The following is a 72,089-nucleotide window of genomic DNA, read 5'->3' on the forward strand; positions in this document are numbered from 1 at the left end:
CGTTAAGAGACACCCACAACTTAATTCCTTTAAATAGTTGCTTTAGTCGGATGTGTTATTTTCTCAATTTTTACAGTAAACTTGAGGTAAATATAATTTAACTGGATGCTAAATGGACACAAATTTGCCAAGTGCTTCAAAATTATAGGGTATCCCACGTGGATCTTTGGGAGGTAAGGACACATATGTTGAGAAGATTTAGTTTATGTATTGGAGCCTAGAAATCCAACACGAACATAGGCGACTTGACCTAAGTAAGTACTGTTGGAGACACCCTGTGCAACTGTACATGAATGGATCAGGAAGGGGGAATGGATAGAAACAGGAGAAGGGCAGAATTTAAGGTGGGGGGCATATTTGAATCTTGTAGATTATTTTAAAAAGCTTTCTTTTTTTTTCAAAGGAAAATGAAAGCCTTTTAAAATATGCTTTTTATACATAAACCTTATAAATAACAGCAATAGAAGAGGCTAGTTATTCTGCAGTGATTGTCTACTGTCTTTAGTCTGAAAGTGGCTGGATTTTTGTTCTCTGTGTTTTATAAAGTACTTTGAGATGAATATTTCCCTAAAATCAGAAAAAAAGAGGCAGGACTATATATTGAATTCCCACATCTTTCTCTCTACTATATTTATCAGAGATCATTTTAATAAAAAGGTTTTTGTGATTATATGCATTTAAAAGAAGTTCAGTCTTTTTTTGGAGGAAAGTTTCACATAAGCAAAGCAGTCTTTAAAAAGTTCCAGCAAACTGAATTTAATTTAGGCTTTTAATTTAGGCCTCCTATAATGTAGACAACAAGTGCTGTGGAGGTGGGGGTGGGGAAGGGTGTCTTCAGACCCCACCTCGAGATCTTTCCATCAGAAGTGTATGCTTCTCAGAGACACTCTCTGGTGCCCTTTTTATTGGGACATTGGTTTCTGAAGTGCTTTTCAGAAAATGAAACTACCTCACCCCGTGTTTTAACTAATTCACAGATGTTGCAAGCACCTGCAGAATGTCGGAGTTAGCCCTGGGCAGGGGAGACCCTACCTAAACTTGCTGAGACTGGCCGAAGGACAGAGCTGGATCAGAAAGCACAGTTCATGGCCTTAACATAGGAGAAGGGTCTGTCTATGACAGTTGAGAGACGTATTTTTAAAAGGAATCATTTGGGAAGACTTGCCTGGCCATTAATCAAGGAAAGCAAGTTCTACCTGATGAGGGCTTCCAGTCTTCTCTGTTTTAAAATTATTCATGCTGGTAAGACTGGCCATTTCCCAAGAGGGAAGAAATGCTGCTTTTTCTGATAGGCAGAAACCTCTCTGATATGCACTATCCATCTGGAAGGAGCAGTTTAAGCAAGCATATGCCTGATGTTGCTTTCTTGCCAAAACCTGCAGTGCTCAAACGAGTATCCCCTTACCATTTCATAACATTATGAATACCCCCTTTCAAAGTAAGCTAACATTGATTGTGACCCTTCCATATGCAAAATATTGCATGCTGTAGACTCAGTGGAAAGATCCAGGAAAAGGAGCTCTCGTTCCATCCCTAGGGAACCTCCGATTTAAAGGAGGAGGACGAGTAAGTGTGTAAATAATTCTAATACAAAGAAGTTTTTCACAGGTGCTATAATAGAGGTGAAGAAACAAGACCTCACACATAAATAAATACACACATGAAGTATGCACACACTCACAAACACATACACTAAGTGGGTTGTACATTTCTAAAGCAAGTCCTATTAATTCACATTATATATCTCCAGTACTTTCATTACAATTTAACTGAAGAAGAGTATGACATATTCTTATAATGAAAACCTGCTTTATTTGGAGCATATTCAGGAGATTTATTTATTATTCAAGGACACCAGAGAAGTGCCATTTAAAACTCTAGAAAATTATTATGTTCTGCAAACTGAGATCCCAAACAGTCTTTGTCAACACAGATGCAGAATGAATGTAAGTGGGGTTAATGAATGTGAAACGTTCAATGAGACATGAGTGAACATGAAGTGGAACCTAATGAGGTCAGCTTGGTGGGAAGAAGGTGAATGGGGAGATATTTGGGGTTGTTTTTCAGATCCCTTGGAGTGTTCCAGGAGAGATTCTCTAAGACTGAGACGTTCTCAAGAGCCACAGCCTCACTAAGTACTCACTAAAGGCTTCTCAGTATCTCATATAGTGTATTATGTAGTGTATGTAGGGCACACCAGTTTTACTTCCCCTCAAGAGCCTCCTAGTATACTGGGGAAATGGACCAAAATGTACCAAAGGACAGACAAATAATGTAGGTGACAAAATCCCCAGGAGGCTAAAGGTAGGAGAGTTTTCCAAGAACAAGGAGGAGTTGGGGAGAGCAGCAACTGGGAGCAGGTTTCTAGAAGGAGGTGGGATTTGAGTTGGGCCTTCACAACCAAGTAGGAATGAGACAGGCAGAGAGGAGGTGGCCAGCATTCCAAGCAGAGCAATGCTCAGGTATTTTTCTCAAGACACCCACAACCACACCAAATTTTGCATATAATTTCAGGGGATATTATCAACCCCTTCTAACCACAGACCAAGGTTAGGACGCCCTGCTCTAGCACTTATGAAACTGCAATAGAGCATGCTTTTTGAGCAAAATAGAGCAAAATAGGATTCCTTTTTTGCAAATAGAGTAAGAAGTAACACCCAAAACCGAGTAGTCAAAAGAAAAACCCTCCTGCCACCTAAATTACAAAATTATAAAAACTAATTACTCAAACATAAAAACACCTCTGTGGCTGTGCCCCATTTTCTTTTCTTTCTTTATTTTATTTTTTTTGAGATAGGGTCTTGTTCTGTCACCTGGCTTGGAGTGCAGTGGCCTGATCATGGCTCACTGCCGCCTCAACCTCCTGGGCCTCAGGAATTCTCCTGCCTCAGCCTCCCAAGTAGCTGGAATTACAGGTGTGTGCCACTACACCAGGCTAACTATTTTTTTTTTTAGAGACGGAGTGTCTCTCTGTCGCCCAGGCTGGAGTGCAGTGGTGCAGTCTCAGCTCACTGCAAGCTCCGCCTCCTGGGTCACACCATTCTCCTGCCTCAGCCTCCCGAGTAGCTGGGATTACAGGCGCCCACCACCATGCCTGGCTAATTTTTGTATTTTTAGTAGAGATGGGGTTTCACTGTGTTAGCCGGGATGGTCTCCATCTCCTGACCTTGTGATCCACCTGCCTTGGCCTCCCAAAGTGCTGGGATTACAGGCATGAGCCACCGCTCCCGGCTGCCAGGGTAATTTTTAAATTTTTTTGTAGAGATGGAGTCTTGCTGTTACCCAGCTGGTCTTGATCTCCTGGGCTCAAGTGATTCTTCTGCTTCAGCTACATATCAGTCTCAAGAAACTAGTGTGACATGAGTTCATTTAGGACCATACTGTCTCACACATCCATGTGAAGAGACCACCAAACAGGCTTTGTGTGAGCAACAAGGCTGTTTATTTCACCTGGGTACAGGCAGGCTGAGTCCGAAAAGAGAGTCAGCAAGGGTGGTGGGATTATTAGTTCTTATAGGTTTTGGGATAGGCAGTGGAGTTAGGAGCAATGTTTTGTGGGCAGGGGGTGGATCTCACAAAGTACATTTTCAAGAGTGGGGAGAATTACAAAGAACCTTCTTAAGGGTGGGGGAGATTACAAAGTACATTGATCAGTTAGAGTGGGGCAGAGACAAATCACAATAGTGGAATGTCATCAGTTAAGGCTATTTTCACTTCTTTTGTGGATCTTCAGTTGCTTCAGGCCATCTGGATGTAAATGTGCAGGTCACAGGGGATATGATGGCTTAGCTTGAGCTCAGAGGCCTGACACATGCCACATAATATTCTGGAATATTACAGTTAGCAGATTCAGTGTTCATGTGGCAGCATATCCACAATAGGACAGGCTCCGTTTCCTTGCAACAGAACTCACTTTTGAGAATTCAGTATGTCACTTATAAGCACCTTGAAGATCTGGGTCTCGGACCAATTGCATCATGATGATCCATCACGTAGAAAATTACTACTAATAGGAAGACACTCAGTGTCGTGACAAGCAATGCAATGTGGTAAGAACAAAACCATTCTCCTCCCTCACCCCTCGCCAATCTTAGGATTCTATTAATATGAGGAACAGATAATCTCACACTCATCACGTAAGTCAGAATCAACATGGAAAGGCTGGAGTGTGTACAAGACTAGCTACTTAATTTGTGGGTACAGTGAAGACTAAAAATACAGAGACTCTTGTTCAAAAATTATTAATAATTTCAAGAGAGCAAGAGCAGAGCATTAAACCAAGCACAGGGCCCTTCTAAATGCAGGGTCATATGTGATTGCCTTGGTTTTCTCTGTAAAATCAGATAGTGGAAATGGCTAATCTCTAAGAAATCTAATTTCAATAGTCTGCCATTGTCACTATAGCTTATTTTACAGTGTAGTTCTCTACAGTCACTATTTTGAAAGATACTTTTTTCCTAAAGCCATTTTTCCTACCCACTGTCTACCGATATTTCTATCATGGCCACCACCATTCTTATACTTTCTTAGAGCCATCTTGGTTTATTTCTTTACCTCAACTTCTTTGTTCAACAAGCCACTAAGTTTTACTCCATATAATATTTTATGTTTATTTATTCCTTGCCATTCTCATAGCCAAGTCCATATGTCAGGTCTTAGGTTGTTACAACCACTATTTAGCTAACCTTACCGTCTACACCATCTACATTAGTTTATCTGATGCTGTGTAACAAATCATTCCAAAATTTATTATTCTTGCAGTTTCTGTGTGTCAGAAATTTGGGAATCGGTTAACTGAGGAGTTCTGGCTCAGAATCTCTCTCATAATGTCGAGTCATGATATCTCCAGTGATGCAGTCATCTGAAGGCTCACCAGACCAGAGGATGTGCTTCCAAGGTGGCTCGTTCACATGAGCTGGTCAGTTGTGACTGGTTGTTGGTGAGATGTCTCATTTTACTTTCTACATAGGCCTGTCCACTGGGCAGCTTGTGTGTCCACCCAATGTAAGGTCTGGCCCTCCCCAAAGTGAGAGATCCAAGAGAAACAGCAGACAGAAGCCACTCTTTGACAGCCTAGCCTCAGAAGGCACAGGTCATCTCTTCTGCCATATCTTATTTGTTAGAAGTGAGTCACTTAATTAGGCTGCACGTTCAAGGGTGGAAAATTAGACTCCACCTTTTGAAGCTTCCTTCCAAAATATTTAAAAATATTTTTTGACATATTTAAAAATCATTACACCATCTTATATGTTCCTTCCAAATTCAGCTTCCTAAACAAGGCTTAAGTTGATTCAGTTTCCTGATCAGAACATGTAAGTGAATTTAAGTGGAAAAAAAACAAGTAGAAACAACTCTTCTTGTTCTAGCGAACACATCTGCCATGCACGCTGCTTCAGCCAGGTCTGTCCACTCACCAACACAAAACACACCTGGATCTTTCTCAGGTTTGGACATCACCTGTCTCAGGTGTGGTCAAGGACCTGATGTCCACAGGTCCTTGTCCTCACTGTTTCTCCCAAATCGAATGCTCTCTCCCTCATCATCTTCTAGTTTCAAAACAAAACCCGTTCAGTCATCCTTCTAAGTTTTCTGTAAGTCTTCTGCAATACAGTAACACACAGTATTTCTCTCTTTACTTTCACTTTTTAGCCATTAGGTGGTCCTCCACCTGCCAGCACCCAGGGAATATGCTGAGGGGTGGGGATATAAAGGCAACTTGTTTTAAAGTTTGCATGTTCCTATATAATGTTCACAGGGTCTCCTTTGAACTTTCTTTTTGGAAGTTTCTTGAGGGGTCTTCTTCATTGTGCATAGCTCAGGGCCAGGCAAATGCTGGGTATTTGATAAACATTCCGTGAATAAATTAGCAAATGAAGACACAGTAATCAATAGGTAAGGCTAATTTTCTCTACCGAGAAGTGGCCATTTTGCTCTTTTTCTCCTGAAAAATGCTAACTATTTTGAAGCATTTGAGAAAATTAAAACTATTTTTTCTTAGGCTGGGGTTATAATATTTGAACACTCATCTGATTACACTAGCAACAAAGGTAATAGCTTCAAATTGATTCTGTTACCTCCTTCAGCTCAATCTCTAATCTGGTTATCACATTGTCATCCTAACTTACCTATTTTTGATATTTAAATTATGTCTTTATGAATTCTGAATTGTCATACAATGTAGCCAATATTATAAGGAAAAGTCCCCTCTCTGAAAGCTTTATGGATCCCTCGCTAACACCTTAACGGAACAGTCCTGTGATTGGCTGCAAAGTGCTTCTTAGTTTGATTTTCTATAGATACGTAATGAGACTAAGGAGCAAATCTTTGTAGTAAAACATTCCAAATGGCCCAGCTCTGCCTCCATAAATGTGCACCAAAACCTTAGAAATCCGTCATGAGTCTGACTCCAGGAAAACTTTTGGTGACAGGCGTGTAAATCACTCCTTCTAAGAGAAAGAATAGGGGGTTGAACAGTAACTGCCTGATTCAGAACTTATGAAATCCAAGGGATTTTCTGTTGGGGAGGCTTGAATTTTGTTTTGTTTTTTAAAATCTATACCTGAGATGAGCATCAATAAAAAGGGGAAGGGGACATTATTTGATAAAGGAAAAAAAAAAAATAAAGTGAGAATCAGATCTGGATCCTCCAGTCTACTGCATGGGGAATCTTGTTTGACATTAGAACATCAGGCTGGGTTGACTTCCCATGCCTCTTTATTGCTGGAGGAGAGAAATTGAGAATCGAGAGATCAGAATCATCAATATTTCTGAAATTAAGGCTTCTTCACCAGAGCCAGAACAACAACTGTGTCTTCTGATTCCCTCACTGGGAGTGTTACATGGCGATCTTGTCCACACTCACCTTCATCTTGTTAAAAAAATAAATTATTCAAAAAAATAAAAATAAAATAAATAAATTATTCAACTAAGAAATGACTTGATACTCTTTTAATGCTCTGCCTCTACAAAAGCCTGTGGAGTTGAGTTGTTTGGTTTTCAAATGCATCCTTTCAAGTTCCAGTGGGGTATGGGATAAGCTTCTTGATTCTTAGTGAGCAAAACACTGGAAAATTTATAAAGTTGGGTTTTATGCATCTTTTAAAAATTCCAGGATAAATTCTTATTAAATGGAGCAGGTTACAATATGGTCTTTTTTGCAGGCAAAAGGAAGCACTAGAAACTTCTTTCAGAATGTAGCTTAATCACTCAATATACTCAGGTAACAATTCAGGCACATGTACACCCTGAATCTAAAATAAAAGTTGAAAAACAAAAGAAAAGCTCAAGTGCTATGTAAACACTTTAAACACTATGTGTATGTGTGTGTATATATATATATGTGTGTGTGTGTATATATATATATCTGTTTATATATATATACATTTTACAAAGAAAATGTCAAAAATTGCAATGATATGTATAGAAGACGAGAAAGATTATATTTTAGAGGATGAAGTGAGAAAAATGTGAGATCTTCTATGAGAAAGGATATGAGAAAAGAGCTAAATTTTGATAAATAATTGAAAAAAGAAAATGTTGAAAACTACAATAACATGTATAAAAGAAAAGAAAGATTTTTTTTGAGGTTGAAGTGGGAAAAAATGTGAGGTCTTCTATGAGAAAGGATATGAGAGAAGAGCAAGAATTTTCATAAACAGCTGAAAAATATCTAACAACATTACATGGTGCAGTAAACTGCTAATGCAGTTCTTTAGATATATACAAAAGAAATAAGCACAACTCCTGCCCTCAACAGGTTTCATGCTACTTAGGGACACTAAACAAAAACAGGTTCAAAAATACATGAGGATGTTTCTGGAACAATATAGGATCAATAGCAAATTCACATTACAAATATAAACAAGCATGGAGAACATGTAGCAAAAGGTAGAGAAACAGTTCTGCAATTCACCTCCTGCAAATCAAGTACTTAGAGTAGAAGGAGATCCTGGAGCAAAGGCATAAAGGCCTTTCAGGACCCAGAAGTATATTTTATTCTTCTCTGAAAATGGTCTTAACAGACCCAGCTGCCCTCATTCATTGGTTCCCCTGTTAGAAGCGTTCTTAAATACCCCTCCCTACCCAGTTACCTCTGCTTCCATTTCCCTACTTGCCATTACTTGGTTTTGACTCCAGTTTTACTTCTTTGTAGAATCTCAGTTTGGTAAATGTTGTGGACTAAATGTTACGTCCCCCAAAATTTATATTTGAAGCCCTAATCCCTGGTGTGATGATCTTTGGATATGGAGCTTCGGTGGAAGTACTTAAGAGTTAGATGAGGTCATGAAAATGTTGCTCTCAAGATGGGATTAGTGCCTTTATAAGAAAAGACACCAGAGAGCTCCCTGCTCCCCACCCCTGTGTCATGTAAGGCCCAGTGGGAAGGTGGTCATCTGCAGGCCTAGGAGAAGACCCTCATCAGAAATCAATCTTGTTGGACCTTGATCTCAGACTTTCAGCTTCCTAAACTGTGGAAAATAAATTTCTGTTGTTTAAACCAAAAAAAGAAAAAAAATGTGGCTTGATGAAGACCTCATAAAAAGTAAACAGTTTTACTGCATTTATAAGAATATGTCATAATTCTTATAGGTTTTCTTTTTTTCCAAAAACAGACTGCCAACCTCCAGTTGTGACCTATCTGTGTTATCTAAAGAAAGGTTTCTATGACTAGATACCTAAGCTTTGGTAATATGATGAGCACACTTGCAGGTGTTATAACAAATCCTATAGCCTTGGGCATCAGGTGATCCTGGGCCACTCCTCTATCCACAGTTGGAGAAACAGGAGCTGAGCCTCTTGCTACCTCTGCAGGGCTAGGCAGCTTTGACTTCTGACCTCAGGCTCCCACCATGGCTTCCACCTCCTTGCAGAGATACTTGACCAGAGAGGCAATACTCCCTGAGGACACAAAACAAAAGTTCTCAAACCTTTTCTGGGGGAGACCCACCTGATGGATGAGAGGAAAGTTACCTGCAGGTTAACCTCTCATGGGATTTGTGTGTGTGTGTGTGTGTGTTTTTTTTTATAAAGGTTTTAATTGGCAGTAGAACAGATAAAAGCTTGTAGAAAATTTGAGGTATAGTGTTGCTATTACTTCACTCTGACCCTCCCACTGATCCGGGTCACAGTCACCTTCTTGAGAATCCTCACTAAGCAATACCTCATTATTTATGACAGGCATTACATTTGCCCCAGAGACATAGGGTGATGAACTGCGCTAGGCTTCTGTGAATTCTCTAGCTCTAAAAATTATTAGATAATTATTACTCTAATAATCTTGAGGGGAATAGTAAGAAAATATTACAACATAGGCCTACTGGGACCAATGCATCTTGGGGGATCTACTCCCGTCTCTGTCACTGGTTAATGGTGTGACATTGAGTTTAAATCAATCAATTTCTTATTTTTCTCATTTGTAAAACTGAGAAATTGGACAAGATGATCTTAAAAATTCCTTCCCTACAATCTTTTGAATTTATACATTTGCACAAAGATTTTTTTTTTAAAAAAACTTTTATAGCTTTTGGTTTTCATGATTATGACAAATTTTTCAATGAAGAAAATTTCCAATATCAAATTTTAATTTACTTAACTTTACCATAAATCATCCTATTACTTTTTAGAAAGGCTATGATGAAAATAAAATGAACCTCAAGAGATTCATTTTCACTTCAGAATGTTCAGTGATTAATTAAGAGAATATACAAAAAGTGCTTAGTGCAGTCTCATGCACTTGGTAAGTTCTCAATAAGTGGAAACAATTCTTACTGTTGGTATCATGATCATTTCTTCATTCAGTAAATGTTAGTGCATATATCAGCTAACTGGGATAGAGAAAATGTTGAACAAGACAGGCAAGTTTATTATCTTCACAAGTATTATTTACTGAGCCATGGGGATTCCCCAAGCTGACCCAGGCAGTTTGAAAACCTGATGAGCAAATATTTGTTGAAGCCAAATAAAATAAAGAGACAAATCCCTAACTTTAAAACATTTTATTTGGGAACAAAGAATTGCAACTTGGGGCACACACATAGACTGGATGGCCTTCAGTATGTCTGAAGAACAAAGAGAAGGTTGGAGGCTTTAAAAAAAAAGAGAAATGTTACACATTGTTTTGAAAAACAGTTCATTGGCACTAGTAAGGATTTGGGGAGCTGCCAACCTCTGATTGGTGGATGACACAGTGGGTAAAGCTAGTCTTAGAGTTGCAGCAGGTTAGTTCAGTAGTTACTAGCTGGTTTCATGTTACAGCAGGCAGTTTCAGCAGCTGGGCTTGCATAAAATTTATTTGCAATATTATATGCCCTGAGTGCTTTTCTCCCCATCTTCTAGATTTTTTAAGTTGAATATGACAAGAATGAGTCAATTTGCATGATCAACTTTCACAGGTTCATAACCTGAAGCACCTGCTTCCCTTTGGATGGAGTGGTATGGGATGCTGCATCAAGGGAAAGAACACTCCTTTGCTTTGATTTGCCAAAATGTCACTGGGACAGTTGCCCAGGTTTCTTGCTCGGATCAGTCAACAAAGGGCATCAGAAGCTTAGGTTAATAAGTCTTTAGTCTTCTCCTCTCCCTTTCATAGTACAGTGGCAGTAGACGTGGTTAAGGCTATGTGACTACCCTCCCATCAAATTATTTACTCATGTTTTTTACCCTCATTAAGAGACAAGAAATGATAAAGTGTAAAAAGTACAGGAATCCCCCTTTTACCCAAGGGCAACTATGGTCTGAAAATATTAAATTGAAAATTTTAGAAATAAACAATTTAATTAAATAAGTTATAAATTGCATGTTGCTCTGAATAGTTTGATGAAATCGTGTGCTGTCCCCACTCCATCCCAACTGGGACGTGAATCCTCCCTTTGCCCTGGGGCTTTGCCAAGTAGATGCTATCTGCCTCTTCGTGACTTACTGGTCTGATTGAGAAAACATAGTATACCTGGGGTCAGTATTATCCACGTTTGTGGACATTCACTGGGGAGGGTCTTGGAACATATCCTCCAAGGATATATTGGGAGGTGTGATGAAGAAAAGCCTTGAAGAGATGTAGAGACAAGGTCCTTGAACTTGGGCAAACTTGTTTGCATGCCCACTTTGCTACTCGTTTTGTCATTGATCATTCACTTATGGAACTTATCATTTTCCATAAGCTGTGGTGGACATGAAAATGCATCAAGGACTGTAAAAAAAATGTAACTAATACAATATAATATAATATAATACCTTCTGTCAAACATTTATTTACAAACATTTGTTGAATTCCTACTATAAACCATTTTCTGTGCTAGGTGCTGGCAATACAAAGTTTAAAAACATAGTTCTTACTCTTTATCACAAAAATATTAAAAACAGTAACATTAAGTGCCTTGGAATCTTAGGGAACAAAAAGAGCATAAAGAATCAAGAAGGTTTTATTAATTTTTTTTGAAGCAAACTTCATGCTGATGGCGGAAATAAAATTATAAAGAGGTGAATGCAAAAAGTATGCCCAAGGCCATGGATATTAAAAATAAAAACAAAGGTCATCGTTTTTATAAAAAATAATCTTGGTTATATATGCTTCTCATTAGAAGCCAGAATTATTTTAAAAAATCATTAACTGTAAAGTAGCTATAGGTAATATTTACTGCAAGTGCGCAAAACTAAGTAAACAAAGGTCATAAGTTGACACGAGAAGGCAACATAGGCACTTGTAAATTTTAACAAATCTCTGTGAAATGAGACAAATATTAAAATAAATTTTTATCATGATAACAAACAGGGGCTTAGTGGTGGGAGACATGGGATCATCTACGATGAAGGCAAATACACATCCTTCTCTTTAAACAATTGTTAGCAATTTAACCAATTAAAACTTTTGTAAAGGTCTTGGATATGAAGAAAACTTAGGCAATATCCCCAAGTACTCCTGTAGGTAGAGGTTCTTGAAACCCTTTCCCAAGCTCTTCATCACACTCTGTCCTGCACAGAAGAACCAGTTTCACTGGCTCCTTCCATAAGACCTATTACTAGAACAATAGTCAATTCTCACACTGTATGGAGATGGAAAAAAATCCATTTAGAGAGGATGATTGCTTTGTGGCACAAATCTTGTAGTTTTGTGTTCTATGGTCCAAGGATTGATGACAACAGTTCAATGTGCTTGGTCTTGCCTGGTAGCTGGCATATTATGCTTCTGTAAATCTCTTCGTATCTGAATAGGAACCGTGAAAGATTCAGCAGACCTCATGGTTCTTAGCCTCTTACTTTCCTGACAAGGAATTTGTTGGCATCAGCAATGGGAAATGCTGATTATGTCTTTATCCAATTTTCAAGCCAGAATGAAATCACTATTTTTGGTTACAGCATTATTAAGTACTTTGTTACATCTTTGCACTAGAGAAGTAATACTTAAACTGCTGATTTTGTCCTATATTTACAACCCAAGAATCTCTGCCTTTCACCTTTCTTAAGAATAGGTTACGTGTGTATGTATTTTTGTTTTGTTTTTAGTTGACATCATATTTGTACATATTTATGGGGCATAGTGTGATGTTTTGATACATGTATACATTGTATAAAAATCAAGTAAGTGTATTTAGCATATCTATCACCTCATATATTTATCATTTCTTAGTTAAAGCCCTCTTTTCTAGCTATTTTGAAATATACAATACAATATTGTTAACCATAGTCCCCAGCCTAGTTTGAAACAGAATACAAGAACTTACTCCTCCTATCTCACTGTCACTTTGTACTGGTTGACCAACCTCTCTTTATCCCCATACCCAGCCCTTGTTAACCACTATTCTAATCTCTGCTTCTATGAGATCAACTTCTTCAAATTCCACATGTGAGTGGAATCCTGTGGTATTTGTCTTTCTATGTCTAGCTCGTTTCACCTAATATAATGCCCTCTAGATTCATTCACATTGCCATACATGACAAGATTTTATTCTTTTTTTTATGGTTGAAAAGTATTTCATTGTGTATATCTACCACATTTTCCTTATCCATTCATTCTCTGATAGACACTTAGGTTGCTTTCCTATCTTGGCTATTGTAAATAGCGTTTCAATAAACCTGGGAGTGCAGATATCTCTTCAATATTCTGATGGTATTTTATTTGGATATATACCCAGTAGTGAGATTTAAACTTTTGAGGAACCTCTATACTGTTTTCTTTTCTTCTTCTTCTTCTTTTTTTTTAAACGGACTCTTGCTCTGTCGTCCAGGCTGGAGGGCAGTGGTGCAATCTCGGTTCACTGCAAGCTCCGCCTCCTGGGTTCACGCCGTTCTTCTGCCTCAGCCTCCCGAGTAACTGGGACTACAGGCACCCACCAACACGCCCTGCTAATTTTTTGTATTTTTAATGGAGACAGGGTTTCACCATGTTAACCAAGATGGCCTCAGTCTCCTGATCTTGTGATTTGGGCCATACTGTTTTCTATAATGGTTGTACCAATTTATATTCCCATCAACAGTGTATAAGAGTTCCCCTGTCTTTACATCCATGCCAGCATTTGTTAGTTTTTGTCTTTTTGATAATAGCTATTTTACTTAAGGTAAGATGGTATCTTATTGTAGTTTTAATTTGCCTTTCCCTAATGATTAATGATGTTGAGCATTTTTTCATGTACCTGTTTACCATTTGTAAGTCCTCTTTTGAGAAATGTCTATGCAAGTCTTTTATCTATTTTAAAATCAGATTATTTGATTTTTGCTATTGAGCTGTTTGGGTTTCTTATATAACTTAGATATTAAACCAAGTTAATATTCTGGGTAATTAACCCAAGATACAGATGCATCATTTGCAAATATTTTATCTCGTTCTGTAAGTCTTTCCACTCTGTTGACTGTTTCCTTTGCTGTGCAGAAGATTTTTAGTTGGATGTAATCCCATTTGTCTATTTTTGTTTTTGTTGCCTGTGCTGCAGAGGTCTTATCCAAAACTTCTTCCTCTGATCAATGTTATGAAGCATTTACAATATGTTTTCTTCTAGTAGTTTCATTGTTTTGGGTTTTCCATTTATGTCTTTAATCCATTTTGAGTTGATTTTTTTATACGGTGTGAGATATAGGTCTACTTCATTTTTCTGCATGTGGATATCCAGTTTTCCCAGAACTATTTATTGAAGAGGATGTCCTTTATACATTGTGTATTCTTAGTCAGTTTGTCAAAAATTGGTTGGCTGTAAGTACTGGGATTTATTTCTGTGTTTTGTATTCAGTTACATTGGTCTACGTGTCTAGTTTTATGTCAGTACCATGCTGTGTTGCTTACTGTAGCTTTGCAGTGTATTTTGAAGTCAAGTAGTGTGATACCTTCAGCTTTGTTCTTTTTGTTAAAGATTGCTTTGGTTATTTGGGATCTTTCCTTCACTGCAGAAGTCCACCAAACATTTAAAGAACTAATACCAATTATACTTAAACGATTTCAAAAATTTGAAGAGGAGAGAGTACTTCCAAACTCATTCTACAAGGCCAACACAACCCTGATGTGCAAACCAGACAGAGATAAAATGAAAACAGAAAACTACAAATCAATATCCCTGATAAATATGGATGCAAAAATTCTCAACAAAATAACAGCAAATCACATTCAAGAGAAAATTAAAAAGATCATTCACTATGATCAAGTGGAATTCATCTCAGAGATGCAAAAGTGGTTCAACATATGTAAATCAATAAATGTAATACATCACATTAACAGAATAAAGGACAATAACCATATAAGCATTTCAGTAGAATCAGAAAAAGTATTTGGAAAAATTCAACACCCCTTCCTAATAAAAACTCTCAATAAATTAGATATAGAAGAAATTTACCTCAACACATTGTAGGCCATATATGACAAATTCACAATTAACTTTTCTCTGAGTGGAGAAAAGTTGAAAGCTTTTTCTCTAGGATCTGGAATAATTCAAGGATGCTCACTTTTACCACTTCTATTCAACATAGTACTAGAAGTCCTAGCTACAGAAATTAGTTAAGAGAATGAAATAAGGCATCAGAATTGGAAAGGAAGAAGTTAAATTGCCCCTATTTGCAGATGACTTGATCTTATACATAGAAAACCCTAAACATTTCACTAAAAAACTGTTAGGACTAATAAACAAATTCAAAATGTTACAGAATACAAAATCAGCATAAAAATCAGTGTGATTTCTATACAATTATAATCAATGGACTATTTGAAGTAGAAATTTTTAAAAGTCCCATTTACAATAGCTACAAAAAAACTTAGAAATAAATTTAACCAAAGAGGTGAAAGATGTTTACACTACAAACTATGAAACATCGATAAAAGAAATTGAAGGAGACACAAATAGATAGAAAAATATTGTCTTCATGGATTGGGAGAAGTAATATTGTTAAACTGTCCATACTACCCAAAGCAATCTACAGATTCAATGCAACCCTTATCAAAATGCCAATGACATCCTTTATGGAAATAGAAAAGAATCCTAAAATGTGTGTGTGTGTGTGTGTGTGTGTGTGTGTGTGTGTATACACATATATATGTACATGTGTTATATTTTAGAAACATGTTCGTGAGATTTATTGCTTTTAGTCTCTGTTCTCTCTTTATTTATTTCAATAATAAGTGGTTTATGTAACCAAAGGGATCAGGAATATCCTGGATTGAGGAAAATTCAGTGGGAGAATTGATGTCTATGTCCCTGAAATTGCACATTGACTTTAAAAAATAAATAGAACAATATTTCATCCAAATTGGCTTTGGTCTGCTAAGCTTAATGCAGTTGGAACTTCAAAGCACACAGAAGATAGCAATTCTACCATTTACCTAGGATATTTTGGTCATTAAAGTATCATGGGTTCATATTTGGAAGAATCTTAATCCACCCTGAAAGGCATACTGGCTATGGTCATTGAAATGCATTTAAAATGGAAAGTAAGAAAAATCATACTTTTGTCAAAATCCAATCATTTTTAAAAATCAGGCTTAAATATAGACACCACTCTCTTCTTGATGTGATAATTTTTTTTCTGTTAAGGTGATAGATTTAAGAGTGTTCTAGACAACTCTTAAATGAGCTGACCACTTTAGTAGTTAGATGGTTGTTCTGATATACTTCACCTAAAGCAGATGTTATTTATGAAATTCAGATTTAAAAAATATAGAGAGATTATATACTCTACCAAAAGTTTTACTTTATTATTTTAATAAACATTAATCTCCTCTTATGTGTCAAAAAATATTATTCAGACTTTCAGAATAAATTTAGAGGTTAAAACTTGATTGATCAGAAACCGATGATTAGAACTTTAAACTGTTTATTTTTTCTCTACAGTCTAGTTTTATAACAAAGAGGAAATCACAGGAAAAAAAAACACTGATTTCAGGAATTTACTTATACATTGATTTACATTTACATATTCCATTACATATTTACAAAGCAGATTGGTTTATATCTAATCTTTCTCCTTTCCCTATTCTGCTTCCTCCCTTCCTTGCTTTTTTTCCACGTTAGTCTTCCGAATTCATAAATATTTACTGAATCTCAACTGTGTCCAAAGCTTGTGCTACATATCAGGGATATAGTGGTGAACAAGACAGGCCAAGTTCTAGGCTGGATGGTGGCTGGGGTCTGCAGGGGTATAAACAAGCCATCCGGGAATTCCCTAGTTCTGTCCTTCTGTTCTGCTGCAAGAAAAGTACTGAGTTCTCGGGGACTATAAAGAAGAAAAACCTTACTTAGATTTGGAGGTTAGGTCAGATCAAGCTGAGGTCTGAGTTAGGTCAGGTCAAGCTGAGGTCAGTAGCAGTTGCCTGCCAGGAAGGGCAGAAGGGAGTTGTTAACCAGGAGGGCATGGCAAATATAAAGGCCCACGTTTAAAACAGAGAATACAGCTTTTGAGGAATTGCAAATACTTAGATATGATTGAAAGAAAAGTCTGGAGAGTCAGCAACAGGAGGGTAAGAATGGAGGCCAGGAGATTTATTTATTAGGAGGCTGTTACAGTTATCAGAGCTAGAGATCATATGACTTTGACCTGCTGTAGTGGTAATTGGGATGGAGCCTAGTAGTTGACTTCCAAAGGTAGAATCAATAGCTGTCTTCGAAGAGTGAGTTCATGTGTATGTGTATTTTGGGCCTATGGAAAGAGAGAGGAGAGGGAGGAGTCAAGGATGGCTATAGAATTTCTGGTTTTGGTAACTGTGATGATATCATGAATACCTGAGAAGCAAAACACAGGAGGAGCAGGAAGTGCAGGAGAGATTGTGAATTCAGCTTAGTGAGAAATTTGAGTCAAAATGACTAGGAGAAAGCTATATGATTCTGAAATTAAGAAGAGAAATCATGATTGAAAATCAGAATTGGGGATCATCAGGCTAAAAATGTTTATTAAAGAAATGAGCGTGAGCAAGGCCACTTAGGAAACATGTGAGAGTAAGATGAGGATATAGCTGTGCATTCTGCTCATCAGTGGGCAATAACCATGTATACAAGGAATTGCCAACATTCTTCTTATGGGGCTTCTTCCATATGTAAATCTAAATATGAAGATGTAAATGTAATCTGTAGAGATTTCAGATTATGACTCCCACCACGACTGTCTGTGCCCTAGGACCTTCCACAGTGTTTTGTAGGGAGGGCTACTTTGGAGAACCTTCCAGATGCCTGCCTAGGTGAACACAGGGTCCTGGCCCCTTTAGTGACTAGGCTCAAGCCACACAAAAAGCATGCTGACAGAGTTCTTCACTGAGTTTTTTCCTGACCATCACAGAAGTATGGAGAGTTTTAAAAAGACTCAAACTCTTTGGATGCAAGTTACTTTAAAAACTGCCACTTTCCCTGTGCATGGCAACAGCAGTCACATTCAGTTATCAGGTTTCACCCTGGAAAGAGAAGGTAAGATGATCTCTGCCTCCAAGTTAATGTAGAATTGCCCATTCTTTTTTCTATAGAATTCCTTTCTCATGGTCTGCTAACTTTTAGTGCAAAGTGCCAGACTTTTAATTTTAAAGTCAACATCAATTTGTTCTAGCAAAAAGCTAATGGCACACATGCATGCATAGGACAGCAAGTGTCTGTGTTTAGGAAGATGTGGGAAGGGCACTGCACTTGCTAATTGTAAAACCAACCAAGTTCATAGTAAATGAAATTGCCCGCCTTTATTTCTTGAAAAACTTATATGCTTTTTGAGAACACAAAATTATTGAAAGAAAACAGCTCATTAGCAGCACTGCTAAAAATGTCAACCAGAATAAAAGGCAGCCATCTTTTGTTGTTGCATTCATTCAAGTTTCCAGGCAAATTGCAAAGTATACAGTGATTCCCTTGGGACTTTTGCCTAAACTGGAGTTTGAAAATTCATTTTGGGGAAAATGGCTTTAAAATACTGTGAACACTAAACCAAGACTATATAATCCAGGTTGGTAAAATAAGTATTCAGAAAGATACCTAGTTAAATAAATTCAAAAGGAATAGCTAAAAGCAAAAAGAAATGTAAAAAAAACAGGGGAAAATGGCCAGGCCAGAAAATGGTCAGGAAACTAGGATTTTGCTTCCATGATAGTAAACATTGCCAGTTAAATTACATTGCCTGTTCAATTCCAGTATATGTCAACCTCAATAAAATACTGTGAAGATTAAAATGTGTGTGTTCAAATCCTTGCAAAAAGCCCAGATGAAAGGTACTATATATAAACAAAGCATTTGTATTGTTTAACTATGGCTAAAAGCCCAAGAGTATCACAAAAAAAGCATCTTCCCACAGGAAAGAACTTTAACTTCAAAGAGAGACAAGTACTTAGCATAACTGACACATCCCCAATTTTCCTCTTCCATAGGTTTCCCAATGTTCTTTTAACAACTTCCTGAATTCCTCAACAATTAAATAATATTCTCTACTTTAAAAATGAGTTTGTTTTAAACACACCACTGGATTCAATGTTTTTCTTTTAATTCTCTACAATGCAACAGCACACTCCTTTGGAGTTGTTGGAAGAATTCCCTGTATTGCCTGGACCATTCTCGAGCATATTCAAGACCATTAAAACTTTATGTGGGGATAATAAACAATGAATATAATTCAGAGCTCAGGGCATCTAAGTATAGGCCAAGATTATTAGTGCTATAGGGACCAAAAGTCCCAGTTCCTTAGTTTGTAATTTGGACAATTGTAGGAGTATAACGTGGAATCAAGGATAGAGCTTTGCCACGTGGTACCTGGGCACAAAGTGATTTAATAGTAATAATCTTGACTACTTCTGGGGCCCTGTTAATCCTGGTCCACAAGGGTGGTATTTGTGCTGAGTGATATTCTTTGTTCACTGTCCAACCAGAATGGGGAGATTCTTATAAGAAGAGTTTACACAGGAGGGTGGAGAAACCAAAGAGAGCATGCCACCAACGAGGGCACAGGTAGAAAAACATTTAGGCTAGAGAGCAATAGAGAGCTGCAGTATCACATGAACATGCCCATTAACTAGTAAGTGTAGTGTCCAGCTTTTCCAGAATGGATTAGGGGCAAATAAAATCTTTTGGAGAAATTAGTGATAAGCACTCTGAATGTATGAAGTTGACAAACTGTGGGTGATGTTAAGGTCTCTGAAGGAAGAAGTAAATACCCCTACAAGATGACATGATTACAAGAGGGTTGAGGACAGCCAGGGGACACGCTCTTCTCTAAGACACAGAGGATATGGGGCATTACGAGATATTTAGGGGAAAGAAGAGTAAATTGATACAAAACTCCCTTATATTTTCATGAATTATTGTTTAAAAGTATGGATCTTGATACAGAGTGTTGTTGAGGCATTCTCACAAATCTGTTAAGACCTTATTTAAATACAATGACTGAGTGTTCCCTAAACCATTATTCAAAAGAGATTATGGCCAGTGGGGACAGAACTAGGTAAAAATCACCCTATGAAATTCTGTATTAAGAAGATATGCTTATGAAGGAAAGAATTAGGCATTTCAGTCAAGCCCTTTTCTCTTTTCTCATCTGCAAAATAAATTTGGAAAACAGTACTCACCCTGAATGAATATTGTAAAGATCAACAGAGATAATGCACATAAAGCTTAGCAAAGAGTGAGCATTTAATAAATATTTGTTATGATTACTCACTGTCGCTCTCCCACACATGTTGAGTGCATTCTTAAGCATAGACAAACAAACCATAACCCAGTCTTTTCAGAAAAAAGAGTGCTGGACAAGAAACTATGGATCACATGAAAGCAGTGTATACTTGGTTTTGAAAGAAATAGGGATTATTTTTCTTCTCCTAACATACAACAGATTGAATTACCTTATTTCAACGATACATAAAGACAATAAACTGCCTGTGGTATTTTCCATTTTGAGGAGCAAGTTCCACCTTTGAATAGTATCTGATTAATTTATGGAAAAAGTGTTTGTATTCCCTTCATATGTATTTTTTATTTACAGTGATTCTATCTCATGCCAAACTAAAAAACATTAAATAGTCAACATTCCTGTCAGATAAGAGAATTCAATTGTAAGATTCATATCCTGGTTATGTTAGCAGTAATAAAACATTTTTCAGAGCCTGTTACTCGTATTACACATAACCTTTTAAAGGCTATGCCCATTTTGTAGCAAGAAAAATTGGTAGCCATTTGTGCTGTAATAATTGAGAAGGAAATTATTACAGCGCAATTGAGTCTTCCTTACTCAGTTTTCACCGAGACATAGCTATAGTTTCATCTTCTTCTCTGACTCTCTGCCAATTATAAAGTCAGTTTACATGAGAGATTTAGAAACAATTACAATCCATATGCTTTTCACTACAGAAGTTGGTAAAGGGCTTTGAAGGAGAGGGTGGTTGCTTTGTCCTAACAAATAGCTCCTCTATTCATTCTCTTTAACAGCAAGAACTGATCAGTGGCTGCTCAAGGCATATTAAGTTAATAGCAGTAGGATTATTAATTGACAGCACAATATTTCTACTCAGCATATTCCACCTGTCTTGTACAAATACCTGCTGGCAATGCAGAGTTTGAAAAGGTTGCTGGCAGCAGCTGCCACGTGTGATTGAAAGAACAATCCCAAATTGTTGTTCAGGGACAATGATTTGAAATGGGACCCAGTATAAAAGCTAAAGCAGTTTGAAGGTGGCAGACAATAGCAGTTTCATATGTGTATAATTGTATAGCCAATAATATCCCAGCACTCATCTTGTATGGAAGACAACAGGGAATGTCTTAGTTCACAACCTTTGCCTGATTTTTCAGCTGGTTAAGAAAATTGTCCAGCTACCTAGTTTAAAGGTACAACAGGTGGTAGAAAAAGGTTTACCTGTACCTTGCAAAATCAGCATCACTAACAGTGATGATTCATTCAGCCTATAAATAACCTGTTTGTTTATTGTTTTTCACTGTGAGTTTCACATAATTTTCTGAATTTCTTTCAAGATATCTACAGATTTTCCAGTATTTAATTAAAAGAGCTTCACATTTCTACGGTGTACATACTACCAGGTGCCTGGGCATCAAGAGAGTTTGAAAGAGTCTAGTGGAACAAAAAATTATTTGATTCTTATGCCAAACCCTACAGGGCCTTGCCTCAGCAGAAGTAAATGGAGGTAAATACTACAACAAGCTGCTTTGACTTTCAAGGAGAGACCACTGTCAGCTTCTGTGGTTAAAGGTAAGGTGTTCTGAGGAATCACCACTGTCAGAACATCACAAAATAATGATGACAATGGACACTTGTTGATTTCTCACTAAGAGTCAAAATGAATACACCTTAAGGCTCTGAGTTATCGAAACCTTATGGGATGTCCATGGTGAGAATACTTTTATTATCCTCATTTTACATATGAGGAAACTGAGGCTAGCAAGAAACAGAAAGAAAAACAAAGTTAATCCGGACCAGCATTGGTGCCTATACATTTAGTTATTTTTGACCTCAGTTTCTGTTATATTGGACTGCAACACAGAACATGACTACTCATGGTTGCATTTTTGCTTGGCAGCAGAGGTTACATAAACTATCTTCCACTTCCTATTTGTAGAAATTTGAGGACATTAAAATTAAGTCAGCTTAACTTATGAAGTTTGTTCAGTTCTGTTCATAGCATACTCAAGATTCTTAAGGGCATTTCTGTAGCTGCTTGATTAGTTTTTGGTAGCATATACAAGACAGTCTTTTTTAGCAATGCTTTTGGATAATGCCAAACAAATTGTGAGGACAGAGGGCATGGAGAATGTGTGAAACGATGGTTGTAGGCATTGGATAATAGACAGTGCGTGGCAGTGATCCCTGAGAAAAGGGAAACAAATAAGGTGAGCTCTGCCACTGCCCCAGCTTGCTCCCTAAAGAGAGTTTCCAGGTCATAGTGCAGGACCCAGAGAGAGTTCAGAAGGCTTCTCAAGGCGAGGAGAACGAGTTGTGAATTTGGGGAGATCAAGATGGCTGGAATTTTCAGGCGTAGTCTTAGAGTGGAGAGCTTCAAGGATAGGAAAAGACTGAGAGAAAGAGAAAGTGGGGAGAGCTATTCTGGAGATGTACAGAGTGCTACCTTCAAGTCTTTAGTTGAGTATTAATGCATGCAAGTGAGAAAACTTCCAAGAACAGGGAAAGGAGGAGGAAGAATAATTGCTGTAGCTTCTAATACTTGTGAGGACACATGTCATTGGTGTTAGAGCCCACCCAGATAATCTAGGAAAAACTCATCCTGTGATCCTTCACTTACATCCATATAGACCCTTTTGAAAAATGAGGTCACATTCGCAGGTCCTAGGGAATAAGCATAAACATTTTTTTTTGTGGGGCACCATTCAACCCATTACAACTGTATATTGTATGATTCTATTTATATGAAAGTCTAGATAAAGCAGAACTATAATGATAGAAAGCTAACCTGTGGTTCCTGGGAACCAGGGAGTTGGGGGAAGAGATTGACTGCAAAGGGACATGGGGGACATTTTTAAGGTGGTAGAAATGTTCTGTATCTTGATTGTTTTGGTTGTTACATGTCTGTTTATAGTTGTCAAACTCATCGAATTGTATGCCTAAGATTGGTGAATTTTATTTATATATATAAATAATATATACATATATAATATATATATTCTACCTTAATAAGGCTGAACAATACAATGAAAATAAAAAACAAACAAAATACCCATCATTGTAAATACCATTCACAAGTCGACAGAAATTGATCTGAGAGTGCAACAAGTCAGGGGACCGACTCTGGGAAAGTCAGGAAAGCTTTTAGGAATCAGAAGTATTTGACCTACTGTTCAAAGAAAAGTAGGTGAAAAAGAAGTTGTAGTAGAACCTTTGGCAATAGACACATATCTCCCTGAGGGGACATTATTCATCTCTTCCCTTTTTATAAATTTTAAATTTTTGTAGGTACATAGTAGGTGTATCTATGTATGGGGTAATAAGATATTTTGATACAGGCATGCAATATGTAATAATCACATCAAGATAAATAAGGTAGTCATCCCCTCAAGCATTTATTCTTTGTGTTACAAAGAATTCAATTATACTCTTTTAGTTATTTTTTAATGTACAGTTAAATTATTTTGACTATAGCCACCCTGTTGTGCTATCAAGCACTAGGTCTTATTCATTCTAAAAGTTTGGTTTTGTACCCATGAACCATCCTCACCTTCCCCCATCACCCCCTACTACCCTTCCCAGCCTGTGGTAACCATCTTTTTATTTTCTGTCTCCATGAGTTCAATTTTTTGATTTGTAGATCCCGCAAATAAATGAGAACATATGATGTTTGTCTTTCTGTGCCTGGCTTATTTCACTTAACATAATGACCTTTAGCTCCATCCACGTTGTTGCAAATGACGGGACCCCATTTATTTTTATGGCTGAATAGTACTCCATTATGTGTAAGTACCACATTTTTTTATCCATTCATGTGTTGAGGGACTTTTAAGTTGCTTCCAACTCTTGGATATTGTGAACAGTGTTGCAGCAAACATGAGAGTGCTCACACCTTAGATATATACTGATTTCCTTTCTTTTGGGTATATACCCAGCAGTGGGATTGCTGAACCATATAGAAGCTCAATTTTTAGTATTTTGAGGAACTTCCAAACTGTTCTCCATAGTGGTTGTACTAATTTACATTCCCACTAATAGTATATGAGCATTCCCTTCTCCACATCCTCTCCAGCATTTGTTAATGCCTTTCTTTTGGACAAAAGCTTCCCTTCCCTTCTGATGCTGTGTGATTGTGTGATTGGCTTTGGCTAACTACTAGTGAAACCTTTAGTACATTGTGTAATCTGCCATGCTCTTTTTTCTCCTAGTGCCTTCAACAAACAATAGTTCAGATAATGCCTATTATATCCACCTGGGGCCCAGAGTAAGAATGAAGGTGATGCAGAGTTGTGCTCCTGGTCATCTCATGATGGCATATCTCATGAGTGAGAAATAAACCTTGATCAATTTCAAACCACTGAGATTTTTAGATTATTTGCTTCTGCATTTCAATTTATTATATCCTAATTGATCCATCATGTAAGAGTAATCTAGGAAGAATGCCAATGAAGGCAAAGAGGTTTGGAGATTAAGAAGTATTAAATTTGATGTGCTTGGAGTGTAGAAGCATGGAGCATGGTGGCAGGGAAACAAACTGTGAGATTCGTTGAATGTCATTAAGTAATTGCACTGATTTCTTTTTCTTGACAATGGAGAGCCATTCAAAATTTTAATCAGAAAAATAAAATGAAAAAGAAAATGTTAACTAGTGATAGTGTTGAGAATGCCCACAACAGGAAAACAATGGTTGAGCAGTTCTCCATCCAGTAAGTTGAAAGATGGAAGTGTGTGTTTTTGTGGATCAATTTAGGATTCACAATAGTTAATACAAATGTATGAACTTCGTATTCTACAAATTTTCTAGTTATATATATTTCATATACTTTATGTCTGCACAATTTTTTTCATATTTATGTTCTCTCTATCTCTGTGTGTGATGGTAATAAAGTTGAGTTTTCAAGACCATTTATCTCATACCTCAGAATTGTAGCAAAATTTGTTGTCTCTCTCTCGCTGGTATTATCAATTATTAAAAACAATTCTAAAGCATTATTACTGCCTAAAAAAGTCACTTGCTATCAATTTATAAGTCAAAAAGAATATGTAAGATACATATTGATATGGTTTGGCTTTGTCCCCGCCAAAATCTTATCTTGAACTGTAGTTACCATAATCCCCATGTATCATGGGAGGGACCCAGTGAGAGGTAATTGAATCATGGGGGCAGTTACCTCCATGCTGTTCTAGTGATAGTGAGTGAGTTCTCATGAGATTTGATGGTTTTATAAGGGGCTTTTCCCCAACTTCACTTTGCACTTCTCCTTGCTGCTGCCACGTGAACAAGGACATGTTTGCTGCCCCTTCCACCATGATTGTATGTTTTGTAAGGCCTCTCCAGCCATGTGGAACTGAGAGTCAATTAAACCTCTTTCCTTTATAAATTACCCAGTCTTGGGTATGTCTTTATTAACAGTATGAGAACAGACTAATACACCTATACTATGTTGTTATGTATATTTACAGTTTTTCTTTATATAGTTTATATATATAGTGTATGTGTATGCGTATATAGTGTCCATTTGCAGCCCCTTCCAAGGGACTCAGCACTGGATTATTTCTCATAGAGAGATTACTGGGCTTTAACTAAGGCCTGGTTATCTTGCCTTTCTGGATATAACTGATAAGGCCACAAATGTGCCCCTAGAACAAAGGCAGGAAATATGGCCCGGAGCCCAAGGAGAGGATGGGCATGGCAACTGAGACTGACTTTGTTATTTCTTTGCAGGTCATTATTTTTCTTTTTTTTTTTTTTTTTCTAAATTTTATTTTGTTGTGATAAGAACACTCAACTTGAGATCTACCTTCTTAACACATTTTTAATTATAAAGTACAGCATTTTGTTGACTACAGATGGAGTGTTATGCAGCATATGTTTAGAATGTATTCATCTTGTTTAACTGATATTTTACGACAATTCATTAGTCACTCCCCATTTCCTCCTTTCCTTCAGCCCCTAGTATTTTACTCTTTGCTTCTATGTATTTGAGTATTTTAGATGTCTCATGTAAGTGGAATCATGCAGTATTTGTCTTTCTGTAACTGGCTTGTTTTACTTAGCATTATGTTCTCAAGTTTCATTCATGTTGTCACATATGAGAATTGTCTTCGTTTTAAAGGCTGAATAATTTACCTCGTGTATATTACCGTATTTTCCTTACCCATTCATCTGTTGATGTACATTTAGGTTGTTTCTACATGTTGGCTACTGTGAATAATGCTGTAATGAACATGGGAATGCTAGTATCTCTTTGAAATCTTAATTTTAGTTCTTTTGGCTAAATACCCAGAGAGGAACTGCGGGTTCGTAGAGTAGTTCTATTTTTAATATTTTGAGGAATCTTCACCTCCATGTTCTCTTCCATAGCAGGGGCACTATTTGCATTCCCATCAGCAGTGTACAAAGGTCTCAATTTCTCCACACCTTTTTTTTTTTTTTTTTTTTTTTTTTTGGTAATAGCCCTCCTAATAGGTATGGAGTGATATCTCATCATGGTTTCGATTTACATTTTTCTGATGATTAGTGATGTTGAGCGCTTTTTCCTATATCTGACCAATTTGTAAGTCTTCTTTGGAGAAATATCTATCTGTTCAAGTCCTTAGCCTATTTTTAAATTGGGATGTTAGGTTTTTTACTATTCAGTTGTTGAATTTCCTAATATATTTTTTTACCATGTTGGAATCAAACTCCTGACCTCAAGTGATCTGTTTGCCTCGGCCTCCCAAAGTGCTGGAATTGCAGGCATGAGCCACTGTGCCCAGCCCTCCACTATAATTTTTGCAATTTCTTTCCTTTTGCTAACTTTGGGGTTTGGGTTCTCTTTTTCCTAGTTCCTTGAGGTCTTTGTGAAACCTCATAATTCAGCAAATGTTCTAGGGGTTTCTGTGGCTCAAGGTGGCCATGGCATCTATTTAGATTTCCATTTTTACAACATTCAAACTACGAAATAATTATTTAAATGAGTTTTCAACTTAAAAATAGAATACATGGGCTGGGCAGAATGGTTCACACCTGTAATCCCAGCACTTTGGGAGGCTGAGGCGGGAGGATAACTTGAGTCCAGGAGTTTGAGACCAGCCTGGCCAACAGAGTGAGACCCTATCTCTAAAAAGAAAATTTAAAAATTAGTTGGGTGTGGTGGCATGTGCCTGTGGCCTCAGATGCTTGGGAGACTGAGGTGGGAGATCACTTGAGCCCAGGAAGTTGAGACTGCAGTGAGCTGTGATCATGTCATTGCACTCCATCCTGGGTGACAGAGCAAGACCTCATCTCAAAAAAAAAAAAAGAATACAAAGAATACATAGTGATTAATGAAGATTGGATGATTACACTAATCAGTTCACAACCCAACTGAACATCTCTGGTCATCATGGTGACTTCAACAACTCTATATTTTTTTGAAAAAAGGAAATATACTATTATTTTTGTTTCATGTTGTAATAAAGGAATACCGAATGCTGGATAATTTGTAAAGAAAAAAGGTTTATTTGGCTTGTAGTTCTGATGGTTGAAGAATTTGTGATTGGACATCTGCATCTGATGAGTGCCTCAGGCTGCTTCCACTTGCAGTGGAAGATGAAGGGGAGCTGTGTGTTTAGAGATCACATGGTGAGAGAGGAAACAAGAGGTGGGGAGGTGCCAGCTCTTTTTAACAACCAACTCTTAAGGGAACTAATAGAGTGAGAACTCACTCCCAGGGAGCAAATTAATCTACTCAGGGGGGATCTGCCCCCAGGACCCAAACACCTCCCATCAGGCCCACCTCCAACACTGAGGATCAAATTTCAACATGAAGTTTGGAGGAGACAGATACCCAAACCATAGTGACTATATAAACACATGAGTATAGAAGTCATTATTATTTGTTTTCAAATAGTATCAAATGAACACAAGAGTACTTGCCACCAAGATTAGGAAATAGAATGTTTAACATTTTTAATAGAACATTAGTATTTTTTTAAGATACAAGTATGCCCCCCTCCAGTCACATCTCTTTTCCTATGTGTCTTATCAGAGGATAATCACTATTTTAAGATTTGCGTAAATTATTCCTTGTAATTAAAAATAATTTAAACAATTTAACTTACATATGTATATGTCTATATATGTACATGTATGCATTTATGTACATATATTCATACTTAAACATATACATACTTCTACATGGGCATATATATTCTCTTTCTTTCTTTCTTTCTTTCTTTCTTTCTTTCTTTCTTTCTTTCTTTCTTTCTTTCTTTCTTTCTCTCTTTCTTTTCTTTCTTTTCTTTCTTTTCTTTCTCTTTCTTTCCTATACTTTAAGTTCTAGGGTACATGTACACAACGTGCAGGTTTGTCACATATGTATACATGTGCCATGTTGGTGTGCTGCACCCATTAACTCATCATTTACATTAGGTATATCTCCTAATGCTATCCCTTCCCCCTCCCCCAACCCCACGACAGGCCCCGGTGTGTGATGTTCTCCACCCTGTGTCCAAGTGTTCTCATTGTTCAGTTCCCACCTATGAATGAGAACATGCAGTGTTTGGTTTTCTGTCCTTGCGATAGTTTGTTCAGAATGATGGTTTCCAGCTTCATCCATGTCCCTACAAAGGACATGAACGCATCCTTTTTTATGGCTGCATAGTATTCCATGGTGTATATGTGTCACATTGTCTTAATCCAGTCTGTCATTGATGGACATTTGGGTTGGTTCCAAGTCTTTGCTATTGCAAATAGTGCTGCAATAAACATACGTGTGCATGTGTCTTTAGAGCAGCACGATTTGTAATGCTTTGGGTATATACCCAGTAATGGGATGGCTGGGTCAAATAGTATTTCTAGTTCTAGATCCTTGAGGAATTGCCACACTATCTTCCACAATGGTTGAACTAGTTTATAGTCCCACCAACAGTGTAAAAGTGTTCCTATTTCTCCACATCCTCTCCAGCACCTGTTGTTTCCTGACTTTTTAATGATTGCCATTCTAACTGGTGTGAGATGGTATCTCATTGTGGTTTTGATTTGCATTTCTCTGATGGCCAGCGATGATGAGCATTTTTTCATATGTCTGTTGGCTGCATAAATGTCTTCTTTTGAGAAGTGTTTGTTCATATCCTTTGCCCACTTTTTGATGGGTTGTTTGATTTTCTCTTCTAAATTTGTTTAAGTTCTTTGAAGATTCTGGATATTAGCCCTTTATGAGATGGGTAGATTGTAAAAATTTTCTCCCATTCTGTAGGTTGCCTGTTCACTCTGATGGTAGTTTCTTTTGCTGTACAGAAGCTCTTTAGTTTAATTAGATTCCATTTGTGCATCTACAACTCTTTAGCATAGTGCAATGCTATTTTCCAGAATGCTTGTAGTATTTTTGGTTAGGGAAGACTGTGTTATTTGCTTTTTTCTTATTGATTCATTGAAGTCATTAATACTAGCCTTATTCTGTTTGTATAACTTTCAAATAATATTGTTCAGTGTTTGGCTTGTCTTTTCACTCTTTCTGAGGTACCTTTTAAATTTTGATTTTTGTTGCCATTGCTTTTAGTGGTTTAGTCATGAAGTCCCTTGCCCGTGCCTATGTTCTGAGTGGTATTGCCTAGGTTTTCTTCTGGGGTTTTTTGGCTTTAGGTCTAATATTTAAGTCTTTAATCCATCTTGAATTAATTTTTGTATAAGGTATAAGGAAGGGATCCAGTTTCAGCTTTGTACATATGGCTAGCCAGTTTTCCCAGCACCATTTATTAAATAGGGAATCCTTTCCCCCTTTCTTGTTTTTGTCAGGTTTGTCAAAGATCAGATGTTTGTAGATGTGTGGTATTATTTCTGAGGCCTCTGTTCTGTTCCATTGGTCTGTATATCTGTTTTGGTACTAGTACCATGCTGGTTTGGATATATACATATTTGCATATATATTGTTAAATATTGTTCAGTTTACCGATTTTTGAATTCTTTAGGAATAGAAACAAGCTTCACATATTTTTCTGTGACTTGCTTTTTTCCTTTACTTAATGTGATATTTTTGAGATTCAATCATGTTTATGCTGAAAAAGCTCATTTGTTTTCATTGTTGTTCTACTAGATGAATTATTATGTATTTGTATATTATATTTCTAATGGATATTTATATGTTTGCTTTCTTTTTTTTTTTTTTTTTTTTTGAGACAGAGTCTTGCTCTGTTGCCCGGGCTGGAGTGCAGTGGCCAGATCTCAGCTCACTGCAAGCTCTGCCTCCCAGGTTTACGCCATTCTCCTGCCTCAGCCTCCTGTGTAGCTGGGACTACAGGCGCCCGCCACCTCGCCCAGCTAGTTTTTTGTATTTTTTTAGTAGAGATGGGGTTTCACCATGTTAGCCAAAATGGTCTCGATCTCCTGACCTCGTGATCCGCCCGTCTTGGCCTCCCAAAGTGCTGGGATTACAGGCTTGAGCCACTGCGCCCGGCCTATGTTTGCTTTCTTTATGAACATTCTTGTGCCTGGCTTCTAGTGTTTATATACAAGTATTTCCCTTTTATTCGGTAGTGCAGTAGCCATGTCATAGGATAAATGCATATACAACTCTTTAGTGTAGTGCAATGCTATTTTCCAGAACGCTTGTAGTATTTTTACTCTCAACGTTATGGATGAAAGGTCACATTATTACATATATTCACTTATACTTGTTATTGACCAACTGTCTAATTTTTACCAGTCAAGTATGAAACATTATCTGATAGTGGTTTGTGCTGCTTCTTACATGCAGGGATATCATTTGCCTATTTTTGGTGAGGGGAGGCTGTGTTATTTGCTTTTTTCTTATTGATTCATTGAAGTCATTAATACTAGCCTTATTTTGTTTGCATAACTTTCAAATAATATTATTCAGTGCTTGGCTTGTCATTTTACTCTTTCTGTGGTATCTTTTAAAGATTTAAAGTTCTAAATTTTCATATAATAAAATTTATTAATATTTTTCTATGTGGATTAGGCTTTTTGTTTCTTAATAAATCTTTCCCCACTCTAAAGTAAATATATATATCTATTCCCCTATTTTTAATTATAACACAGTATAATTTGTAGGGTCTTTTTCATGTTAAATCTTAAATCCACGTGGAATTGATTTTATATATTTTTCCCAACTGATTCAGCACTGTTTGCTGTTATAATACATTATTTTCTCCCTGATCTGTAGGTCATAATTATTTTTTCATAAATCATATACATTTTACATACGCTTGTTTCTGGCTCTTCTGATATATTGTATTCTATTGATTTGTTCAACCTTGTGTTGGAACCCACTCTCTTAACTGTAGATTTATAATATGCCTTCGTGGCTGGCAGAAGTGTATTGGCTAATTTGGGTCTTATCTCTTTCATATTGATTTTAGGATCAGGTTGGCAATTTTCAAGAAACAATCTATCAGGATTGGTCATAACTGCTATGAATTTATTTAGAGAGTACTGATAATTTTATGATATTGAGTCCCATCAAGGTCATGGTGTGTATATTTTTTCATCTGTCTACTGTCTTTTACAAAATTTTATATTTTTTGTAAGGCCTTGAGTATTTTTGTTAGAATTATTCCTAAGTACACCATGTTATTGTTGTTGGGATTAAAACCTAACACTTAAAGTTACATTTTTAAGATGATTATTGCTGGAATATAAACATGCCAATGGTTTTGGTACATTGGTCTTATATTAAGCAAACTAACCAAACTCTCTTATTGATTCTAATAATTTATCCTTAGATTTTTGAATTGTGTATGTAGACAGTTTTACAATCTGCAAATCATGATAGCTTTGTTTTTATACCTCTAATCCTTCTTCTTGTCTTACTGTCTAGACTTATTAAAACCTCCAGTCTAATATTGAATATAATTAGTGATATATAGAATCTTTACATTGTGTCCAGTCTTAAAGGAAATGCTTTTGACATTTAATCATTAATAATAATGTTTGCTGGGTTTTCTTGTTGTTGTTTTTGTTTTTTACTTGTCTGTCTCTTTGTAGATGTCTTTTAATGAGTTGTATCAATTTGCTAGTGCTGCTATAACAAAATACCAAAGGCTGGATGACTTAAACAACAGGAATTTGTTTTCATATTGTTGTGGAACCGAGATGTTCAAGATCAAGGTGTTGACAGGGTTAATTTTATTCTGTGGTCTCTCTCCTTGGCTTGTAGATGACCATCTTCCTGCTAGTATCCTCACAGTCTTTATTCTGCATATGTCTATGTCTTAATCTCTTCTTGTAAAGACACCAGTCATATTGGATTAGAGCCTGTCCTAAAGATCACATTTTAGCTTAATTACTTTTTTAAATTATTTATTTCCAAATATGATTACATTCTGAGGTCCTGGAGGTTAGGACTTCAACATACAAATTCAAGAAGGAATACAAGTCAACCTGTAACAAAGGTTGATAGCATATCAGCTGGGATTCTGAAGAGTATTGAATGAAAGAAAATTTATGTAGGCATAGACAGAGCTAGGGCAATGAATAGGGCATGATAAAGCACATAATAGGAAGCTGTTTATCTTTTCTAGACCTGCTGTTACTATACACAGTGCAGCTGGACTTGGAAAAAGAGACTGTCTAGTAGGAGCTGTAGTTATATAGCCTGAGCTGTAGCATTCATCAGGGAAGGGAGGAAGTATCCTGACCTTCTTCTCATCTCTTCCCACCCTTGAATTTCTTGCTCAGATTGACTAAACTCAACATGTAGCTAAGGGTAAGGCACTTAAGTGATGCAGCCCTTAGGGGTTGGACTCCCAGATGCCAGATTAAGGTAGAGGTAGGCAGAGAATAGATCCCCAAGGCAAAAAGAAAATAAAGAACACCTCTCCAATTCCTAATATGCTGAGAGATTTTATTGCAAATGAATTTTCATTTTATTGAATACTTTTTAAAATATCTTTAAAAAATAACCATTTAGTACAGTGAATTACAAATAATTTAATATAGTGAATTACAAACAACTAGTTTCCTGTTTTCCTAGGACAAATCCAATGTGGTCATGAAAAATTACCTTTTATACTATTGCTGGTTTTGGTGTGCTGATATTTTACACAGAATTTTCCCATCTGTATTCATGAGTGAGACTGGCCTTGTAATTTTCTTTCTTATACTACTCTTTGAATTTGATGACAGGGTTAGGTTGGCCTCATAACATGATTTGGGGGATTTTATTTTTCTTTTTTAATTATCAGGAAGATTTCATGTAAGACTGGAATTATCTGTCTCTTGAATGATAGGATTGGCAGTAAAGCTATGTGGACCTAGTAATTTTGTGTGTGTGAGAAATATTTTACCTACAAATCAATTTTTTTTTTTACACACTGTAGACATATTTCTTTTTAAGTGAATTTCAGTAAGTTGTATTTTTTTTCAAAAAATTTATCCATTTCTGCCAAAGTTTATCCATTTCTGACAAAAGTCTTTCACTATGTTTTTTTTATTTTCTGTTAATTTCTATAGCACCTTTTATCATGTCCCCTTGTTCATTTCTAATCCTGTTTACTTGTGCTTACCCTTTTTTTTTTCTTCTCTTGATTAATATTTCAAAGTGTGTCTCTTTTACTGGGCTTTTTAAAGATTTAATTTCTGGCATTGCTGATTTCTCTGTTATGTCTGTGTTTTTAATTTCACTAATTTCTGGTCTTCCCTCTAATTTTTATTTCCCTCTTTCTTTGGATATATTCTCCTGTGTTTTCATTCTCTAAACTATTTAATGAGATGTTTATAATTCATTAATTTTGGGAATTCATTTCTGATGTAAACATATAGGCTATAAGTTTCTCTCTCCAAGTGCAGCTTCTGGTTTAATGAAGAATATTTTCCTGTTTGTGTTTTTTTTAAATTATTATTTTTAGATGTTACTAAGATGTCTTTTTTTATATGAGTTAAATAGAATTATGTGTGTGTTTTTCAAATTTCCAAATAAAGGTTATTATTTCTTAGTTCATTTTTTATTGGTTTTTAATTCTATTGCCTTGTAGCCAGAAAATGTGACCTATAGAATAGCCAATCCTTAGAATTTGTTAATATTACCTGTATAGTCTAACATATGGCTAATTTTTGTTCAATATATGCTTAAGAAAAATGTGTATTCTCAAATTGTTGGGTACAACAAAGTAGTCGAGCTTTAAAATTTTTCTGTTAAATAATCCATATCTTTTTGATTTTTTTTTGTCTGCTTGATCTTTAGATTACTAATATAAATGTTTTCAAATCTCTTGTTATGTTTGTGAATTTGTCAGTATCTTTAGCTCAGGAACATGTTGCTCTACATATTTTGAGTTTATATCCTTAGGTACACACAAATTTAGGAATTTTACATCATGTTTCAGTGAATGTCTTTATTTATAGTGATGCTTTTTTGCCTTGAGGTCCATTTTGTCTAATTATTCAGTTAATTATTACCTGGCAATTTTTTTTCATCCTTGAACGTTTAATATTTCTGTTTCCTTAAACAATAGGTGGCAGATGTATAGTTTGTGAAAATTTTCTCCTGCTCTGTAAGTTATCTGTTTACTCTGTTGATGGTTTCTTTTGCTGTGAAGAAGCAGCACTATTCACAATAACAAAGACATGGAATCAACCTAAATGTCCATCAATGGTAAAGAAAATGTGATACATGTACACCATGGAATACTATGCAGCCATAATAAAGAACAAGATCATGTCCTTTGCTGGGATATGGATGGAACTGCAGGCCATTCACCTTAGCAAACCAACACAGGAACAGAAAACCAAATACTGCATGTTCTCACTTATAAGTGGGAGCTAAATGATGAAAACACATGAACATATAGGGGGAAAAACACATACTGGGGCCTTTTGGAAGCTGGAGGGTGGGAGGAGAGAGAGGATCAAGAAAAATAATTAATGGATTCTGGGCTTAATGCTTGGGTGATGAAATAATCTATACAACAAACCCCCATGACACAAATTTACCTATGTAACAAAACTGCATCTGTATCCCTGAACTTACAATAATAAAAAGAAAACCATTTACTGAAATTTAATCTACATTCTACACACAATAATATGCATAAATCATAGATATGCCGCTTAATGAATCTTTACCAACTGGATTCAGTTGTGTAACCAAAACATTGATGGAGAAAGAAAACCTCATTACCTCCCCAGATTCCTGTCCTTCTAGTTTCTACATTTTCTACCTCCTCCTTCCTCCCTCCTTATTTCCTCTTCCTTCCTCCTCCCTACAACATCTTTATCTCTAAACTATGAATTTGTTTTGCCTGTTTGTTGTGCTTCATGTAAATGGAATCATACACTAGGTTCTCTTTTGTGTCTACCTTCTTTCACTCAACATGATATTTAAGAGACTCACCCATATGGTTGCATGTAGTTGTAGATTTTTCATTCTCATTGCTGTATAGAATGATCTTGTATAAAATATACCATAATTTATTTTTCCATTCTACTGTGGAATAGGTGTTTGAGAAATTTCTGGTTTTTGACTATTTTGCATACACTACTCACAACACTTGAGTACATGACTTTCTATCAAGTAGAATTTCTGTTGGGTACATATGAGGAGTTAACTTGTATTATTTATTTTGAATACTTATATAACAGAGTTAATTTCTGTCAGCTTACCAGATGTCTCCTACTTGTATCACTTTATCTTTTTCTAAGTTTTCCTGCACTCCTTCCTTGCCTTGTTTACAATTCAGTCCCCCACCGCCCCACACCTCTGCCCCCAACTCCACACACATTTTCTTTCCTCTGCTTGTTTGGAATTTGTATGTTCTATATTCACCCTTTGTTTGGTCACCTTGCTTACTTTAACCAGGGTTAATACATACTTAATACAATAAAGTCTGTCTTTACCTTTCTTTTGAATAATATAAGCACAAATTCTCATTATTTCCCTATGCAATTTACAAGCTCTTACTGTGAAGTATTTTCATTCTGGCCTGTTTTTTATCTACTATGTATTAGATATTTTTATTGGTTTATGTGCTGTCAATAAGTGCTTGGTATTATCCATATATCTTTGTTTATTGTTTCTTTCTTTCCTTTTTGTATCACAGACTTTCCTTCTAGCATAATTTCCTTGACCTTAAAATGCATTCCTTAAAATTTCCATAAAGAAGTCTTTCTGCAGTGAACTCCCTAGCTTAATGATTGTGTGAAAATGCCATTATTTTCCTCCCATTTCTGAAAGTTAAGTTTGCTGGGTGTCTGGTTCTTGTTTTGCAAGAATTTTCTCACAGCAGAATAAATATGTATTTCCACTCTCTTCTGGCTTTTATTATTCCTTTGGAGAGCCAGATGACATTGTCACTCATTATCTGTGAACTGTTGATTATCTCTGGCTACTTTGAAGTTCTCTTTTTTTTCCTTTGTTATCCTGCAGTTTCACTCTGATGTGTCCAAGAATAGATCCATATGTATTTTTTATCTTATTTGAGCATCAGCTGGCTTCTACATTCTGAGGACTGGTGAATTTCAGCAATTCTTGAATGCTCTGTATGAATACTGGTTTTTGCAGATTCTATTATCCTTCTGATTAGATCTACGTTAGATCTTTTCTTTATTTTGTGTGCCTCTTAGCCTCCCTTTCAAAATTTTCCTAAGCTGCATTCCAGTAATTACCAGAATGGATTATTTCTTGGATTTATTTTCATATTTACTGATTCTTTCTTCAGCTGTGTCTAATCTGTTGTTTAATCTATTGAGGATTTTATTTCAATTGTATGTTTTATTTTTAGTAGTTCTATTTCATTTGTTTTTAATCTTCATAATTTCTTATTCCTGCTTATATTTCAGACCATTCTTTTGTCTCTTTAAACATATTATTATTTTATGTTTTATGTTGCATATTTACAATATCTGAAGTTTTTGAGGTCTGTCATTATCGACAATTATTTCATTTGGATTTCAGCCATTGTGACTTCTTTTGTGTTTTGTGGATTTTGGCTGTGGCTTGCTCATGCTTCTTGGATTTTTACCTGTGGTACCTCTTTGAGTATTGGTGTGAAGTTGATCTTTTCAAGATTCTTTGTATTTGCTCTGTCAATCACCCTGGCAATGAACTCCATCAGTTAGGTTAGGCTAACGTGATCCAAATTTCAGTTGCTTAACACAATAAAGGTCTATTTCCCATTCATGCAAAGTCTGTTGTAAAATCAGGGAACTCTCCTGGGCACATGATTTCCATCCAGGCCCTTTGAGTTTCCAATGTTGGAGCTGCTTCATCTGGAACACGTGTCCCCTCGGTCAACATTGCTGGGGAAGAGAGACTTGAGGCACGTTCACCAGTTCTGCTATTCTTCTACCCAGAAGTAAGTTGTGTTTCTTTTACCCATAGCTAATTGATCAGAATTAGTCATCTGACCCCGCTCAATTACAAGGGAGCTGGAAAATGTGAGAAAGCTCTTGGGATATTGGGTGAACACCACTGTCTGTGCCACAACTAAATCTAACAACACTTATATTTTCCACTTGAAACTATTGGATCATGTTATAGAAACAAATTGGAGTCTGCTCTCCCAGCCCAGTAAAGCAAATGACTGACATTGGGATAGCAGTGAGATAAAGTGAGGCATTTATTGCAGGGCACCAAGCAAGAAGAATCAGGGCAGTTCGTGCTTAAGACCCAAACTTCCCAAAGACTTGCAGGCAAGGGATTTTAAAGGCAGGGGTAAATTTTAGGAAAGCAGAAGTTACAGGCAAAACTAGAAATCAATCCATGGAAATTACAAAATTACATGTTTGTTTAGGTCTACAAGTAGAAATCTTAAAGTGGGGACTTACAGGTCATAGGTAGGTTTACAGATTTTTCTGATTTATCATTGTCTAAAAATGTGGGATCAGAAGAAAAGAATGTTAGCTTTGGCTTATGGATCTGACCTTTTGTAAGCCCCTCAGAAAGAAATTTAGAACAAAGAATGGTGGCGAGAATTTGGTCCTCAGCTCCTTTTTATCTGAGGTCTATTTCCAGTGGATCTGTTTGATAGAGGTCTGAGTTTCTGAAAGACAACTCAGGGACATATGTTAGGATATTATCTTCAGTTTTTATGGGGAAAGCAAATATCTTTGGACTTCAACTTTTGTGGCTACTGTTTTAGGCTTTTAGCTTCTTGCTTAACAAGTTACTTCTTTACTTTTTAGGGCTACTTAGGTATCAGGATTTTTTTTTTTTTTTTTTTTTTTGAAGGAACTCGGGATTTTCTTTTTTTCTGTAGGCCCCTAAAGAGGGGTGTCTCTGTTCCATCTTAATCTTAAAATATAAATTTAAAACAAAATTTATGTGAAAACCATCATGAAAAAATTAATTCTTGTTGAAGATTTCTTCTTCATCTGAAATACAATTTGAGAAAAGCGAGTTCCCACACTGTCCTCTTTTGAATGTCTACGTTTATTTCTTGCTTCACTCAACACTGAGAGTGTCACCCTTTGAGGTTCTAGGCTTATGTGAAACTCTTTTCTTAGATTCAGTCAAGTTCTCCATCTTCTGTACCCTGTACATGCTGTGGATAATCAAACACAAGGGGAAACCCTAAGTCTCTGTGGTATGAATTAGTTTTCTCTGTTCAGAAGGCAAGAGGAAACTGTCTATAATTAAATTAGGGTAGCATTTTTTCTCAATATCAATGCAATGAAATGACTGAATTTAAACCTGTACTTTTATACCTGATACCAAAACCAAATATCCAAATATTCTTTGAAATGAACTTGTCAATAAATGATGCATTTTTCTTAATTGGTTTAAAGTGCATTAATGAATCTGCCTATCTAATTATCTGTGGAAAGTAATTTTTAATATCCTTGTATATTATATAGGTCAATTAGTTAATCTTTTAAAATCTGGAATATTTTTACTTAATAACATTGAATAATTTTCATTGTAAAAAGACATGATTCAAACAATTTGTAACATGGTTCACAGGATTACGTAGAGCAGTGAAACATGTCTGAGAACTAAAACAGGGCTGAACATTGCTGTACTTGACAGTCCGTAGCTGAACCAGTTAGAACTTTTCTCTGACAGGCAGAAATTGAGAAGCAGGGCCAGGCATGTATCCAGTCAGAAGAAGCAGGAGCGGTGGAGAGAGTCACAGAGTCATCCCAAAGGTGGAAAATGAAGCTGCCTTCTGTGCATGCCCTCAATGAGAGAACTCAATCAATGAGACAACTCAGTTGCTAGAACTTCATGGACTGCACTGTATCTTGATAAATTCTTCTGTTCCCCAAAAACTTTATTTTCCATGTGGGTGAGCAGTAGGAACTGGGGGACTAGTTAAGCATCTGCCACTACTATCTTCCTTATTTCTATTCCTTTTTTTTTGAGATGTAGTCTTGCTCTGTCGCCCAGGCTGGAGTTCAGCGGCGCAATCTCAGCTCACTGCAACCTCCGCCTCCCAGGTTCAAGCGATTCTCCTGCCTCAGCCTCCCGAGTAGCTGGGACTATAGGCGCGCCCCACCACCCCCGGCTAATTTTTTTAGTAGAGACAGGGTTTCACCATGTTAGCCAGAATGGGCTCGATCCACCCACCTTGGCCTCCTAAAGTGTTGGGATTACAGGCATGAGCCACCATGCCTGACCTCTCATTTCTAATCTTTACAATAGACCACCAATACTTTAATTTAACCCAAACGTGTCTTTCTTATTTTATTTATTTTATTTTATTTTGTTTTGTTTTGTTTTATTTTAGGAGTCTCGCTCTGTTGTCCAAGCTGGAGAATACAGTGATGTGATCTCCGCTCACTGCAAGCTCTGCCTCCCAGGTTCGTGCCATTCTCCCACTTCAGCCTCCCGAGTAGCTGGGACTACAGGAGCCCGCCATAATACCTGGCTAATTTTTTGTATTTTTAATAGAGACGGAGTTTCACCATGTTAGCCAGGATGGTCTCGATCTCTTGACCTCATGATCTACCTGCCTTGGCCTCCCAAAGTGCTGGGATTGCAGGCATGACAAACATGTCTTTCTTTTTTGTAAATTTAAGAATAGCTTAGCAGAAGTTAAAAGAATGAGATTTATTTAGAAAGTTTAAAAGAATCCAGAGAAAAGAAAAATCATGAGAAAACAGGCTTGCTGGCAGCCTGTATTTTTTAATGCATTACTTAATATACTGCTTAGCCAAAAGGAAGGACATTTCTTTGGGAATACCAGGCACTTGACACGAAAATGGAGGCTGTTGTTAATTTGGACAATAGAGTTGTCTTCTTAAGCCAAAATGATGTTTAATGAGACCCAAAGGGAGGAGAAGGACCTATTAAATCTTCCACCCAAACAGCACCATGCAGTAGCAATTGCTTTCAGCTTTCTGTATGTGATTCAGATTTACTAAAACTTTGCGTATCTCTGTCATGTACATATAGTCTGTTAAAGCTGTCTGCCTGAACTGTTTTTTCACCTCTTTCCAAATCCTCTGTGAAATATTCAGTTGTTTGCCAATGTGGAGATCAGCTATGGCTCTGTTGGGTCTCAGAAAGCAATATCCCAAAGACAGAGACTTTGACATCCTGAGAGACCTTAGAAGCTGCCTCAGAATCGAGGTCACTGTAACCTTGTCTTGCCTTCCCAACTTCTCCACTAAGCACTGCGACAGATTTTCTGGAATTTCCTTTTGTGAAATTTCCTTATCCTTATTTCCAAAAGAAATGCAATTGTCTTAAGACCCCCTCCCTAGGGATCTCATCAAATAACCGGTAAAGGTCAAGCACCAGAGAAGAGACTGGGAGTCACCACCACACCCAGACTGAATTTTCATCTGTTCACCAAGAGATTACCTGATACATTTTATCTGCACAATAAGACAACCTTTGATCCTGTGTTAAGTTTACCCCTCGCTTTCCCATAATGTCTGCCGCCCACTTCTTGGATCCATACATAGGTCCTTCTTTGAAGAGAGTATTTAAGCATCAACCAACTGACCCCTCTTTGTGTTCACATTTTATATAACTTCTGTGCCCAGGTATGCACATATTCATAATAAATTTGCTATGCTTTTCCCTTGTCAACCTTTTTTTTTTCTATAGCGATGTCAGCCATGACCCTTTGCTATGGGGAGAAAAGAGATCATTCCCTTTCCACTCTTGTTCTCATTAGAGGTCGCCAATACATTTGTAAAAGTTTCAGTTTGTGCTTTCAGGATAGAATAGGCAGGGCAAAGAGAATTTCCTTCTCCACAAAAGGCTTACTGTTGACATTTTTTTTCTATATTCCTTACCCTACTACATGAACTATAAGAACAGGTTTTCCTTTGTGCTAATGGAAGATACAGTTTTGGAACAAGACTGCAATGAGTGTTTAGTTATGTCAGTAAGAAAAGCCAATATGAAAAGTGTCTTCATTTTTTTTTAACAGTCTGTCTAAATAGAATTTTCAATGTTTAATGGCTAGAACTGCCTTTTAATTCTTGGTGGAGATCAAGAATTTGATCAGCAGTCATTTCCCCATGGGCAATGGCACACAGAATCTCATTCCCAGAACTGAGTGTTTGCATGAACCTCAAAGATGTGGGCTCATCAAACAAGAAAAGGAAGGAAACATCATGAGTCAAATTGGCTGTATGCCACTTTTGTGATGGAGTGGGACTCAGGTGTCAGGGTGTTTGCAGTTTGAAACTTTCCTCACTTGAGAAAACAGAAGTTTCTTCCAAATGTTAGAAACTCAGCTTGGTAGACAAGTGTTGTTCAATAGAAATATAATGTGATCTACATATGTAGCTTCATATTTTCTGAAAGCCACAAATAAAGCTAAAAGAAACAGGATAAATTAATTTTTAATAATACTTTTTATTTACTGTACTATATATTAAATATAACTTCTTTTTTTTTTAATTTTATTTTTTGAGACATAATCTTGCTCTATTGCCCAGGCTGGAGTACAGTGGCACCATCTTGGCTTACTAACCTCTGCCTCCCCGGTTCAAGCGATTCTCCTACCTCAGCCTCCCGAATAGCTTGGATTACAGGTGTGCACCACCACACCCAATTAATTTTTGTATTGTTAGTAGAGACAGAGTTTCACCATGTTGACCAGGCTGGTCTTGAACTCCTGACCTCAAGTGATCCTCCTGCCTTGGCCTCCCAAAGTGCTGAGATTACAGGCATGTGTCACAGTGCCTGGCCTCATTTCAACACATAATTAATACAAAAACTTGAATGAGATGTTTTATACTCTTTGTTTGTTCTAAGTCTTTAAAATCCAGGGTGTATTTTAAACTTACAGCATGTCTCCATTCTGCCTAGCCACATCGCAAGTGTTCAGTAGGCATGTGTGGCTGGTGTTTACCAGGTTAGGCAGTGCCTTTTCAACCCTGAACTAAACACCTTTTCTACCACTGGTTCCAGAGGAATCCCGATGGTCTAGGTTTCCTTCCCTCAGTGAGATCTTCAGTTCACTGCAAGAATACACCCTTACCCTCTGATGTAAGTAGTGAGTTTCCTGCTCAGATGGAGGCAAAGGACTAGGGTTAGAGAACTGTGGGGTGCAGCCAGACCAGGAAACCTGGACGACTTCAGTATGAAAGGCGTCAGAAGGCCTAGCCAGTGGGCAGAATAAATATGCACACGTTTCACTTTGGAGCTATGTTCTTTTCAGCTTTTGAGATTCCTCTGCCCAGCTTCTGACAACCTGCCTGGGCCACTGTGCTAGACTTCTCATATATCTGAAAACATATGTGTATTCTCCTTGGGGCTCTCTGCTGTGTGTGAATCTGTCAGATTTGACCTGCCTCAGCTTGATTTTCTGATTTTTTTTTTTTTTGGCTGTATCCCTACTGTCTTATATTACAACCTCAACTCTTGCTGAATCTTGGCTTCTTGGGTTAGATTTCTGATAACCTGAGACAGTCTCTGGCCAATTCCCAGAGTTGTGCAGCCACCCATTTTCTAATCAGGTTGATACAACACAGGAGACAAGTATAGATAATTATGCTTATTAGGTTAAACAATCTGAAAGCCTTTAAGTTAAAATAGTACTGGCTTAAACAAGATAAACGTCTCTTGTGTAACACGAGAAGTAGGTGGTACAGGGATGGTATAGTGGCTGTACTCCATGAGGTTGTCAGAAATTTATTTGTGGCTCTACCACTCCCAGAGTATTGCCTTTGCCCACTTGATCTAATGTGATTTTGCACCAGGATTCGTTTCAAGAGCAACATAAAGATAGAGAGAGCAAAAGGGCAAAACTTGTGCTTCAAGGACACAATTTGGAAGTTGTTTCCATAACTTCTGCTCCTATTCCTTTGGCCAGAATTTAGTAATATGGCTATATCTAGCTGCACAGGAAGGTGGGCTAAGTGGTCTTTATTTCAGATGGCCTTGTGCCCAGTTAAAAGTTGGGAGTTCTGTTACTTTGAGAGACATTGGAAAAATGGATGTCAAGGGACAACTAGCAGCTTCTGTTTTATGTAAGGATATGTATTCTGCTGTAGGTTTGTTGCTGATGCAGCATATATAACATCTTTCAATACTAAAAGATCATCAGCCTTATTATACAGATGGGGGAAATAATGAAGAGATGCAAGATATAGATATCAGCAGTGATCCCTTGGAGTTTGAATGGGTGGGATAGAAAAGGACTAAAATTAAGGCAAAAGAGACTTTAATTTGACATAAGGAAAACTTATTGATCATGAAGTGACATTGCAGTGAATTAAGAAAAGGTTTCCTATATCTTCTCTCTATGATTCATATTTGTTTTTGCCCTTTTGACTTTCTTGAGTTAAACTCTCTTTCATGGTGTCATCTAACTATTTTAATTGATTACATTCAGTGGTATTTATATATCATTGTCATCACCATAAGCTTAATGAGAGAAGGGTAGGTCTTAAGGAAAAAAAAAACTCCAATAGCCGTTTTTGAATCAGGTTGATAATACTTTGGATGGGTGAGCACTCCAATAGAATGTTCCTGAATCATTGTCCTGTATTGCGTTACTGTCTCACAGCAGCAGCACTCGATTCTCCATCTCTTATATCTCAGGGTCACCTGTGACATTGCAGGGCAGGAATGAGAGCTGCTCTTCATGAAAAAGAACTGCAAATGCACCCACCTGTCCCCTTACCCTGGGTTCTGCGCACCTGTGGCTCCATTTATGACTTGCTTTGCTCTCTTCCCTAATGGAAGTTACTCCCACGGAAAAGTGACCTTACCTGGGGACTGGTACCAGGGATAGGTTCCCAAGGCTGCCTTCACCGGAGTGCACCCTCCCAATCACCATCAGTCTTGCCTGCCAGCTCTTCTCCTTCCCTCCGGCAGCAGCCTGCGGTTGCCATGACGTTGCTGGACTATCTCCACTTCCTGTTAGATTGATTCTGCTGCAGTGCCAGAGGTAACAACAGCCTTTGTGACTGTCTTGCCCAAGCTGAGACCCTTAAAAGCAGCCCTTCTTCTTTTCTAGCTGTAATGAGTTGGGATGATGCCCAAAGACCTTTTCCCTGGGTGGTTTTCTTTTCCTTTTTTTTCCTACGTTGGCTTTGGTGGGTTTCGGTGCCTTTGAATGCTGCTCTGCTCATCTGCCTATCATCTTGCCTTAAACTAATTTGGTCCATCGGTAATGAAAGCCCAAAATGACAGTTGTGAAACGAGGGGTTTTGATGTTTACTTGTACACTGCAATAGACTACAGGTTGAACGGAGCCCAGCAGAAAGTGTCTTCTTCAGATTACTTAAACATCCATTTGGAAAGTAAAAGCTATTGTCATGCTGTCCTTCCATCCCTGCTGTGCGATATAGCTGTGGAACTGAGGAAGACCCAACACATATTTTGCCGTGAAATGCGTTTGGGACACCAGACTTCCCCAAATATATTTGGAAGTTTTCTGAGTTTTATCTATTAACCGGGAAAAAACTATTAAATTTTTTTTCACCCACTATTTAGACACTAGTGAGATGAGTCATCTTTACTGAATACTATTTAGATATTTCTAATGAATGCATGCGCTCATTTAGAGTATTGTTTGGTTTATGTTGTGCATTATCCAAGTCTTAATACTATAGCTCTTTTCAGCACAACTTCATTAAGAGAGAGACTTAAAGATTCAAGGCCTACTCCTGGAATCAATTCTCTTGCATATGTGACTTGCAGCTTAGGCAAAAGGCAGTGTTTTTCCAGATTCAAAAACTCAAATATCCACAGAAAGAGTGGTAGAATTTAGAAATAATCTACTTACCTTTCCAAGGGACATAAGTCATCAGGTTTGACTCATTCTTAAAGAGCAAGTTGTCCTGGGAATGTCAAGGCTGAAATATACCAGTTAAGTTAATAATAAATTCTGGTGACACACAGCCACATGACATTGATTTTTGTTTGGTTAAAAAAAATAAATTACTCAGTCATCGCATATCTTGCAATTAAATCATTAGATCATCAGAAGCTGAAATGAAACTCTTTTTTTAATTATAAAAGTATTTTATGTTGTTAGCAATGTTTGGAACTTCCCCTCGGTATAACTATGTTATTATTTAATAAAACGTAAATCAGTGTCGAGGTTTTGTTAAGCCCAAGGGCCTCTAATTCCGAGGGTTCTTTCATTATGTTTTGTGGATTTTAGGTAGTCCCTGGGTTGATAATTTTCTGCTTTTGTACACTTTGTGTCTTTACTCAAGGGAGGACAGAATGGAAAGCTAGAACCTTGGGGTGCCAGTTGGGAGAACCGGTCTTCCCATTATTAGTGCCAAGTGTGGCTTCTTAGAGGCAGACAGCGTGGGGAAAGGTAGCTGGAGCTGAAAACCCAGTGATTTGCCGTTTTCTCCTTGTGTGACTTTGGGGAAATCACTTCGTCTCTCTGAGCCTCATTTTGCTTTTAAGGTTTGTAAGTCCAGAAAACAAAGACAAACAAGGGAGGCAAGCAAGTACAGAAACACAAATCAAGATGGAAAGAGAGTTACATTCATGCATTTCAACTAAGGCAAGAAGGAACCAGTAGAAAAAACAATCCAAGCAAGAAAATGTTACATCTGATAAGATGATGTGCCAAAATTTGGGAAACTAAATGAAAAACATGTTGGAATCCAGACTGGGAATCTCAGCCAGAAATGAAAAGAAGCCAAATAATATAGGAGAAAAGCCAGAGTCTAGGCAAAGGTCTGAATATTAGGCAGGAGGCACCAGTAGCCTGGAGGAAGCCTCAGACCAAGCTGTTATAAGACATGGGCTTCTTATTTCCTTGAAGGGATCTTGGTGTACCTGTGGTCTGATCCTAAGTAAGGAAGAGTGGAAAGGGGTAGGACACAGGCCAGGGAAGAAACAATAGCTTCCAGATGCAATGCTCCCTCCATAGAAACCAAATCCACTTCTGAAGTAGGGGAGGCAGTGGGTATTCCTGGTAAAATAATGTGTTGAAAATATATTCTTCCTGCTAAATATTTGGTGAAATCAACAATTTGTTATTTTACATAAAGTTATAGTACTGCGTGTCTATGCGAATTTCTGTGATTCTAATCATAGTATTTTCATAAATGCAGTATACTTTGGGGACTGCTTTTTCTCTCCTTTGTATTGCTCTTAGTAGGCAAATGCAACAATTAGTAAAGTTTCAGTTACCCAGACCCATAGAGCATAGAACAAGTAAATTAGTTTTGGTAATGATTTATATGTACCTTTTATATATACTTCTATTTAGAGGAGTGAATACAGATCTCTTCTAAACCAAGAAATCCTTTTATAAAGGGACAAGGAGCTCACTAACGTCTAATTTGTAAATTTGGATGCTTACATATCTGGTGAAATATTACTTATCAACGTGTCATCAGAACATTTAGTCCTATGGGCATCATTTAAAATATTGAGCTGTGCAAAAGATCAGAGTATGGAAATATGAAGACAGACAATGCTGATCTTTACAATAAATATCTTACCACCGTGAAAGCTCAAATATTGTGTTTGTTCTTGCCACTGAAGGCTTTCAGTCTTGCTTTCTTGTGCCCTTCTGTGCAACTCCAGCAGAAGTGAAAAAAATGCAACAGAATTTCCTAGTGGTTGAGAAAGGGAGACATTTTTGGATCAAAAAATCGAAGTACATTTATTTTTTTCACAATGGAGGGCTAAATGTTTTGAGCATCTATTTCATAATCAGTAAAGTGAGGGAAGCAAAGTCGTAGTTCTAGGGGGAAGGTAGTTTTGATAAGAGCCAATTTAGGCAACATCAAAAAATGCATAATTCAGCACTACCCTAGATCTCTGTAACTCTCAAACGCTCCACAGACCCTATCACACACAGAAGCCCATCATTCGAAAGGCATGGGAAAACCACACTGATGAGACTCAATCTATGGATTTCTCAATTTACATAGTGTTGATCATACAGATTTCTCAATTTGCATAGATACTGAGACAGTTTTCTCTCAGTTTATAGACCCAAAACTAGAGATTGTTAGGTGGAACCTTATTTCACTTAGCCCCCTACAGACACCATTTTTAGCTTTGAAACAGCTCTAGTTCAAAGAGCAAAATGTGCTAATTCATGAGACTCCATTTATGCCATCCATTGTAATAGATTTATGCCATCCATTGTAATAGCCAAGTTTAAATTAGTTAAAATAAAATAAAGTTAGAAATTCAGTTCTTCAATTGCAGTAGCCACATTTCAAGTATTCAAAAGCCACCAGTGGTTAGTGGCTACTGTACTAAACACTGCAGAAATAGAACATTTCTATCATTGTAGGTGATGCTCTTGGACAGTGCTGAGAGCCTAATTTTATGACCACATTATATGTGAGTACATTTTAGAACTAAAGTTTCATCATTAACATGTGTGGACTTTTGGTAAGATCTTCATCATTAATATTTGCATTTTAGAAGACTGAGTCTTCTTTGAACTTGGAGTAGTGAAACTCTAGGGGCAGTTAACTCTGAGGATCAAGTTATCAAAAAACTGAATAATATCATCTATGCCTATAAAACAGATGCAAAATGAATAAATAATTTCTAGAGAAGACTTTGTAAGCAGTACCTAACAACATATAATTAAGATCAAACTTTGAAACAGCCTAAATTTTAAATAGTTCAGGCTCTGCAGGATAAACCCATTGATGGCTGTTGCCTTGAGTTAGAGATCTTAGAGATTGTTAAAGGAAAGTAATCGCATTTTTTCTTTCTTTGATCGTAGTATTTCAGGCACTGCATACGGAAATTATTAATGCATATAGGACATGTAATTTTTTGTCCTAGATGCTAATGGTTCAGCTCAGAAATGTTGTCATCCTCTCTTCCTTCATCATTGACTGGTTCATCTGTGAAGAATAAATTGTGAGTAAAGACCTCTTATGGAGCACAAATTACCTAGACTATTATAGTTACTGGTACTGTTTTCTTTTTAATTTTATTTTTATTTTTGAGGCAAGGTCTCCATCTGTCATCAGACTGGAGTTCAGTGGTGCAATCACAACTCACTGCAGACTCAATCTCCTGGGCTCAAACTATCCTCCTGCCTCAGCCTCCCAAGTAGCTGGGATTGCAGGCATTCACCACCATGCTCAGCTAATTTTAATTTTGTGTAGAGATGGGGTCTCACTATGTTGTCCAGGTTGGTCTCTAGCTCCTGAGCTCAGGTGATATGCCTACCTTGGCCTTCCAAAGTGCTGGGGTTATAGGCATGAGCCACTGCGCCTGGCCGATTTTTAATTTTTTTAAATTGACAAATAAAAATTGGTTTATTTGTGGTGTACAACATGATGTTTTGAACTATGTATATATTGTGTAATGGCTAAATCAAGCTAATTAACATATGCATTAGCTCACATACTTATGGTTACTGACATTTTTAATCAACAACAAAAAAGCATGGAAATAAGGTTTTATTGTCTTATCTTCTTCTCAGTGATATAGCCATCTATTTTCATTAGAGAATTATTTCACAGAGCTACAGGGAACTTTGCAATGATTTAAGTATGCCCAATTTTTTTTCAGTAAATACGGTAGAATCAAAAAATATTTCACTAGGTGACTTCTAAAGTCATTGACCTCTGCCTAAAAGCTGCTTTGACAGAAGAGGAGATAAATTGGAGTCAGTTGAATAAAGGATTTCAAGCTAACACACAGCTCAGGGGATTAAATATTTGAGGCCCAGGGCCATGATTCTCCTGTGGGATAGCTGAAGTCAGGCCGAACTTGGCATTGCCTGCTTGTTAGGAATAGATTGCAAAATTGAGGAGCAGATTTATAACCACAAAACTCTTCCTGAGTGTCAGTTTATTTAGCCACAATGAGGATTTACCAGGGAGACGTGTCAACGAACAAGTCATGCTCAGTGTTTGCCTCTCAGATAAAGAGAAAAGTGGCACTGAAGGATGGTTCAGGCACATAATCTTTTAGGTTCTAACACTCTCTGGAGAGGTAGGTGTAGAGGTTTTTCTACTTTAAATAATTAAAGCATTAAGAGGAATTTATTGAGATGAATTCATTTTAACAGATAATACATTTAAAATGACTTCCACTGTTATTTATTTTTGTCTCAATTCCAGTTTAACATCTTGATAAGATCTGTATCAACAAATTAATGAATATTGGTCATGTGTATATGTTTGTGTGTCTGTGTGTGACCCAATTCTTAAAGAAAAGCCTTGTGAACCAATCTCTATAGCTAACAGGACTATGAAGTCTTTTCCAGCATGTACTCTTGGAATAAAATCTTTCATGTTATTTGAGTTGGTTAAAAAAATTTCTGACCTTGCACTTTTAGAAGACAAAAACAGTTACTTTGGGGTGTATAGATTTAAGGAAATCAATGATACAGCTTGAACTTAAAATAATTTAAGATCAGGAAAGAGAGTGTATTAGTTTATCTACTGCCAGATAACAAATTTTCCCAAAATGTAATGGCTGAAAACAATACATATTTATCTTACAGTTTCTGAGTCAGGTACTATGGAGCAGCTCAGTTGGGTGTTTGTGGTTCAAGGTCTCTCATGAGTTCGTGATTAAGATATTGGGAACGATTGCATTCAAGGCTCGACTGGGCTAGAGGATCTACTTCCAAGCTCACTCATGCAGCCATTGGCACAACTTGGACTCTTCAATTCCTCACTGGCTCCTAGCCTCAGTTGCTCTTCACACATAGGCCTCTCCATAAATAAATTTAAGTGTCTTCACAACATGGTAGCTAGTATCTCCCAGCCTGAGCAATCCAAGAGAAAAGGCATGAGGCAGAAGTCACAGGTCTTTCAGAAGTAATACACTGTCACTTTTTCCATCTTTGATTGGTGACATAGATCAACCATGGTAAAAAGTGGGAGGAAAAATGCACAAGTCCACAAATCCCAGGATGTAAGAATGAGTGGGGCCATGTTGCAAGCTGGCTACCACAGAGCCAGGAATCTAGAGAAGTGGCCTATTTGATTTTATTAGATGTGGTTGGTCCAGATTATTTAGCTATAGGACTCTGAGTTAAGAAATTGAAAGTCAAATTTTATTTTATTTTATATATTCCCAGTGAACACACTCATGGATCCAAAATTTATTTTGTATCTAAATCAACAGATTTGTAAGTGTCATCATTCTTTTCCCCTACCTCATAGGAATTATACTGTAAGAAATTGTCATACTAGTGTGTGTTGGCATTGTAAAGGAAGGAGATATTTTGCTATCTTTTCTTTTAAAAACTATGTGTGTAAAGAAAGTTCAGAGTCCCCTGATGACTTGTCGTACACTAGCTATTAGCAATACCTGCATGCTGGTTGGTTATTTGCTTCATTTTGGATGACCTTTTCTTTACAAGTCTCTTGAGGCTTAATGATTGTACTCCAGTAGCCTTGTGGGTTGAGTGGATTGACAGATTACGTAGTCCTTATATTTGTTTCTAGAGATTTACTCTGTGTAGGGTGAAAGTGAACTGAACAAAATCAGAAGATGTGGTCTTTATTTTATTTTATTTTTTTGAGACAGGGGCTCGCTCTGTTGCTCAGACTGTAGCGCAGTGGCATGACCATGGCTCACTGCAGCCTCAACCACCCAGGCCCAAGCTATCCTCCCACCACAGCCTCCTGAGGAGCTGGGACTAGAGGCATGCACCACTATGCCCAGCTAATGTTTAAAAGTCTTTTGTAGAGAGTGGGTGGTCTCCCTATGTTACCCAGGCTGGTCTTGAACTCCTGGGTTGACGTGATCCTCCCATCTTAGTCTCAAGTGCTAGGATTACAGGCATGAGCCACTGGGCCTGGCCAGAAGATGTGGTCTTGCTCTAAGTGAAAAATCATGTCAGTTGAGTTTGTAGGGTCCAGAACCATTCTCAAGCTGGAACATTGCATGGATACAAATTTCACACAATTATATATCAAAAAATACAACGAAAGTTAAAAAAAAAAGAAAAAATACAAACGTAGGCATGAAAGACCAACCCAGGGTAGTTTATTTCATATTTTCACCTTTCACTAGTGCATGGAAACACACTTCCTGAACTGCTACCTTATTCCACATTGTCTTGGATCCGTCCAGCAAGAGACTTAGAGATCAGAGATCTATACCTGCTCATCTTCAGGGTGTGTTTCTCTTTCAACATGACAGATTTTTCAGGGCAGAGTCCAGAGGCCACCTACTGTGGATTACAGGATATCAAATCATATCTGAGGCCTCTACCCATCCCCCCACCCCCAAGCACCCTCCTTTTCCCTTTGTTTACGCCAGGCTTGCTGCGAATTTGCAGGGACCTTCTCTACTTTCTTTGGCCTTCATATACTTTCTGAGGAAAGTCCCTACTACATGACAGTGGAAGGTTTTCCCTGTTAACACAGTCAATACCCCAAATCTAGTGCCTGTGTGAGTTTGGGGTACAAAAATGATTCTGTCATCAGGTGAAAGATTGAGGAACCAAGGCAAAAGAAGTTGGCAGAGCCAGTCCACTTCAGTTCCGTGGAAACGCCAGGAGGAAGAGATTCAGCTGAGCCACTGAATTGCTTTTTGGGAGACAGTGACTTGATTTTCTTATTTCTTATTTACCACAGTATCAGCTTCAAGTTGATACTTTTATAAGGACAGATCAAAGCGATGAATGCCTTAGACAACTTACACAGGTCCAGAGGTCAAGAGAGACATAAGCCCAGCCTGACAAGAAAAACCAAGAATTCATTTGACAAGGCTTTTTCTCTAGGCCATTTTTGGAAGGCTCGGGGATGGTGCTGGTCATATTGCTTTATATTCAGAATCTTAAGCACCAAAGCATGGTGGGAGAGGATAATTTTCAATTTTGAGGGAGCAACAACGTGTCAGAAATAACTGAGATTGGGAAACGGGTAGGTAGGAAAACCCCACCAAATGCCTACAAAGTAAGAGAAAGGCCTGTAGAGTGGAAAAAAAAGAATTTATAAGTAATTCGGGAATGTTTGGATTACATTTGTTATTATGTGGTTTGAATGTTTTCTATACATTCTCCAGCTGTTGTGGTGAATAAAACAAAATTTGCTTTTCTTTTTTTTGTTTACTGCCAACTGTAGAAAAAACCCTGAACACCTGATATTCCTGAGAGCTGCCTTGTGAGAACAGCTGTCCCATCAAAGACCCTTGGCAGGGTGTTATTCTAGATGAGTCCATTAGCTATTGTGGAAGCCAACACACGTGAGGCAAAGATTTTCCATATTTTGCAAGTCCTGCCTATTAAAGCTTTCTGTAATGACAAGATGGTATTGCTGAATGACTTTTTAATTGTTTTTCCTAAGCAACTGCCAAAGTTTAATTAGGCTTCAGCTAACAGGCTCTAAGTTAATTTAAGACAAATGGCTCTGGTGTTGCTAATTGTTAGAGTATGGTGATCTGGGAGCATCTGACTCAAGCATGAGTCTGTGCTCTGCAGATATGTAGTGGGTGGCTGAATGACCCAGACAGGTCTGATTGCCCCTGCTGGGAAACACCCAAACCACCTGTCTGGGATGAGTAATCTCCCAGACACACTACCTGAATTCACACCTCCATACTTCAAGCTAAACCAGTATGGATTAAAAACCTGGAATTTTATTAAATGAATCAATAATAGCTTCTATGTGTGAATTTTATTATCAAATGAATCAATAGTAGCTTTTATGTGTGAAAAGCAGGCTTGTATTTATTATATCAGACTGTCTTAGAAAACATCCATTAGAGCTGGAACGACCTAGGAAGATCAACTTCAATGCCAACGTTTAAATAGCAACTAATAAGGGACCAGAGAGGAGAAACAACTTGCCCAAAGTCACCTAGATTTTAGGACTGGAACTAAAGCCTCAGCCTTCTCATTTTAAGTCTTCTGCTTGTTTCCCCATTCTGCCTCCTCTGCCCCTTCAACCCTTACCCCAAATTTTATTAAATCACCAGTTAACTCCAACTCTTTCAGGACAGCGAGTGGAGGTACAAGGATGAAGCTGGGAGGTGGGAATGAACATTTTTGGTGGGCTGATACTTATGGCTCGTGCTGCAGACAATGGGCAGGGCCTGGCAGGTGGGAGGGGTCAGCAGAATGCCTTTGATAGAGTTTGGCTCTGTGTCCCCACCCTATTCTCATCTTGAATTGTAATCCCCACGTGTTGAGGGAGGGACCTGGTGGGAGATTATCAAATCATGAGGGCGGTTTTCTTCCTGCTGTTCTCATGACAGTGAGTGAGTTCTCACCAGAGCTGATGGTTTTAATGTGTGGCACTTGCTCACTCTTGCTCTCTCCTGCCACCATGTAAGATGTGCCTTGCTTCGCCTTTTCCTTCTGCCATGATTGTAAGTTTCATGACACCTCTCCAGCCATGTGGAACTGTGAGTCACTTAAACCTCTCTTCTTTACAAATTACCGAGCTTCATATAGTTCTTTATAGCAGTGTGAAAATTGGCTAATACAGCCTTGTAGCATAATTCCACAAAGTTGAAAGACACCCCCACCCTAAATCAAGCTTCCATTGCTTCGGCCCTCTTGAGGCTTCCATCTCCTTGAATACCAGCTCTTTGGCTTTATTCTTTTCAGCCATTCCCTGATGCCAAGAGCCTTGTTGTCACCCTCCCACCCTGTGCTCAGTCCACTCCCGCACGATCTTCCGTCTTTGCTTTTTCTTGGTTGTGTCTCCCTTTAGTTCTTGTGCCTTCTCTCTGTGTTTCAGTATCTTCTCTATTTGTAGCTTAAACCAACGGGTTTTCTGATCTTCCCAGGTCCGTTATGTTGGTAAAGTGAGTTAAAACATGGCAACATTTGAGAGGAATGTCTGACACATAATCATACAGTAAACACTCCTTAAAGAGTGGTAATAGTTTTCCTTATTATTATTCCGCTTGGTTTCATATCTTTCTCTTGTTCTGCCAAGTTCTATTTTTATATTGTACTCACTTATGAAACTCTCACCGTGTTCTGCTGAGTAGAGCTCTCCCTGCCACATAGGACACTCCATCCCATGTCTCCCCTCTCTTGTAGATCTGACATACTAGGGGCAAGCTGCTTTTTCCAGAGGTTCCTCACCTCTCTTCAGGAGAAGACAAAGCAGATGATGTTAAGATATTATTTCAAAAATTCCCTTATAGAACCAAAAAAAGCTGTATTTTATTATAGTTGCTTTGAAGTTATATACTTTATTCAGCACAGTTTTGATTATAAAAATACATTTTAGCCCTCTTTTAAAACTTCCAAAGTTTATAGAATATTTATTTCTAAAAAGTCCATAAGAGTATAAACCTTGAAAAACACCTAAAAAGTGTAAATATTTGGGGGAAAAAAGACGTTCACAGAGAACTGATAAAAAGGAAATGAAGTGAATAACATTTTTTTTAGATAAAAATCTTTACATGTAAATTACTTACAGAGAGTCACTTCAAATATTCATCATAATTGGGAATATAGGCTTATTGCCAGTTATCCTAACAACATATGAGATAACAAACATTAAAAAATTTTTCAAGAAAATTATGTCTTTAATATATAGGTAAGATAGGGATAAAAGGAAGAAATTTCTGATTTGGGGCATATGTGAGAAAAACAGAATACAAAAAGCAAAAGCACGTGCTGAATAAATTTAGTTAAATAATATATTCAACTTCACAGTCATTTTATTTACACTAGCCCTAGTTTGCCAACATATTTGTTATTGAAAATGAGATGTATGTTCTATGTATATTGCTCGAGGCTGATTTAGACAGGACTCTGTGTGCATTGCTGACCACAAAGAGAGTTTCAACTGAAGGCCGGAATAAAAATGGCATGGCTTACAATTTCACCACATTTGTTTTCAAAAGCAACGTGATTTCCTTTTCTAAATTGCAAAGCAAAACCACACAAAATGGACTAGTTATTGTTGAAACACTTTGGCCACCCTTAACTCTTAATTGCTAGCAATATTTCAGATTCCTACTTAGTGTCTGAAAGAAAAAACAGAGGCCACCAAAGGATAAAGAATAAATGGTTTTATTTGATAAAAAAGCATTATAAGTAAGGTGAATGGAAAATCTGTAGAATGTGTCCAGATGGAAGTTTAAAAAAAATTGTGAAAAATGAAATTCAAGAGAAGCTTGAAAGAAATGAGGAAATTTACCACTCTGTGTGTCATTACAAGTTTGGTGCTGGGCCAGTCTGCAAAAGGGGAAGTTTTTTTTTTTTTTTTTTATTATACTTTAAGTTCTAGGGTACATGTGCATAACGTGCAGGTTACATATGTATACATGTGCCATGTTGGTGTGCTGCACCCATCAACTCGTCAGCACCCATCAATTCATCATTTATATCAGGTATAACTCCCCAATGCAATCCTTCCCCCCTCCCCCCTCCCCATGATAGGCCCCAGTGTGTGATGTTCCCCTTCCCGAATCCAAGTGAGCTCATTGTTCAGTTCCCACCTATGAGTGAGAACATGCGGTGTTTGGTTTTCTCTTCTTGTGATAATTTGCTAAGAATGATGGTTTCCAGCTGCATCCATGTCTCTACAAAGGACGCAAACTCATCCTTTTTTATGGCTGCATAGTATTCCATGGTGTATATGTGCCACATTTTCTTAATCCAGTCTGTCACTGATGGACATTTGGGTTGATTCCAAGTCTTTGCTATTGTGAATAGTGCCGCAATAAACATACGTGTGCATGTGTCTTTGTAGTAGCATAATTTATAATCCTTTGGGTATATACCCAGTAGTGGGATGGCTGGGTCATATGGTACATCTAGTTCTAGATCCTTGAGGAATCGCCATACTGTTTTCCATAATGGTTGAACTAGTTTACAATCCCACCAACAGTGTAAAAGTGTTCCTATTTCTCCACATCCTCTCCAACACCTATTGTTTCCTGATTTTTTAATGATTGCCATTCTAACTGGTGTGAGATGGTATCTCATTGTGGTTTTGATTTGCATTTCTCTGATGGCCAGTGATGATGAGCATTTTTTCATGTGTCTGTTGGCTGTATGAATGTCTTCTTTTGAGAAATGTCTGTTCATATCCTTTCCCCACTTTTGGATGGGGTTGTTTGTTTTTTTCTTGTATATTTGTTTGAGTTCTTTGTAGATTCTGGAAATGAGCCCTTTGTCAGATGAGTAGATTGCAAAAATTTTCTCCCATTCTGTAGGTTGCCTGTTCACTCTGATGGTAGTTTCTTTTGCTGTGCAGAAGCTCTTTAGTTTAATGAGATCCCATTTGTCAATTTTGGCTTTTGCTGCCGTTGCTTTTGGTGTTTTAGACATGAAGTCCTTGCCCGTGCCTATGTCCTGAATGGTACTACCTAGATTTTCTTCTAGGGTTTTTATGGTATTAGGTCTAACATTTAAGTCTCTAATCCATCTTGAATTAATCTTCGTATAAGGAGTAAGGAAAGGATCCAGTTTCAGCTTTCTACTTATGGCTAGCCAATTTTCCCAGCACCATTTATTAAATAGGGAATCCTTTCCCCATTTCTTGTTTTTCTCAGGTTTGTCAAATATCAGATGGTTGTAGATGTGTGGCATTATTTCTGAAGGCTCCGTTCTGTTCCATTGGTCTATATCTCTGTTTTGGTACCAGTACCATGCTGTTTTGGTTACTGTAGCCTTGTAGTATAGTTTGAAGTCAGGTAGCGTGACGCCTCCGGCTTTGTCCTTTTGACTTAGGATTGTCTTGGCAATACGGGCTCTTTTTTGGTTCCATATGAACTTTAAAGCAGTTTTTTCCAATTCGGTGAAGAAACTCATTGGTAGCTTGATGGGGATGGCATTGAATCTATAAATTACCTTGGGCAGTATGGCCATTTTCACAATATTGATTCTGCCTATCCATGAGCATGGTATGTTCTTCCATTTGTTTGTGTCCTCTTTGATTTCACTGAGCAGTGGTTTGTAGTTCTCCTTGAAGAGGTCCTTTACATCAAAAGGGGAAGTTTTAAGATGGTTGAAGCTTAGCTGTTCCTTAAGTAGCAAGACACAAAGGTTGCATCTACTAAGCACTCTGTGGTTATGATGATGTCAATTGGTGATTTCCACTATCCTGATTGATTTATAGAAGATAAAAACTCTGCTTTTGTCCAACAGAGATACCAACCAAACTCTTAGATTCAACTGGTGAACCAACTGGAAAATTAAAGTAATTCTGTGCCCTGGACGCATTTCATTAAGCTCCTTGTGGGATTTATTTCAGTTTTGTGAAATTGTTTGTTTAGAAATTGTAATAGATTCCATTTCGAGCCAAACCACTAATCTCTTCCTTTCTGCCACACTGGACAGAACTCTGGGTTACTTTAATAAGAAAAACATCGTAATCTTCTCTCTGAGAAGATTATAATTGATCTAGGAGGAAGGCTAGTCAGTGTAGACTTGAACCATACTACCTGGTTGAATTTGGGCTCCATCTTTCTTTCTTTGTGACTGGGACAGTCAGTTAATCTCTCAAGCGTCTCCTCATTTTTCTCATCCATGACTGGACTGCATAAGCCTGAATGCATATTAAATAAGATGATACCTGCAAAGCATTGACAATACCTGGCATGCAGTAACTGCTCCATAAATGTCATTTAGGTGGAGGATGATGTGAGAACCTTCTACAGCCTCTCAGTAGTGCCCACCTGTCCTTCTCTTATAAAAGCATTTATCATGCAATTTTGCCAGTGCTTGCTTAATTATCTCCTTTCACAGACTTTAGGCTTCATGAGTGTGAGGGAAAGTATGTCTTATTTCGTAATTGACCATCAATTTGTCTCAGCTTCTATCAAAATGCCTGGCACATAGTGGACTCTAATAAATAGTTTTCAATGAATGAACACTTGTGACATGATAGTTTAGGGAAGAAGAATTCTATTTGAATTTTAAACTGGTAAGTTGGCACTTAGATTTTACAAAGATTTTTTTATTCTCCAAAGATAGTTTTTTTTCAATAACCTACAAATTCACAGTAAAAAGGAGAAGGAGGCTACATTGATGTGAAGCAGAAACTGGGCTAGATATCAGGATAGGTGGGTGGGAGGCCCAGTTTTGGCACTTACTCATTGGGGAGCTCTGAGAAAGTCATCCCATCTCTTTGAGATACATGTACTTTAGCTGTAAAGTGGGCATAAGAAACTTGAACTAACTAATGTGAACGTGCTTTGTAAAGTTTGTGTGTGTGTGCTTGTGTGTATTTATTTTTATTTTTATTTATTTTTTTACTAAGATCGGTGATAGCTAATAAAAGGAAGTATGGCAAAGTGAAAGCAGCAAGTAAGAATTTACTTCTAAGAACGGGATGCAATTCTCTAGATGTAATCAGGCTCTGTTTAGTTCTAAAGCTTAGCTTTGTTACGGCCCTAATACATAGTCATCTTTCAAAAGACTTGCAAACCTGAAAAAAAAAGAAAAAAAAAAAAGAAAGAAAAAGCTCTCTAAGCCTGAAAAACCTCTAAATATTCCCAAATTGGGGAATATTCAGATTCATGTTTCTCTGAAGGACAGTGCAAGATCATCTACAGTATCCATCATCAATGTTTAACAATCTGTGGCTGGTGGACAAGCTACTTGAGGTTCTCAGATGATAGAAGTAGGTCAGGCCTATCAGACATATCAGCCGATGTGTTCGCGTAGTAGGTTCATTTGATAGATGTCACCTTATCCTCCTAGATATTTCCTCTGCTGGAGAGCTCCATGTTCATGTTGAGACAGCCAAAAGTGGACAGGACTATTTTTTCTCACTCCCAGCTGCTTTCAGCAAGACAGACAGACACTTCACCTCCTTAGCTCTGCTTCTCTCCGGTGCTGTGGACCTTAGGAAAAAAGCAGTAACTGGTTATTGTAAAGTCACTATTATAAAATATTAAGGTCTTGAGGCCATGTTCTAAATTAAACACAAGGAGATTTAAGAAGGAAAATCTTAATTAGAATTAGAAGTCACAGTTAAAACAAGAAATGTTACTTCTTCTAGACAATACATGTTTGAATACTGTTTTCCTTGAAAATTAATTTCACAGAATTTGTTCTTTGCGTGATATGCAAGTAGAGGTATAGACTGCATACATTGCTAATAGTATACAATGGTCATGCAGGAAGCAGAAGATAGTTGTAAAATAGGTGTTTTGTAAAAACAAAAAAATAATTATTTGATTTAACACTTGACAGTAACCCACTTAAATGTCCAGTAGAAGCAGTAACACTACATTGATACACACAATAGTACATTTGAGAAAAATAATTAAAATGGTAAATGTCTTGAAATGCTAAGTAAACTACAGGAATAATAAAATTCCCTATTGCATTATGGTTCTTTTTATAAAGTCTGATGAGAGCACTTTATAAAACGAGAGCACTTTAAACAAGTAAAGAAAACTCACATTCTGGTGAGAAATTCCTTAGAGACAGAATTTAAAATAAAAATCACAATACCCTTACTGGATAAAGCATATAATTTTCCTCCTTAGGTGCATGAATTAAAAACAGCTGCCAAGCCTACTTAATTATGGAACCTCACAGTCGAACTAGAAATGACAAATTTTCATTTTGATAGCAACCACATCGAGTGTTTACTTAGCAAGTATGGATAATTATTCCAGTTCTTATTTGAAATTTTTTTCTGGAACTAGATGCATATCATTAATAAAGGCTGTGATTGCAAATCTCAGCATTCCAGAGCCTCTCTTTTCTCCCGATTTTTTTTGCGTGTGTATGTGTGTGTGTGTGTTGAGACTTTTCTCTAAATTTAAAAAGTGATTTCTCTACAACTAGTACACAAACACGAATTCTAACTCCAGAGAAACAGATGTATTAAAGTGTTGATGAAAAAACATTATTATGTTTCAGGCAGAAGTCTGAAAGTAAATGTCCTGGTCATCGACTCAGGGGATCACTTTGATGACCAACATTTCTCATTCTAGTTGTTTAGTCTTTGTTGTGAAGGGCTGAATCCATAGCAGTGGTTCCAGAAGGAGACCATTAATTTAGGAAAGGTAAGGGATGCAGATGCTCACAGGCAATCTGCTGATCTGTGGGACTGGCTTTCAGAGCAGGGAAGAAGGCAGAGCGTCAAGTTCCTAAATTCACATGTATGCAAATAATAACTTTCTATTATGGGAAGCAATTTCATTTTATTTGTCTTGTTTGGACTTCACAACAATAATTACTGAGGTAGGAAGGAAATTCTTATCTTTATTTTAACAAATGAAGAGGCGAAGTCCCAGGGATGGTGTTTTGGTCAAATCAAACACCTATCACACATTGGGTGCTAGATCTGAGGATCAGAACTCCTAGTGCAGGATTCTTTGCAGTGTGGCTATTACTTCTGGTATTTTGCTGGGGTGGCATGGTGCCTTGGAGCTACCAGATAAAGGGAGAATCAGGAGGACATGTTTTACAGTTTCCCGATAAAATATAGGACACCCAGTTAAATTTGAACTTCAAATAAACAAGAAACATTTTTCTAAATGTAACTATGTCCATGACATATTTGAGACATATACTAAAATTATTCATTGTTTATCTGAAGTTCAGGTGTACCTGGGCATCCTATATTTGTATTTGCTGAATCTGACAATCCCAACCTGTTTTCCTTTCTGATTGGACAATCCAAGTTAAAAAGTTAAAAATACCTTAGGGCAAGATGGCCAACTGGACTCAGCCAGATGGAAGATCTGCCACCAAGGGACCAAGACAGCTGGCACACTTCCAACAGGTCTTCAGAGGGAAAGCACCACCAGTGGAAGAGGGAAGACACCAAAGTGGGCTGAATGGGGAGGAAGCTGGGAACCCTACATGAAGCTAGAGGCTACCGTGCACCAGTACTCATGCCTGGTCCCCAGTGACTCCAGGGGAATGGGTGAGTTGAGCTGGCAAGGAACAACCTGCCCTCATCAAGGTCTCTCTAAGACCCCAGCAGAGAGAGACCCTTTGACCACTATGGACACTCAATGTTGTCAGGAAGAGCTGCTTAGAGAAGTGGTAGGGGAAACAAACCAGTTGATGTAGAGTCCAGAGCATCTACAGTGGAGCATGCTCAAGGATTGCCACCTCCCTGTGGCTCGACTTGCTCCCATAGGAGACTTTAGCCCTAGGGGAGCTGTGGGGCATGAACTCTGCAGGGTAGTCTTGCCTATCAGATGGGGCTAGTGTGACTCAAGCACCCCTTGGTCTGCTGGCCTGTTCTGGCAGGGCAGCCTTGGGTGCCCCAAGGGCTCACATCACAGCTCTTGCCCTGGCAAACTGTGCCTGACTGGTGAAGAGCTCCAGTGGGGCAGCCCATGCACCAACCCATGCACCAGTTCATCCATTCCCACCCCACACTGCAGTTTCCCCCAGACCCACAGCAACTCCCCACATCACTTTGCCAACATGTGTGTAGATGGGTAGCTTCTGCCTTCCTTGCTCCGCTAAGATGTGTGTATGTGTACACCTTGCCCTGCCTCCACTGGCCACCATTGCAGTCAAAGCCTTGGTGGGCAAAGAGCCTGTCAGCCAGGCCCCTGCCAGCACCCCACCCTTGTGCCAACACAGCTGTACGAGTGAAACTAGGCACAGAAAACAGTGGACCCTCCCCCACCCACACTGAGCAACCGCCTCTGCCTGTGGCACACAGAGAATGCACACAGACCTGTGCCTGCCAGCAACCTGCCCCCGTGCCAAGACCACCACCAGCATGACTGCGTGCAGTCACCAGCAGGGGAACCCCGCCCCCCGCCCCACTCCCGAGCCACGTTGCCTCCGCCATTGTGGTGAATGCCAGCATGGAGGCAGGCACCCCAGCACCCACTAGCACCCTGCTGCAGCTGACGAACATGCACCCCACTGCACCATGCTGCTGTGGCTTCTGCTGCTGGCACGTGCAAACGAGGATGGATACCACTGTCACTGAACTAGGAAATGCTTTGGCTGATACTACCCACTGGAATGTAAATGACCAGTGTAATGACCAGAGAGTCCCTCAGCCACTCCAAGGCAGTGAATTCGTAAACTTGAGGACCCAGAGAACAAAGTCAGGGCCCAATACAAGTTCCCCAGAGTTAGAGCATGCAGTGCAGGAATCAGGAGTTGAGAATTGGCCCCCTAAAATCTTCCAGAAACGAAACCAGTTGGCTGAATCCATCTTATACCATGATCAAACCCTCAAGGTCATCAAATAAAATAAACGAAAAAAAAAAAAAAAAAAAAAAGCCCAAAGGTCAGCAACTTCATAGATTGAAGTCCACAAAGATGAGAAAGGACCAGCACAAGAACTCTTGACAACTCAAAAAGTCAGAGTGTTTTCTTCCTCCAAATGACCAACTCTCCAGCAAGAGTTCTGGATCAGGCTTAGATGGCTGAAATGACAAAAATAGAATTCAGCACATGGATAGGAACAAAAATCATTGAGATGCTGGAATACATTGGAACCCAATCCAAAAAAGCTAAGAACAAATTAAAATAATGCAGGAACTGACAGAGAAAATAGCCAGTATAGAAAAGAATATAACCAACTTGATAGAGCTGAAAAATACACTACAAGAATTTCATAATGCAATCACAAGTATTAATAGCAGAATAGGTTAAGGGGAGGATAGAATCTCAGAGCTTGAAGACTGGCTTTCTGAAATCTGACACAGACAAAATAGAGAAAAATGAAAAGGAATGAATAAAATCTCTGAGAAATATGGCATTATGTAAAGAGACCAAATCTACAACTCATTGGTGTCCTGGAAAGAGATGAGGAGAGTATAAAAACTTGGAAAACATATTTCATGATATCATCCATGAGAACTTCCCCAACCTAGCTAGAGAGGCCAATATTCAAATTCAGGAACTGCAAAGAACCCTAGTAAGAACTTCGCAACAAGATGATCCCCAAGACACTTAATCATCAGATTCTCCAAGGTTAAAATGAAAGAAAAACTGTTAAAGGCAGCTAGAGAGAAAAGTCAGGTTGCATACAAAGAGAAGCCCATCAGAAAAACAGTAGACCTCTCAGCAGAAACCCTACAAGCCAGAAGAAATTGGACGTCAATATTCAACATGTTAAAAAACATTCCAATAAAGAATTTTGTATCTGGCCAAACTAAGTTTCATAGGTGAAGGAGAAATAAGATCCTTCTGAGATAAGCAAATGCTGAGGGAATTTATTATCACCAGATAACCACTGCCTTAAAAGTATTTCTGAAGGAAGCACTAAATATGGAAAGGAAAGATCATTACCAGCCACTACAATAACACACTGAAGTACACAGACCAGTGACACTATAAAGCAACCACACAAACAAGTCTTCATGACAACCAGCTAACATCACGATGACAGGATCAAATCCACACATGTCAATAATAACCTTGAAAGTAAACGGGCTATATGCCTCAATTGAAAGACACAGAGTGGCAAGCTGAAGAAAGAACCAAGACTCTTTGGTATGCTGTCCTCAAGAGATCCAGCTCACATGCAGTGGCATACACAAGCTCAAAAAAAAGGAATGGAAAAGAAATATATCTATCAAATGGAAAACAGAAACAAGCAGGGGTTGCAACTGCAATTTCAGACAAGACAGACTGTAAACCAAGAAAAATAGCAATATAAAAGAAGGACATTACACAATAGTAAAGGGTTCAATTTAACAAGAAGACCTAACTATCCTAAATATATATGAACCCAACATGGGTGCACCCAGATTCATAAAGCAAATTCTTAGAGAACTTTAAAGAGACTCGGACTCCCATACAATAATAGTGGGAAACTTCGACATCCCACTGACAGTATTAGACTGATCATCGAGGCAGAAAATTAATGAAGATATTCAGGACCTCAACTGAGCCCTGGATCAAGTGGACCTGATAGTTACCTACAAAACTCTCCACCCCAAACACCAGAATATAGATTCTTCTCATTGTCATGTGGCACATTACTCTAAAATTGATCCAATAATTGAACATAAAACACTCCTTAGAGAGTGCAAAAGAACTGAAATTGTAACACTCTCTCAGATCACAGCACAATCAAAATAGAAACCAAGACTAAGAAATTAGCTCAAAACCATACAATTACATGGAAATCAAATAATCTGCTCCTGAATGACTTTTGGGTAAATAATGAAATTAAGGCAGTAATCAAGACGTTCTTTGAAACTAATGAGAACAAAGATACAACATACAAGAATCTCTGGGACATGGTTAAGGCAGCATTAAGAGGGAAACTTGTAGCACTAAATGGCCACATCAAAAGTTAGATAGATCTCAATTTAACATCGTAACATCACAGCTAAAAAACTAGAGAACAAAAGGCAAGCCAATCCCAAAGCTAGCAGAAGAGAAGAAATAACCAAAATCAGGGCTGAACTGAAGAAGACTGAGACATGAAGAACCATTCAAAAGATCAACAAATCCAGGAGCTGGTTCTTTGAAAAAATTAATAAAATAGATAGACCATGAGTTAGACTAAGGAAGGAGAGAGAAGAACCAAATAAACACAATTAGAAATGACAAAGGGGATATTACCATTGACCCTCACAGAAATATAAATCATCATCAGAGAGTATTATGAACACCTCTATGCACATAAACTAGAAAATCTAGAAATGAATGAATTCCTGGACACATATACCCTCCCAATATTGAACCAGGAAGAAACTGAATTTCTGAAAAAAACCAGTGAAGAGCTCCAGAACTGAATCAGTGATAAATTGCCTACTAACAACAACAACAAAAGCCCAGGAGCAGTGGATTTACAGTCAAATTCTACCAGATGTATAATAAGAACTGGTATCATTTTTGAGGAAACTATTCCAAAGAATTGAGGAGGAGGGACTCCTCCCTAATTCATACTATGAGGCCAGCAGCATCCTGATACCAAAACCTGGCAGAGACACAATAAAGGATAACTTCAGGCCAATATCCTTGATGAACATTGATGCAAAAATCCTAAGCAAAATACTGGCAAATCGAATCCAGCAGCACATCAAAAAGCTTATCCACCATGATGCAAGGTTGGTTCAACATTCATAAATCGATAAATGTAATTCATCATCCAAATGGAACTAAAGACAAAAACTACATGATTATCTCAATAGATGCAGAAAGGGCTTTCAATAAAATTCTACAAACCCTTATGTTAAAAATTCTCAATAAACTAGGTATTGAAAAAACATACCTCAAAATAATAAGAGCCATCTATATGACAAATCCATAGCCAACATCATAATGCATGGACAAAACTTGAAGCATTTCCCTTGAAGACTGGCACAAGACAAGGCTACCCTCTCTTACCACTCCTATTCAAAATAGCACTGGAAGTCCAGGCCAGAGCAACTGGGCAAGAGAAAGAAATAAAGGGCATTCGAATAGGAAGAAAGGAAGTCAAACTATCCCTGTTTGCAGATGACACAATCCTTTATGTAAAAAACCCTTAATCTCAGCCCAAAAGCTTTTTAAGCTGATGAACAACTTCAGCAAAATCTGAGGATACAAAATGAATGTGCAAAAATTACTAACATTCATATACAGCAACAACAGTCAAGGTGAGAGCTGAATGAGGAATGCAGTGCTATTCACAATTGCCACAAAATGTATAAAATACCTAGGAAAACAACTAACTTGGGAGATGAAAGATCTCTACAAAGAGAACTACAAAACACTGCTCAAAGAAATCAGGGATGACAAACAAAATGGAAAAACAATGGAGAAACAAATGAAGAAACATTCCATGTTCATGTACAGGAAGAATCAATATCAATAAAATGGCCACACTGCCCAAGGCAATTTACAGATGCAACACTATTCCTATTAAACTACTAATGACATTCTTCGTAGAACAGAAAAAGTGGTTTTGAAATTCCATGGAACAAAAAAAGAGGTTGGATAGCCAAGGCAATTCTAAGTAAACAGAACAAAGCTGGAGGCATCACACTACCCTTGTTTATACTACAGAGCTACAGTAACCAAAAGAGCATGGTACTGGTACAAAAACAGACACATAGACCAATGGAACAGGATAGAGATCCCAGAAATAAGGCCACATACCTACAACTATCTGATATTTGACAAAACTGACAAAAATAAGCAATGGGGAGAGAAATCCCTATTCAAAAAATGGTACTGGGATAACTGGCTAGCCATATGCAGAAGATTGAAACTGGATCTCTTTTTTACACAATACACAAAATTTATCTCATGATGGATTAAAGAATTAAATGTAAAACCCCAAACTATAAAAACCCTGGAAAACAATCTAGGCAATACCATTCTAGACATAGGAAAGGGCAGAGATTTCAAGATGAAGATGCCAAAAGCAATTGCAACAAAAGCAAAAGTTGACAAAGGTGATCTCATTAACTAAAGAGCACAGCAAAAGAAACTATCAACAGAGTAAATGGACAACCTACAGAATAGGAGAAAGTTTTAGCAAGCTATGCATCTGACAAAGGTCTAATATCCAGCATCTTTAGGGAATTTAAATGTATAAGAATACAACAACCCCATTAAATAGTGAGCAAAGGACATGAACAGACACTTTTCAGAAGAAGACATGCATGCAGCATATGAAAAAATGCTCAGCATCACTGATCACTAGAGAAATGTAAATAAAAACCACAATGAGATACCACCTCACACCAGTCAGAATGGCTGTTATTAAAAAGTCAAAAAATAACAGATGCTGGCGAGGTTGCAGAAAAAAGAAACACTTATACACTGTTGGTGGGAGTGTAAATTGGTTCAACCAACCACTGTGGAAAACAGTGTCACAATTCCTCAAAGTTCTAAAAGTAGAACTACTATTTGATCCAACAATCTCATTACCCAAAGTTAATATAAATCGTTCACTCATCAAGACACATGAACACATATATTCATTTACCAAAGACATGGAATCAACCTCAGTGCCTATAAATGGTAGACTGGATAAAGAAAACTTGGTACATATACACCATAGAATACTATGCAGCCATTAAAAAGAATGAGATCATGTCCTTTGCAGGAATATGGATGGAGATGGAGGCTGTTATGCTTAGCAAACTATCACAGGAACAGAAAAACCAAATACCACATGTTCTTACTTATAAGTGGGAGCTAAATGGTGAGAACACATGGACACATAGAGGAGAACAACAGATTCTGGGGCCTGTGGAGGGATGGAGGGTGAAAGGAGAGAGGGAATCTGGAAAAATAACTAATGAGTACTAGGCTTAATACCTGGGTGATGAAATAATCTGTACAACAAACCCCCACGACACAAGTTTACCTGTGTAACAAATCTGCACATGTACCATTGAACTTAAAAATAAAAGTTAAAAAAAGAATAATGCATCTTATGCCAACAAATTAGCAAATTGTTTTAAGTAAGAAAGTTTTATAAAGAAAAAAAAAAATGTTGAAAATGCCAACATCTTGCAGTACAACCTCTGGGTGGAATTGTGTCCCTCATAAAAAATATGTTGGAGTCCTAACTCCCATTTTTACCTCAGAATGTGACCTCATTTGAAAACAGTATCTTTACAGAGGTAATCAAATGAAAGTGAAATTCATTGGGTGGGCTCTTGATATAGTTTGGTTATGTGTCCCCTCTAAATTTCATGTTGAAATGTAATCCCCAGTGTTGGCAGTGGGGCCTGGTGGGAGGTATTTGGGCAATGAGGGAGGATCCCTCATGGCTTGATGCTGCATTATGGTGAGTGAGTTCTCACTAGGTCTGGTTATTGCAAAGTGTGGTACCTCCCCCACTGCCCTCCCTTGTTCTTGTTCTCACCATGTGGGAAGCCTCCTCTCTCTTTGCGTTCAACCATGAGTGAAAACCTCCTAAGGCCTCTCCAGAAGCAGATGCCGGTGCTATGCTTCCTGTACGGCCTGCAGAACCATGAGCCAATTAAACCTCTTTTCTTATACATTATGCAGTGATATGGTTTGGCTGTGTCCCCACCCAAATCTCATCTTGAATTGTACTCCCATAATTCCCATGTGTTGTGGGAGGGACCCAGTGGGAGATAATTGAATCATGCATGCGGTTCCCCCATACTATTCTCATGGTAGTGAATAAGCCTCACGAGATCTGACGGTTTTATCAGGGGTTTCTACTTTTGCATCTTCCTCATTCTCTCTTTGTCTGCTGCCATCTTTGAAGGATGGGACTTGCTCCTCCTCCTTACCTTCTGTCATGATTGTGAGGCTTCTCCAGTCATGTGGAACTGTAAGTCCAATTAAACCTCTTTCTTTTGTAAATTGCCCAGTCTTGGGTATGTCTTTATCAGCAGTGTGAAAACAAACTAATACATGCACTCTCAGGTATTTCATTATAGCAATGCTGGAATGGCCTAATACAGCCCTAATCTTATATGACTGGCATCCTCACAAAAAGGGACAATTTAGACCACAGACAGACATGCACACATGGAAGAAGCTGTGAAGACACACAGGGAGAAGGCAGGCCATGTGATTGCAGTGATGCATCTACAAGCTGAGGATCACCAAAGGCGGCCACAAAACACCAGAAGCTAGATGTCAAGGCAGGTTTCTCTCCTAAAACCATGAGGGAGAGCATGGCCCTGCTGACACCTTGCTTTGTCCGTCTAACCTCCAGAACTGTGAAACAATAAACTTCTGTTGTTTTAAGCCACACAGTTTTGGGGACTTTGTTACGGCAGCCCTAGGAAATGAATATGCCCAATATAAGTGGCCTGTAATTTACATCTCTTACCTTCTCATTCTCACAGGCTAGCAATTCTGAGACACGTCCTGGTCATACTTAGTGTATATCTTTTCACTTAGAAACCGATTTGAATGTTGCAAAGGCCTATGCTGCCTGTTAAGCATTGTAATCATGTTGAATTACTATGATTTTATATTATTGCTCCATCCAACATCTTCTTGGAGCTTCTGATCCTCCTTTCTTTCTATACGCACACATGAATGATTCTTCTCCCATGTGAAAATATTGTCCAAGTGTCATGCCACAATATGTAAATGAGATTAACTAGGGAGGATTATGAATGAACTGGCTTGAGCCTTAGTCACAAGTCTAAGCAAAATCTCCCCTCAAATTCCAACTAGTTTTCAAAATATCTGGTATTTTAGAATGGCATAATCAGAGCCATAAGAAGGTGCAAAATGTGGCAGCCGGAAGTAGCAGGGATCAAGGTACCTCTGGTTTAATGACACTGTTCTGTGTAGCACTGCTTCTGCTCTGTTGTAAGTCTAGTCAGTCTAAGTTCAAAAGAGCTGAGCAAATTGTACCATGCAGTGCCCCAGCAACCAAGTAATGGCTTGGATTGCTTTGTCCATTAAAATATCATTTCTTTTTTTCCTCCTCATTGAAGCTTAATGGAGAGGGAGCTTCCTTTGAAGTTAACACACGGCAAGAAACAAGATAGGCATAGTCACCTTCTGTGCCCCTTACCCTCCCATTACTTCGGAATCACAGGAAGACAAACATGAAGCACATTTTATCAAATCTATATGAACAAGTTGATGACTGGGGATGTTATAATCCTGAAAGACTGCTGAGTGCCACAGAATCACCCGTACTATTATTAAGCTTGAGACTATGTGAGATTTGCTTAGAGTTGGCAGGCTCCCTTGTAAGGCGTTCAGCCCATCACCTTCCTGGCAGGCATCCCTGAACTTCCAGCCCAGGCACTTGTCTTGCATTTGCTCTTGTCTGCTTGTTCTGCTGCTCTGCAGATCTTCCCCATCATTCTGGTTTCAGCTCAGATGTCGCTTCACCAGGGGTCTTTCTGAATTCCCTTCATTCTCCTTTCTTTTGCCATTGCTTTGTCTTTATTACCCTGTTCTTTCTTCTCATTGCACTTGTTACTTCTACAATTTTTGTTTGTATATTTGCAAATATACATTATGATTCTCACAAATATACATATACACATATACAATTCATACAAATATACATATACAATTGTATATACAGTTCTCATTTGTATATTTGTCACCACTCTCCAGCATAATGGAAAACTCCACAAAGGCACCTACCTTCCCATCCATAAGTATTTGCTGAATGAATAAATGAATAAATGCTTACTAACTCTGTGATGATGAGAAATATTGGGTTGTCTCATCTGTAAAATTGGGACAAAAATGGTCTTATAAGGATATGAGAAGAATTAAATGAGATAATGATTAAATGAGATAATAGATAAGTTCTAACGGCAAGAACTTGTATCTTTCATTTATTTTAATTTTTACAGGAGCTCTTGAAATTAAGTACTAAAATACTACCTCCATTTTACAACAGGAGAACCAAGGTTCAGAGAGGTGAATTAATTTGCCAAAGGCCACAGAGCTGGCAAATGTTACAGCCAGCATTTGAACCCAGGGTTCCAGATTTCACAACTCTTAAGCTGTTTTTCCAAATTGCTGACAAGCTATACAGAAACAACTTGAGAAATCACAAGGATATTCAGGTCTGAATTCTGTTTCTTCTATTCTGGCCCCTGTCTAATCTAAGTCTTGTCTTAGTAGAAAAGCTCTGGGGATAGGACAAAATGGGAACAAATCCTAGAACCTGGGATCAACACGTTTATGAGGGAAAAAGAGAAAATAGCAAGATTTATTTTATGAAAAAATTTCTGTGGGCTAATATTTAAAGACACATTTTGGAATTTTGCAAAACCTACCATATTTCAGTGAGTTTACAGGATATAGATACAAAGGAAAAGTATTATGCAGTTTTGGGAGACATGATATGTTGACCTAGTGAAGCCTATAAATCAGTCACATAAAACCACATGAACTAGTATTTGAGAGGTGGTGAGAAATAAGTCAAAAGTGACTTCCTTCTCCCACTTATTTCTAATGATCGAAAACACATTTAACAATGAAAGTCATTCAGTGTTTCTGAATAGATAAGTTAGATGGTGATGATGATGAGATAGTTTGACGTCACATAGATATACACTCACATATACAGATAAATTTGTTTCATCAAATAAAACTTGCTTAGTTTTACTTTCCCCCTTCTTTATATATATGTGTATGTATATACACATACTCTTTATATACATAGATATATACATACTCTTCCTGTGTTCTTAAAATAGATCATAGAAACAGAATAACATTACCTTTTGATGTCTATCTAAAACCAAACATTTGCTGAAGATTCTTTTTTTTTTTTGAAACAGAGTCTCACATTCTCACCCAGGCTGGAGTGCAGTGGCACTCGGCTCACTGCAAGCTCTGCCTCCCGGGTTTCCACCATTCTCCTGCCTCAGCCTCCTGAGTAGCTGGGATTACAGGCGCCGCCACCATGCCTGGTTAATTTTTTTATTTTATTTTATTTTTTTTTTAGTACAGACAAGGTTTCACTGTGTTAGCCAGGATGGTCTCGATCTCCTGACCTTGTGATCCGCCCACCTCAGCTTCCCAAAGTGCTGGGATTACAGGCATGAGCCACCGTGCCCGGCCTGAAGATTCTTATTCTTGGCAAAGCACTTTGTCAGGCTTTTACAGGGCTAATTTGGAGAGCTAATACACATTCTCCAACAACTAAAACTTTCATTACATTAATTTTAATATTTGCATATAAAGAAATAGAGAACAATGGATTAAATTTTCTCTACAATAAGCTACCAAAAAATTAGAAGGAACAAGTTAGTCCAAAGACAGTAAAATTAAGGGTTTTCTTATTTTAAAAAACTAGCTCCTTTTGGGTTTTGGAGAGAAAAAATACACTCAATAAACTTGTGGTATCAATATTTTATGAACTGTAATGGAAGATGCACACTGGCTTTCTTTCATCCTTTCGTTCATTCACGTTCTATCAGTCTTTGTACCCTGTTGTGTTCCAAAAA

This window comes from Piliocolobus tephrosceles, chromosome 4 (genome assembly GCF_002776525.5).
Source record: "Piliocolobus tephrosceles isolate RC106 chromosome 4, ASM277652v3, whole genome shotgun sequence".
Taxonomy (NCBI): Eukaryota; Metazoa; Chordata; class Mammalia; order Primates; family Cercopithecidae; genus Piliocolobus; species Piliocolobus tephrosceles.